The following is a 72,089-nucleotide window of genomic DNA, read 5'->3' on the forward strand; positions in this document are numbered from 1 at the left end:
TCCAAGGACACTTGGATGTCCGCCCAGAGCTGCTGTCCTCACGGAAAATTTCTAAACCAGGCGAAGACTGTGGTCAGATGACTCTCGACCAGGTTCAGCAAGGCCTTCTCATCACAAATCGACTACCCAAACGCAGGCTTTAAACGGCAGCCATTTTTCTACTAGGCCAAAACGTATCATCTTAATTAAAAGAGACAAAAACAACGTTACCACAGCATAGTGATTAAACAGTGTTAACCCCACTAATACCCTTATGTGTATGTAATTATCTAGCCTTTGCAACATAAGAAAAGCATTAGTACACGACATTTAAAAACCGTTTTGTGCTTTAAAATAAACAGCACTCAGCAACATTTATTTAATAAACATGCACATTATTAGTAAGCACACGAACGCATCCCCACGTATAGTTTTCTCTTATTATTACGTATTGATTAATCAGAACATTTACACAAAACAAATAATTAGTAAAATAGACAAACCAGAGCTTTAAAAACCCAATAGATTTTCAACAGAAAACTCTGCTCCAGCAGAGGCAGTCTTGGAAGCAGGGCCTCAGGGGAATCTTTCAATGTGGAGGCAGTCTTGCAGCAGGGCCTCAGGGGAATCTATCAATGTGGAGGCAGTCTTGGAAGCAGGGCCTCAGGGGAATCTTTCAATGTGGGGGCAGTCTTGGAAGAAGGGCCTCAGGGGAATCTTTCAATGTGGAGGCAGTCTTGGAAGCAGGGCCTCAGGGGAATCTTTCAATGTGGGGGCAGTCTTGGAAGCAGGGCCTCAGGGGAATCTTTCAATGTGGGGGCAGTCTTGGAAGCAGGGCCTCAGGGGAATCTTTCAATGTGGAGGCAGTCTTGGAAGCAGGGCCTCAGGGGAATCTTTCAATGTGGAGGCAGTCTTGCAAGCAGGGCCTCAGGGGAATCTTTCAATGTGGAGGCAGTCTTGGAAGCAGGGCCTCAGGGGAATCTTTCAATGTGGAGGCAGTCTTGCAAGCAGGGCCTCAGGGGAATCTTTCAATGTGGAGGCAGTCTTGGAAGCAGGACCTCAGGGGAATCTTTCAATGTGGGGGCAGTCTTGGAAGCAGGGCCTCAGGGGAATCTTTCAATGTGGGGGCAGTCTTGGAAGCAGGGCCTCAGGGGAATCTTTCAATGTGGGGGCAGTCTTGGAAGCAGGGCCTCAGGGGAATCTTTCAATGTGGGGGCAGTCTTGGAAGCAGGGCCTCAGGGGAATCTGTCAATGTGGAGGCAGTCTTGGAAGCAGGGCCTCAGGGGAATCTTTCAATGTGGAGGCAGTCTTGGAAGCAGGGCCTCAGGGGAATCTTTCAATGTGGAGGCAGTCTTGGAAGCAGGGCCTCAGGGGAATCTTTCAATGTGGAGGCAGTCTTGGAAGCAGGCCTCAGGGGAATCTTTCAATGTGGAGGCAGTCTTGGAAACAGGGCCTCAGGGGAATCTTTCAATGTGGAGGCAGTCTTGGAAGCAGAGTCTCAGGGGAATCTTTCAATGTGGAGGCCGTCTTGGAAGCAGGGCCTCAGGGAATCTTTCAATGAAGAGGCAGTCTTGGAAGCAGGGCCTCAGGGGAATCTTTCAATGTGGAGGCAATCTTGGAAGCAGAGCCTCAGGGCCAGGGAATCTTTCAAGGTGGAGGCAGTCTTGAAAGCAGGGTCTCAGGGAATCTTTCAATGTGGAGGCAGTCTTAGAAGCAGGGCCTTAGGGGAATCTTTCAATGTGGAGGCAGTCTTGGAAGCAGTACCACAGGGGAATCTTTCAATGTGGAGGCAGTCTTGGAAGCAGTACCTCACGGGAATCTTTGAATGTGGAGGCAGTCTTGGAAGCAGGGCCTCCAGTGGACTGAGGGGCTGCCATCCAAGCTCTCAATGGGCTCACAAGTCACTTGCTCAAACTGCAATCAGTTGTGCTCTTGGTTACACAGTCACTTAGTGAAACTGCTAGCCATCCCCACGTGGATTAGGTCTGGCTACAGTTTGCTTTAATTGGAACCTCTTTTCATCCGTTCTGCAAACATGTACAATAAGAAGTGCAGAGAGAGAGGGCTCTGGGCCAGGGCCCTTGATCCATTCTTTCACTTGGGTGACCTGTCAATCAAGGCTGACATATTTTTAAATAGTTGTTTAGTTCCATTGTATTTTGCTGATGGAACATCAAGTGTGGCTTTCATCAAACTCCAGAATCAGCACAGTTTGTCTTGTATTTAAAAAGCACAGTGTGTTCTGTGATGTATTTACTTTGCTGGCAATTCAATTCACAGCCTCCTGGCTCTCACATATAGTGCTGCCGTTGTGGAAGTCCCTGTTGCATTGTGGGCCTGTTTATATAGCTTGCACCTGGTTACCACCTGCATTCACTAGGTGGTGAAATTGATGTGCAAAATTGCAAATTTTCGAAATTCGAAAATTACTAATTTTTCATACATTGGTTTGCAAATTTGCAAACTGCGATTTCTATATTTGCGAAATTCTCAGCCTGCGTATCCCAGACTGTGAATTCGCAGAGAAATTCACAATTTCAGGCCTCGCAACTTAAGAAATCGCAAAAATAGCGACTTTTTATTTTTCGATGCGAAAATGTCATACAATGCGTTTGTCTATTTCACGATCGCAAATACTGGTTTTTAGCGATTCGCAGCGTTTGAGATCGCGAAATTGTTTCATACATATGCCCCTTAATCTCTCCGGACAAAAAGAAATGTGTTTGTCTTTTATAACTGTGAAAACTGGAATGTATTCGCTTCACAGTTATTTAGTTTTAACCAGCCTATCATCTTCGATCACTCCTCGTTAACATGCCCAAATACATAACATAACAATGCACTGCTACTGGGACATGAGAACATGTGTATCATTTCATAGGCAATGCAGGACTCCCAGCTGGAAGCTGCAAAGGTAACGAGTAAGTTTCAGTAACTCCTGGAAGTGGCTGGATTTACAATTGTTTAAAAAATGTACCAACGACAAAGAAACGAACGAGCGGCGGCTTTTTCCAAATAGATAATTTTAAAAGAACCCAGAGGCAGCCTTGATAGGAAGCAACGTTTTTTAAAGCGTTGCTTACACACTCTCTCTCGCCCACATCAAAGAAACCATCACACAATACAGAAAGACACGCTGCCCGGCAGTTTCCACAAAAACATATAAATAACACAATGTTTTATAGCTTCGGCAACGACTCGCAAGAGCCTACCAAGCACATAATTAAAAGTACTTCCTCTCTACTAACACACAGCAACTCCCTTTTACACCACTACAACATTTATACTACAGCCGATGAGCATTTATTATCTGTACTACCATTTCTATGTCTAAAACTACATCTCATAAGACACTCGAACACAAGCCTAGCTCACTCCACATCACACAATTCCACCCCCTACACTCTACCTTTAACTATCACACTCCACTCTACCCTACTCCAAGCCACCCATTCTACCCCACTGTACTCCACTCTACCGTACTCCAAGCCACCCACTCTACCCCACTGTACTCCACTCCACTCTGGCCAACTCCAAACCACCCACTCTACCCCACTGTAGTCCACTCTACCCTACTCCAAACCACCCAACCTACCCCACTGTACTCCACTCTACCCTACTCCAAGCCATGCAATCTACCCCACTGTACTCCACTCTACCCTACTCCAAACCACCCAATCTACCCCACTGTACTCCACTCTACCCTACTCCAAGCCATGCAATCTACCCCACTGTAGTCCACTCTACCCTACTCCAAACCACCCAATCTACCCCACTGTACTCCACTCTACCCTACTCCAAGCCATGCAATCTACCCCACTGTACTCCACTCTACCCTACTCCAAACCACCCAATCTACCCCACTGTAGTCCACTCTACCCTACTCCAAACCATGCAATCTACCCCACTGTACTCCACTCTACCCTACTCCAAACCACCCACTCTACCCTACTGTAGTCCACTCTCCCCTACTCCAAACCATGCAATCTACCCCACTGTACTCCACTCTACCCTACTCCAAACCACCCACTCTACCCTACTGTAGTCCACTCTACCCTACTCCAAACCACCCACTCTACCCCACTGTAGTCCACTCTACCCTACTCCAAACCACCCACTCTACCCCACTGTAGTCCACTCTACCCTACTCCAAACCGCCCACTCTACCCCACTGTACTCCACTCTACCCTACTCCAAGCCGCCCACTCTACCCCACTGTACTCCACTCTGGCCAACTCCAAACCACCCACCCTACCCCACTGTACTCCACTCTACCCTCCTCCAAACCGCCCACTCTACCCCACTGTACTCCACTCTACCCTACTCCAAGCCACCAACTCTACCACAATGTAGTCCACTCTACCCTACTCCAAGCCACCCACTCTACCCCACTGTAGTCCACTCTACCCTACTCCAAACCACCCAATCTACCCACTGTACTCCACTCTACCCTACTCCAAACCGCCCACTCTACCCCACTGTACTCCACTCTACCCTACTCCAAGCCACCCAATCTACCGCACTGTACTCCACTCTACCCTGCTCCAAACCGCCCACTCTACCCCACTGTACTCCATTCTGGCCAACTCCACTCTACCCCAATCTACCCCACTGTACTCCACTCTACCCTACTCCAAACCACCCAATCTACCCCACTGTACTCCACTCCACTCTGGCCAACTCCACTCTACCCCAATCTACCCCTCTACACTTCACTTCAATCTAACCCAACCTACCTCACTACAGCCCTGCTCAAGCTACTCAAATATACTGCACTCCTCCATCACACTCTACTTCACTCTACCCTACTCCAAACCACCCACTCTACCCCACTGTAGTCCACTCTACCCTACTCCAAACCACCCAATCTACCCCACTGTACTCCACTCTACCCTACTCCAAACCGCCCACTCTACCCCACTGTACTCCACTCTACCCTACTCCAAGCCACCCAATCTACCCCACTGTACTCCACTCTACCCTACTCCAAACCACCCACTCTACCCCACTGTAATCCACTCTACCCTACTCCAAACCACGCAATCTACCCCACTGTACTCCACTCTACCCTACTCCAAACCACCCACTCTACCCCACTGTAGTCCACTCTACCCTACTCCAAGCCACCCAATCTACCCCACTGTAGTCCACTCTACCCTACTCCAAACCACCCACTCTACCCCACTGTACTCCACTCTACCCTACTCCAAGCCACCCAATCTACCCCACTGTAGTCCACTCTACCCTACTCCAAGCCACGCAATCTACCCCACTGTAGTCCACTCTACCCTACTCCAAGCCACCCAATCTACCGCACTGTACTCCACTCTACCCTACTCCAAACCACGCAATCTACCCCACTGTACTCCACTCTGGCCAACTTCACTCTACCCCAATCTACCCCACTGTACTCCACTCTACCCTACTCCAAACCACCCAATCTACCCCACTGTACTCCACTCCACTCTGGCCAACTCCACTCTACCCCAATCTACCCCTCTACACCTCACTCCAATCTAACCCAACCTACCTCACTACACCCTAGCTCAAGCTACTTCTCAAATCTACTCCACTCCTCCCTCACACTCCACTTCACTATACCCTACTCTACTCCAGTCCAATCTGCACCATTTCAAACTACCCCACCCCAATCTGTTCCACTCCAGTCTACTCTACTGTAACCCAAAACACCACACCCCCAGGAATGTTCAATATTTATAATTTGCTCTTTTTCCCATCCGCATGGCGTGCTGTGCTTTGAACCCCTTCATGCCCAGTTGCAGCAGGAGCAGCTGGCATCAAAGACCAGGCCGGTCTGGCATGCCTCTGAGTAGAGACCAGGCCGGTCTGGCACGCCTCTGAGTAGAGACCAGGTCAGTCTGGCACGCCTCTGAGTAGAGACCAGGCCGGTCTGGCATGCCTCTGAGTAGAGACCAGGCCGGTCTGGCACGCCTCTGAGTAGAGACCAGGCCGGTCTGGCATGCCTCTGAGTAGAGACCAGGCCGGTCTGGCATGCCTCTGAGTAGAGACCAGGCCGGTCTGGCACGCCTCTGAGTAGAGACCAGGCCGGTCTGGCATGCCTCTGAGTAGAGACCAGGCCGGTCTGGCATGCCTCTGAGTAGAGACCAGGCCGGTCTGGCACGCCTCTGAGTAGAGACCAGGCCGGTCTGGCATGCCTCTGAGTAGAGACCAGGCCGGTCTGGCACACCTCTGAGTAGAGACCAGGCCAGTCTGGCATGCCTCTGAGTAGGTCTTCCCAGTCACACAGTTGCAGAAGTCATTCTTGCTGCTTGGGATGGGGTAGAGGCCACTGGCTTTACCAATAAAAAGATTTTCCATTATCTGTTTTAATATTTCTTGACATCTCTATCACATGTCACTGGGTACATTCTTTGAATATATAGCAAAGGCCACGTGTACATGGTCTCACTGCCATAGAAGTTCGTTTTTCTTATTTAAATGTATAAATTGTATGGTGCATACGTTTTAGCTGCGACAGAATTTACTTTCAGAGTATTGGTTTTAATTGTGGTTTTGTATTTTGGCTTTTATTTGTGCTCTCCTTTTGCAGTCTTCCATTTTCTTTCAAATGCAGTGTTTTCATGACGAGCTCAATGCTGGGAGTGCACAGGCTGTGTTTGCTGTGCTTGACTGCAGTTGTGTTCAGGGTGTTAAAGAACCCTTTGCTGGGCGGCCAGGATGTGGGGTGCGTGGAGGTGTTTCTGAAGTGTTCTCTAGTGGTGGCAGCATTAGAAGGAGCAGTTTGGACATTATGAGATTGTAATGAACTTTAGACAATTAATTCGACATGTTGTATTCTACAGTAACGACCTTTGGAAGGAACAGTAAAGCTTGAAACTGCATTGTGGAGTTTTGAGTGTTTGGTGTTAGGAGTGAAAGGCCCCACCCACAGCTGCTGGGCACAGAGGAGTGATACAAGGGGGGCACAGGGTGAGGGCTCACCCAAGCGAATGATCCACTCTGCCAGACTGCCAACGTGCTCAAAGGGTTAATTGATTATTCAGTGGCTGCTTCATAATGTCAAGCTCTGGAAGGCCAGCAGTGTGTTTGTGTGTGTGTTTGTGTGTGTGCTGTAGGGCACCAGCTTGCAACAACAGCCCTTCTCTAGCGCTGACAGAGCCCTGGCTTCAAGTTCTCGCGTGTATTCATGTTGCATCAGTGAGGGCTCCTCTGTGGGTGCAAAGATTCAGGATTCAGGAGTTGGATGGAAACAAGCTTCGCTGAGTGGGGTGCTGTCCCTTTTTGGAAAAGGGCTTTCCTGGTGTTTGCCCAGACTCCCCTTGTTCACAGAGTGCCCCTGTATATTTCCTTTCAGTCCACATCCATCTGAGATTGCCAACAGTTGCACGGGTGACCCTAGAGCTGCGTGAGGTAGATTCACTTTAGAGTTCTCCATTATTAAACCCCTTGTTTCACTAAATGGTAAATAGTTCTCCTTTTCAAACGCTCTCATTACACATTGGGTGTTTCATGCCCCAGACCCCCCTGTGGGAGATGGGATAGGGGGCACCTATGTTTGTAGAAGTAAATGTCGATGTATTTTTAAGGTGGGATTAAAGATGATTGCGGCGGCATCGTACAATGGACACACAGATATTATTAGACACCATTCTCAAAACTGCAGCTTGTTTGCCTTGTCCTGACTCGTGCCAGTTCTCCCTGTCTCTGCCCAGCAGGGTGTTCTACCTGCATCTTTCTTTCTTTAAGTGCCGATTCAAAGTGTCCAGTTATTTCCAGAAGATGATACAGGCGCTAGATTTAGCAAAACCAGCCATATCTTCCCATGAGACAACAGGGCTTTAAAAGTGTTCACCCTGAAATGAGGAATAACATGCTGCCACAGTAACATCTGCTCCAGTTCTGCATGTGTTTCTCCTGTCCATTGGAAATAACTGGCCCAAATTCACAAACGTTTCCCACCTGCTCGAAGTTGGTGGTAAATGTTGTGGGTTCTTTTCTTGGCCATGGGGGTGTCCTGTGGGGCTGGCGAGGAAAGATTCTTTCCGTTCGGCTGTGTGGGAAACTTTTCTATGCCTCTCAGCTATAGTAAGAGGGCAGGCAGATGCCAAGCACAGCACCTGCTTGTAACTCCTGTGAAGTCTCCTGGTCTGGAGTTTGAGGTATTTAATGTCAGCCATGGAGGTGCCGGGCACTTCTTAATGTGGCCCTTAGGATATGTGAAGTTTAAGATTAAACAACTGATTTCGAGTTTTGAGGACTGGTTATTCATTCACAAATGGTAATAATAAGGTGGATATCCCATCCACCTTATTATTACAAGGGGCCAGAGGGGCGTGGCTAGGGCTGAGACCAAGATGGCCGCACGGCACTCAAGGTCCGTGCTGAGGCCGGGCTGCTGGGGCTGTGTACAGAACACTTCTATGAATTGGTGCTGTCTCCGAGCCCCCCTGCGATCAATCTATGGGTGGGCGGCGAATGCCTGATTCGGACTAGCTGAAAAGGCCCGAGGGCGATGTGGAGCGAGGAGAGCGGAGCAGACCACATGGTTTGCGGCGGCCCACGCCACCTGTACGGTTCCCATGCCACCAGCACAGCAGCCCACGCCACCTGCACAGCAGCTCACGCCACCTGCACAGCAGCTCACGCAACCTGCACAGCAGCCCACGCCACCTGCACAGCAGCCCACGCCACCTGCACAGCAGCCCACGCCACCTGTACGGTTCCCATGCCACCAGCACAGCAGCCCACACCACCTGCACAGCAGCCCACGCCACCTGTACGGTTCCCATGCCACCAGCACAGCAGCCCATGCCACCTGCACAGCAGCCCACGCCACCTGCACAGCAGCCCACGCCACCTGCACAACGCCCACGCCACCTGCACAGCAGCCCACTCCACCTCCACAGCAGCCCACGCCACCTGCACAGCAGCCCACGCCACCTGAAAGCGGCGATCAGCATTGCTGAGGAGGCCGCTCTCACCAGGAGAGCTGCTGTTGCTGTGACTGAGAGTGCCAGGCAGCGGTGCTACTGGTTATTGGGCTGTGGTGTGAGTGGAGCAGGGTCCACGGCCCCGGTGGGCTGCCCTGGCCCCCCACCGCCTTCCATTAGAAGATGGCAGCGGACTTATAGTAAGTAGAGGCCCCACTCTCTCCCTGGATGCCACAAGTCGATTAACTGTGATGGCCTTGACAGACTGATGTTTCGATTGGCTCCATAAGTGCAGTTTGCGCTGTTATCTATGATTTTGCTGGGCTGCGGGCAGATCGCTTTTGGACAGTTCTGCTAGGTGTGGAGGCGTGCTTGGTGGCTGTGGGACTGGCGGGCGTCGCCATGGGCCGATCTGGCTCTAAGCAGCGTAAGCTGCAGTTTCAGCACCCCGAGGAGCGAGAGCGGACGCACGCGTCTAGGGAGCTGTTAGAGGCAGCGGGGGACTCCCAGGATCCATCGCAGTTGGCCATGGTGAAGGCCCTAATGTCAGAGAACGGGGTAGGATTCTGGGCCATGGACTCCAGGTTTGACGTGCTGTAGAGCAGATTGGACAGCATGGCAGAGCACCTTGACCGTCACCAAGGCAGGATTGAAGGCGCCAGGGAACAGGTCTAGACATTGGAGGATGGGGCAGCAACCACTGCAAAGCGCCTTAAGAAGGTGGAACATCAACTAAAAACAGTGGCCTTAAAGAGGCCAGGTTGCGCCTCAATACCCTTTGTATCACAGGTGTGTCGGAGTCCACCGCCACCGAAAAAGTTGATCTGTTCATTGTGAACCTCTGGGCGGAGTTGTTTGGTCATGAGGCCTTTTCCTCAGCCTTCCTTGTTGAATGTGCGCACCGCTCGTTGGGACCCACAGCTCTCCCAAGGGCGGCCCTTGAACCATCATCACGCAAATACTTAACTAATAAGGACACCGCCCTCCAGCGTGTGACCGTGGCTAGATCCACTTTCAGGGGATGATGCGCTCACTGTACACAGACTTCACCCTGATGGTGCAGGAGGCACGCCGCAAGTTCGTTGCGGTGAAGGCAACACTCGGGGTCACATGCCTGAGATATGGCATACTCTACCTGGCATGTGTGTGAACGTCCCGGAGGGGAAAACGCAAGTGTTTGACACTCCAGCTGAGGTCCAGGAATTCTGCAAGAAACATGCCAGAGATCGTCGAAATGTCCCAGAGGGATCCCCGTCTGGGTCCCGATGACCTGCAGGCCACGAACAGCTCCAACCTATGGCCAAAGGACTGATGACCGCCGCCCAGCAGGCCTTGGTTGCTACTGATAATGCCATTGCCAGATGGGTGCATGAACTATTCGACTGCTCTCCTTAGCGTCCCGCCGTGGGCGGCGGTGATGTGACAGAAACAGCCCTCTTAGACCAGGCTCTTCATTATGGGGCTGGTGGCATTGGGGTTGCAATTGTTTAATGTATCCCGGATAACACCCCCCTCTGCGTGGGTCATTATCCCGCCTCCATTAGACATTGTAATTCTACAAAGGGAGTTGGATGTTAGTGTCTCGCCCCCCCCCCATGGTGTACACCAGTTCGTTCACAATATTCCTGTTTCTTTTTCTTTGTACTGTTTCTCAGTGGGTTGTTCCCAGTGTTGTTTTGCCCAGGATGCTTGGGGGGTGGGAGATGTGTGGGGATTGTTTTCCCCGTTGATTTAGTGGACAATCTCACAGTAATGTATGTACTCGGGGCGGAGCTTGCCGCGGAGCGAGATGGCCGCAGACTGAGCGAGCTCCTCGTGGACGCCTGATCAATCCTTTCAAAATCCTGTCAAAAACCGTCGCGACGCGGCTGAAATTGGAGGGTGCCGAAGCGTGGAGTGGGTGCAGGCGCCGAGCTGTTGAGAAAATGAGGCAACAACTATACGCCATTAACAGACGACAATCGGCGCCCTGAGGCCTGAGCGGCGAACGTGACACGGCAGCCGCGGCCGATCGTAGACCTCCCAGCCGCGACGTAAAGCACGCACGCGGCCACGACGTAAAGCACGCACGCGGCCACGACGTAAAGCACGCACGCGGCCACGACGTAAAGCACGTACGCGGCCACGACGTGCGGCCGTGCTCGCTGAGGGTCGGGTATCGGCCCTGAAAGTCTGCGGAGACAACAAAATGTATGGCAGCATGTACCGGGGCTGCCGGGGGGTGAGTGAGCGAGGCGGTGGGGGTCGCAGGTGGTAATGAAAGGAATCCTGGCTGCCCGGGAGGAGAGCTACAGGCACCACTACAGCAAGCGTGGACTAGATATTGGAGCAGAGGTTGCAGGCTTTCTGGGGTGTCTGCCAGGGGCTGTCACACCTCCCCACTAGTAGGAAGCACGTGGTAACATATAAGTGGGGGCCGTGATAAAGGGGAAAGAGAGCCGAAAACAGTGCCTGGATTAGGGGCCAATATACCTTGGATGCAAATGGGAAATGCCACAGGCACATGGCCTGCTGCTTTGTGTGCAACCATTTCAGGGGTGCTCAATGCGAAATAAGTGCGAAATCAAGATGCAGGGCGGAGGACCTGAGGCCTGAGCAGGAGGGAGTCACTACATAAAGTGTGGAAAACAGGAAGGTGATAGAAGGGAGTAGAGACGCACTGTTGTCAGCGCTATAGCCCATCCTGTACTCGTGCACAGAAGTGTGAGGCTTCGGTGCCCTTTGTACATCATGTAGCCTCCCCGCTGCTGTGGAGCACTGGCGGAGGCCCAGAGTGAACCCATATTGCCTTGAGCGGAAAGGTGGGGATGGGACAGTAACTAGGCTGCCTCAGGTTTTGAACAGCGGGCGATGCAGAAGGCTTGGCGCGGATGCACCTAGTGTAACCAGCATAAACACGCACATGCGTACAGGAGTTGTAACTGGGGCACAAAGGACACACGCCTACGTCGCCCTATGATCGACGAGCCCAGTGCTGTAACGGTGAGTCACAAGCAGCCCCTGAGAAAAAGAGACAGTGCACACACCGCGAATCACACGTGACAGCAGGTAAGCAATATATCTGTGAACTTGCGGGGGCGATCTATCGAATACTGCACATTTAGACGCTACTGCGCACTGGGAACTACACATAAGGTCGCAAATGCCATTGACCTCATGGGTAAAACAGATTGCACTCAGCCCAAAATAAACTTTGAACAGGCGAAGAAACAGCAAGAGCGCGGACCGGGTGAGCAGATACCGGCGCAAACTGCGGAGGGGGCGACAGGTGGAGTGTCGAATGATGCTATCCAAACTATGTTTACCACGATACAAGCTGCACTCATGAACATTGATGGGAAAATAGATTCTTTGACATACAGAGTCGAATGTCTGAACGCATGGATAAACACACAGAATGACTAGACATGGCATAGCGCAGGATATCTGAAGATGGACAAGTACAGATGGAGGCGAAACAAACAAAGATGGAGAAACAACTTGTGGCAATGACGGCGAAGGCTGAGGACTTGGAAGCAAGGTCTTGAAGAAACAACATTTGGCTAATGGGAGTTGCAGAAACAACAAACACCGGGCCGATGGAACGCTACATGGAGCAACTACTTATCTCTATGTCTATGTTGGGAAGAGACACTTTCTCAGCGATTTTCATAGTGGAGAGGGCTCATAGATCCCTGGCGCCTAGGCCTCTTGCTGGGTCCCGTCCTAGAACGATCATTGCCAGAATCCTAAATTATAGGGACAGGGATGCAGCGCTTCACAAGGCTAGAGAGCTGGGCAAATTGACTCAAGAAGGGATGGACATCTCTCTGTACCCAGACTTAACGGCATCTGTACAGGAGGCAAGGAAGAAGTTCGGCATAGCGAAACAAAAACTGAGAGACCTAAACATACCGTACGCTATGCTATACCCAGCGAGACTCAGGGTCACAGACGACGGAAAGTCGAATATACACTGAACCTCAGGAAGTGTTGAAGTTCATACATCAGAAAGGACAGACGAGTGCGAGGAGAAGATCGCAGAGAGGGGAGCAAACAGACCGACCTGCATTGTCGGATGTCGCATAAGCGGACCTTTTTACGGTCATGTGCTGGATCTGGTACCGGCTGTTGGGCGCAATGTAGCGCCGGCATTAACTTTTGGATAATGAAAGCGACCAAAGACATTGGAACACCACTTGGAAGAGGGGGGGGAGTACCCTCAGAAGGTCCAGATAAGTCTACTAGGCAATGTCTTTGGTTTCTAATATGTTTGAGATGATGATTATAACTGTTGCTGACATGTACAGGAATGTTGAACGCTGCTGTGACAGTGCACTTTATGGCACTACTCGATAGACACTGTAACGGTTTTTGAATTGTGATATATGTAAGATAGGGTATCTACCCATGTGGCCTATGCCACATGAAAAGGGGGCGGCAGCCCCGAACCCTTCGTGTAAACCACAAAGTTATTAATAGTTGGTTTCTCTTTCGTTTCTTGCATTTTTTGTTTTTCCCTTTTTTTTATTTTTTCCTACGGGTCATAAGGGAACATGACTGTTGGTTTTGATGGGAATGTCTCCACTAGAACGGGAAAGGTGGAGTGGGAGGGGGAGGGCAAGGGAGTAAAATAGTAAAAAATGTATGTCCTCTCGCTCCCTGTGGACTCCCTCATGGCACCTGCTCCTGTGCCTGTCATTGACTCTACCACTGTGCGGATAATCGATATACCCCTCCTGGAACTTTAGAGGTATTAACAATCACTGCATGGGTAAAGGGGTACTGCATTACTTGACCAGACACGGGGTAAAAAACACATTTTTGCAGGAAACCCATTTGAGTCCCAGCGCCCCTCCTTCAAACGCCTCTGCATGGGGCCCACATCGGTACTATTCAAATTACAGTTCATATTCCTGTGGAGTCTGTATATTAATACACAGAACGATTCCTTCCAACCCCCTCGACAGCTACTCAGACACAGACGGGAGATATGTGGCTGTAGTGGGCTTATTGCAGTCCAGCCTCTTGTTGAACATCTACGCACCAAGTGTCGACATCTGAGTTTTTCCACACTTTGGCAAATCTACTTGACAGGACAGATGCAGACCCCATTATTATTGGAGGCCATTTAAATGTATGCTTTGACCTGGACTCCTCGGTGGAGGCCCCTAGTGGCAAACAGTGAGCCACGCGTATTCTGCACGTTATTTGCGCTTCATATTCCCTCAGGGATGTATGGTGGCATAGACATGCACAGACCCCTGGCTCCACCTTTGACTTTGCCCCTCATGGTACCTGGTCTCACCTGGACTATTGGTTCTTCTCCCCCTTGCTCCTTCCCGGGCTGGGTGAGGTAGCATGCTTACCCCGTACAGTATCGTACCACACTCCAGTTTGTATGGTTCTTGTGGTGCCACTACCGGGCGGTGTGCCGAGGGTGTGGCGCTTCCCCAGTCAGTCTCTCATGGATCCGGTATTTCGGGACAAACACCGGGCAGCCACATTTGACTATTTCAACCTCATCGGGGTGCAGTATCTATGCAGGCCACCTTGTGGGAGGCATCCAGGGCATTTACCTGTGGTGTAGTGATAGCCAAACGTGGCGGCATACTATGGGACATTCAACGCTGTTTGGAGTGGGTAGAGAAGACACTCCTGGACCTGGATGTCGGGATACTGGGCGGGAGGGTCTGCACTGCTGGGCGGTGACTATGAAGGAGTTCTGCCAGCTCGTGGATCGTGCGGTGTAGTACACAGGAAAGCATGCGAGTGTGCGCAGATACATCGAGGGAGAGTGGCCCGGCGCACCCTGGCGAGACTCCTCCAACCACAGTGGGAAAGCAATTTCATATCGGAGCTCGTCCTCGAGGATGGCACGCACACCTCAGACGGAGCACAGACACTCACAGACATACTGCGGTACTACATGCAACTATACACGTCACAATGTGCCCGGGAAGATGGTGGTCTGGCGCAATATCACAAAGAGGTTGCTATGGTCTGGCTATCTACCCCATAGCAGCTGTTCTTGAGTGAACCCATAGCTGTGGAGGAGATTGTCTCGGCAATCGACTCCATGTATGGCTCAAAGGCTCCGGGATCAGACAGGTTCACAGGTGCGTTTTATGAAGCGTATAAACATCTGCTTGCCCCTCGCCTGCTTGCAGGAGTCCTCCCCCCATACTCAGCGAATCCATTGTAGTCTTGCTGCTGAAGCCAGGCAAGGACCCACAACACAGCCAGTCATACAGACCCTTATCCCTCCTGAACTTTGACAATAAAATTCTAGTAAAGATCCTGGCCACTAGGCTGTCTCTTCTCCTTGAGACCATCATATCCCCACTCCAGGTGGGCTTTGTCCCTTACCGTTTCACCCCTATAAATTTGTGCACACTGTTCTCTGCACTTCACAGGGTCTGTGATCCCAGTGGCAGTGGCCCTGCTAGATTCAGAGAAAGCTTTTGACTCGCTGGAGTGGCCCTTTCTGTGGGCAACTCTGCAGAAGCTCGGACTGGTGAGTGGATTTACGTCTCTAATTCGGCATTTCTATGCCAGCCCGATGGGGCGCATCCATGCCAACGGTTCCCTGACTGCTCCGTTTGCACTGGCCAAGGGCACGAGGCAGGACTGTCCCCTCTCCCCTTTGCTGTTTAGCTATGGACCCCCTCGTTCGGCACCTGCAGGATTGACATCTATGGCTCGGACTGAAGTTTGAAAAGAGCCCCCTGTTTCTCTCCCTATAAGCGCGTGACATTTTACTTTTTCTCTGACATCCTGAGGACAATCTGGGTCCAGTGTTAGGTGAGGCACAATGATTCGGATAGTTTTTGGGATTCCAAATAAACTGGAGCAAGTCTGAGTTATTTCCACTGACGGAATCTACCCAAGAATTTCCCAGCAGCTTCCCAATGCGCTGATGTACGGACACGGTCAAATACCTGGGTATCCAGGTCCACCATGATAAGGAGCTTGCTCTTCGCCTACACTATGGCCCGGTGATGGATAAACTGACCTCTCAGATCAAAAGATGGATTAAGTTGCTGTTGTCAATGGCGGGGCGTATAGTGATAATTAAAATGATTGTCCTACCCCAGTTCTTCTACCACTTTATTAACATTCCCATTTTTGCCACTCTGAGGGGGCTCTTTGAGACGATTCTGAGCGGGTCGTAGGCCACGGATTGGATGGCGGGTGCTTACTCTGCCCTATGGGTGGGGGGTCTGGGGTACCCCACTTCTACCTCTACTTAAACATAATAGCTCAATACCTGTACGCATATCACTGGTACCAAAGCAATGCCAGACTTCCATATATAGAATAGACAGGGAACTCGTTGGCTCTACTCTTCTCAATGCTGTGCTCCCCCTGGGGGTTTTTGTGGACCCCAGAGACATCCAGTCACTCTACACCACCTGTTGGGCGTGGCGGAACTTGTTGTGCTAATTGGGTGCGGAGAGTTTGTACTCTCCCTCTTTGCCACTTGTGGGCAATTGGTGGCCCCCGCCAATGACAGACCCTTCCGTCAAAATGCACACTCCAGAGATTTGCACTGTGCACCGCAAGTGGCCTGGTCCCCGGAGGACATGTGGCATCTTGGTCAGCGGACGTCTGCTTTGCAGACGCCACCGTGGATAGATTTGTTATGCACTGGGCACAGAGCACCCTGAGGGCACGGGTCCCCACTTACTCCATGGCTCCTAATGATTACACCCCCCTCACCGAGGATAACACTGGTGGGTACTTGGTCTCCAGGCTGTACCACAGATGCCTGGAGCTGTTGCCCGCTGTGGATGGTCGACTGCGAGAGGCAAGGGAGGAGGACCTGTAGCATCCTGTGCCAGATGACATCTGGTACTACTGCTGCATGCAGACCAAATTAGTGTCCCCCCAACCACTGGCATATATTCCATTACAAATTCTTGCGCCGCATATACATGACACCCTCCAGGCCCGGATTGACCCTGCTCGTTCATCGCATTGCCCCAGGTGCCATGTTGAAGACGCGGACTTCCTGCACCTAGCGTGGCTGTGCCCCCTAGTGGGTACTTTTTGGACTAAGGTCTTTGTACGCATTTCGCAGATGGTGGGTGTGACACTAACCCCTAGCCCCCTTCTAACTCTGCCCGGGTATGTGCGAGACACCTCATAAGATACCCGCAGATTTTTCACCATGCCCTCCTCCTCGTAAAACGGAAGGATGCCTCACACTGGAGCTTGTTTCCGGTCCAGGGAGGACCTGGCTTGGCATTTCGGGCTGGACTGTTCCCATGAGGCACAGGGTCAAGACTGATTTGCATATGGCCAGGTCTAAACTGGGATGGCATGGTGACCAAAAGAATGATGGATTTAACCCAGATTTCTTGACTGGGGTGAATGTTTTGATTTGTTCGCCATTCTGTCCATCAATTGTGTGTCTTTTACACTGGAGGGGCACATGTTGCCATTGGCAAACAATGAGAGATTAATCCATATTTCCTTCATTTTAAGCATTTTTTAAAATAAAAACTTTGTTGCGCTTGGATATTTTTGTTCCTATCTTTGGGCCATCACAACCCCTCAGCCCCCCTGATTCTGTATTTCCAATCTCCATGATGTGGTGTGCTCTTAAAGTGGGGCTCAATGACTGGCAGAGTCTGAGCGAGGCTTCATTAACAAGGGTGCAATTTGAAGAATAAATCTTTCATCATTAGATTTGCTCATGTGGTTAGCTGGGACAGTGCTGCATGTCTGTTTCAGTGAATGCCTGGTGGGGTCATTGTTGGCGAGAATCTGCACGATTGTTGTTAGATCGCTTCTAATCCTCTAATTCTGAGGATGATGAGGTGCCCAGAGCGACATTGACGCAGTCACTCGGAGACCAAGACACCTGAGGAATACCATCTGTGCCCATGCCAGCCCACTGTGAGAGATGCTTCCTTGGTGCACATATACACCTCACTCTGCTATGCTTCCTCTCGGATTCTTATTTTCACCAACACAGCACTGTTCAGACAAGAAGGCAAAAGTATCTGTAAGTCAAATGGGCAGTCGGGACACCCTGTCCCAGATCTGGACGATCATTGCAGTTCGTCGGGACAGTAAAACTAGCCTGTGTGGGTGGGCGCATGAGCAGGAGGGGCTCCAACCATCAGCACACCACCCACAAATAGGTTGCATTTCATGGTGAATGCCCGCAACATGTTAAAGTACGTGTAATGAGTGACACCCAGTCTTCTAGTGTTGACTGTGAGCAAATATTATATCTTTAGGATTTTATTACGGAACTATCAGCCGCAAGTTTGGGTCCACGGTTGCAGATTTAGATTTTGATGATTTTTAGACACCGCTTCTGAGAAGCCATTGGTTTTTCTGTGAAGGGTTGTTAAGCAGGATACCTCCTGGGGTGTTCACTGGTAGCCACTATCGAGGGAGTGTGGGAAGTAGTGTCGAGGAGGGTCGCCGGTGCTCATCAGTAGATCCCATTCCTCTGTGATGACCTCTCACCCTCCAGTGGCTGTGTCTTGAAGAGAGCCTCCTTAAAACAAGAGGCTGCATCTGGATCCACTAACATGTTGTCTCACTTACACCACAACATGGATGTGCAAGGACTCTCGGGCTGCTTGCAGTTCTACAACGCAGAAGCAAACCTTTGAGAAGAAGACTGGTGTCCAACACTATTGAATGGATTCATGTTTGCACTTACCCTATCCTCCTACTTCTGCGAATCCCCCTACTGTAGCCAGGGAACGCAGAATGGCCAAGACCTAACCGGCTGTATCTCTAGGTCATAGCCTGATTGTGCTCAGCGGTGATAGTCACCTTAAAACTTCATATCACAGCTGAGCACAGTCCTTTGGTCCCTGACCTGGCCCGCCTTGTGCCTGAAACTGTAGAAACAATTTAATGCCCAAGTGCATCATTCACGGATATGTGTGGGCACTAATCTGCCTCTCTCTCAAGAGGTCAGACAGAGAACACCTGTCAGCTCAAACTAATAGGATACATGGAGGTAGAGTTTAGGGTGAGTGAATGGAGCCAGATACCACGTGGCTGCCCTTTGCCTCTTTTTATTAGCTGCTATTTCTGCAGTTCCTGGTATCTAGATGTCACTGATGATGGATGCCAATAATTTGCTATCTCTTAGGTAAAAGTATTTATCTCTGTGTTGTTTCCTCTTTGCTGTTTTCCTCCACAAATGTTTTTACAATTCCCCATCTCTCTTAGCATACTATGTTTTGCATATATAGCAACGGACACCAAGGAAAATCTCTTGTTTGCTGCAAGATGTTTAATATTTATAATTTTCTCTTTTTCTCATCCGCATTGCATGCTGTGCTTTGAACCCCTTCATGGCCAGTTGCAGCAGGAGCAGCTGGCATCAAAGACCAGGCCGGTCTGGCATGCCTCTGAGTAGGTCTTCCCATTCACACAGTTGTAGAAGCCATTCTTGCTGTTGGGGTTGGGGTAGAGGCCACTGGCTTTTCCGACACAGAAACCACTGCTGCTGCCACCTCCTCCGCCAGGAGCTGCAGTAGGTGCTGCGGTGTCTGGAGCCACAGTGATAACTGGTGATTTACAATCTGAAAATAAATGAGAATTTTGTTAGAAACAGGAATTTATATTTTCACAATTGTAGTTCATACATTTAATGCTGCACTTTACAGGGATAAGAACTCAAATATATCCTGCCTTAGCTGCTTTAAGCAACTTTCCCTTGTTGAGTATGGCCTCTGAAAGGTAACTTACTTGGAGAGGTGATTCCCAAGGCAGACTTCAGGGTGTTCATCATGGGATACGGCCCTTGCCCACAGAACTTGCCGCTGAAGTCATCTAGAGGGATGGCCCAGACCATGGCACCACCAAAGTTATTCTTCATCAGCCACTCAGCCTGTTGAAAGAGAATAAAATACAATGTGGACCACTTTGAGATAACCCAAAATTACTTATACCCTGAAAGATTAGGGTGAACAATGTCTTAGGAGAAAAAGAAGATGCTTGAATATAAGGAAAGAATGATTTAAGACACTTGGGTGGGCGACATAGTGGAAATAATTGGACAACATAGAGGAAGGACAGGGAGAGTTGAAAGACTGAAATGGCAAAGAGGAAATGGAAGATTTAGATGGAAAGTGTTCAGAGAAGACTTAAGTGGCAGAGAGCAAAATATTTACTTTCAGTTGGAAACTTTTTGGGTTGTCGTAGCCGATCCATTGACTTCCTTTGTAGGCATAAGGGACAGCCTGAGGGCTGTTCCACACCACAGTGGCCCCTTCCTTCAGGAAATCACAAATCTGAGAGACCAAAAACAGGTTTGCTGATATCAGATGGCCATGAAACATAAACAAAGCTCTTTCATACAAGCTGCAGCTGCGTTATCAAATGTTTTTGCTATCTGCATGGTCGCTTTGCATTACACTCATGCACTGTATCGTGGGAGTGTAGTTCCCAAAGGATGCAATATGAAGACCTCATATCTCAACAGATATCACCAGAATATATGAGGGCTTATTTGCTCAAAATCCCAGAGACCTAGTAAATTGTCACAGTTCATACTTCCAGACGTGTAACAATAATACAGCAGGGCCTTTTAGAAATATCCAGTGCTGTCAGATTCTGACTTAGCAGAGTTTGGAAATATTCCTACTAAAACCATAACCTGCAGTCAAATGACCTCCTGGTCATATGATGAATACAAGTCAGAAAATCTCCTAGCAAAGTGCTCACTGTTAAAAGATTTTGAAATCGGTTTCATAAAGCTGATGAGCTTCTACAATATCATCCCTGGAGCCGGGTCATGCTTCTGTAATTGATGACCTTCTATAATATCATCCCTGGAGCCTGGTCATGCTTCTGTAATTGATGATCTTCTATAATATCATCCCTGGAGCCTGGTCATGCTTCTGTAATTGATGACCTTCTACAATATCATCCCTGGAGCCGGGTCATGCTTCTGTAATCGATGACCTTCTACAATATCATCCCTGGAACCTGGTCATGCTTCTGTAATTGATGACCTTCTACAATATCATCCCTGGAGCCTGGTCATGCTTCTGTAATTGATGACCTTCTACAATATCATCCCTGGAGCCGGGTCATGCTTCTGTAATTGATGACCTTCTACAATATCATCCCTGGAGCCGGGTCATGCTTCTGTAATCGATGACCTTCTACAATATCATCCCTGGAACCTGGTCATGCTTCTGTAATTGATGACCTTCTACAATATCATCCCTGGAGCCTGGTCATGCTTCTGTAATTGATGACCTTCTACAATATCATCCCTGGAGCCTGGTCATGCTTCTGTAATTGATGACCTTCTATAATATCATCCCTGGAGCCTGGTCATGCTTCTGTAATTGACGACCTTCTACAATATCATCCCTGGAGCCTGGTCATGCTTCTGTAATTGATGACCTTCTACAATATCATCCCTGGAGCCTGGTCATGCTTCTGTAATTGATGACCTTCTATAATATCATCCCTGGAGCCTGGTCATGCTTCTGTAATTTGATATCTGTGTGCATTGCATCAAGACTTTGCTCTGGAGATCACTTCCAATGTTTTGTAAAGCTCTAGGGGCCTACTGTGGATAGTCCATGGAGTTGCCTAGAAATCTGCTGATCATCTCAAACATGTTCATGTCAACTTCATGACTGCCCCCGAGAGTCTCTTAGGAAGGTATGTTTAGAAATAATCTTAACAGGCTAAACACCAGTAGTGAAAAACTATTATTGGACTGAAAATTGAGTATGTCAAATACAGTGTTCATGTTAAAAATGATTTTTATAAAAAGATATTTGTCGAAGTTTAAACCTCTCTGATTACCTCAAAGTATGCCATGAATCCTGCTTCCTGGGTGTAATGACCTGCTGTGCCTCCTCCAGACGTTGGTGCTCCAAGGCCATTGTTGGAGGGGTTGGTCAGTGTAAAGGTACGGCCATAAATAGGGAACCCAACCATCAGCTTCTCGGGTGCAGCGCCATTGTTCTTCCAGTAATTCATGGCAAATTCCTGGAATAGGAAGTCCAAACGATACTCAGAGTTAGCACAGACCTACATATCCTCGGTTTCAAGCCTTGAGCCGCTGTTTCTATAGTGTGTGGGCGTACGCCAGGGGGAATCACCTGGGACATCTGTGAACATTGAGGGTATTGGAAAGCAGAATTTAAGGGGGCTGGCGGCATCGTGAGCTGTAGCTCAATTGTGCTGAAGTCACCACAATATCCTAAAGTCTCATCTAAACTTTGCGTGTCTCCTTACCACGTTGAAGTAGGCGTAATCCCCCTGATCGGCAGGGCCCTGGTAGAGGGGACTGTCCTCTCCTGTGAAGCCTTCCCAGGAGCCTCTGAGATCATAAGTCATCACATTGATCAGATCCAGGTATCTGTGAAAAAACAGAACATTATGAATGGACTTCATTTGCTGAGCTTTGTTGATGGTCTACTGACACAAAGAATGTATATGTACATTGATGGGGAGATGAGAGCAAATGCTTCTGAGTAAACCATGACCAATTCTGATGAATCAAAACTCTAAATCACTGCCACAATATTTGGGAATTATGGAGCGAATTCAAGTGTAATTAGCTGGAGAAAAGTGAGTTAAGGTCAGATTAAGAGGCTGTAAACCCCAGATAGTGGAATGAGTGGGCGCTTGATTTTTGATGGAAAGCACAAATTACAAATCAAAATTCATTATATATGGCCCCATATATGTCTGTGTTATTATGTAAATACTGGAACTCTAAACATTACCTCTATTTTACAGTTGTATTTAGGGATTGTTTAAACTAAAAGATAGTTAATATGATAGTGTGTATTCAAAGCAGGTTTTACTGACAATTTTGTGTACATGGTAAAAAGAAATGCATTAGGGCCATCAAGGAAATATGATTTAGTTCTTAAAATGTCTGTTGGTGGTTGTAATCAGTAATTTTGAAAAGATTCATATTGTGCCTTTGGCGCTGGATGGAAAGAGACCCGTGGATACTCACTGAGACAGCTGTGGGATCTGGTACCCAGAATCAATGGTGGATTTGCCTGCAGATACAGCAGCGGATATAAGAAGTCGTGGCTTGTTGCTCTGGGTGGCTTCCTGCACAAAGGCGTCATACATTTCCTGCAAGACAAGAAAGGTAGCGGTAAGCCTCTGTTTTTTTGGGACAGCGCACGTGCGGTTCTAAGGTCATACTCTTTTGTCAGGACTACTACTGTGCAATGTAGTCTATGGAGGGAAATTGGCCTATGTTTGGAGCAGGCCTTAAAGATTATTCTGTATGACTTAGCTCACTTTCCTGTATGTTTATCCCTGGTTTTAGAGCAGCCACCAGTGGCTCCAAGCTCAAGCTTGTGTATGTTCACAAACGTTCTGAGGAGAGGCTTGGATCCAAGGTACTTTTCCAGATGACCTCTGTTGCACTGATGCTTTGACCATCATCAAAACATATCGGGGCATATCAGCAAGGCCTGGCGTTAGAATTATCACCGCTTTTTGAGTCCATTTTCGGGCGAAAAGTGGCGTTAATTCTATCGCCCTATCAGCATGCACACGCTAACGCGTGGATCCATGCCTTAGCGCCCATCTCCGTAGCGCCTCGCCTCGCTAATGAGATGCGAGCTAGGCGTTCCCGACAGAAATCCAGCAAAATTAATCGCTAACCCGGCTTCTCCCTATCAACAAGGGAATCGCTATCCCTCCAACCGGGTATATCGCCGGTTTCTTACGCCTGCTATTTTTATTACTAAGCCATACGTGTCATGGGAGGTGGATTGTCGTGCTAAGTCCACATCTCCCAATTTACAATATTTACCTGTAGGAAGGTGGATATCTGACTATGGTTACCCCCAATTTTTTGCCTAGTGTCTAGCTGGTTTTTCGACTTAGTGGGCCTGAGATCCTGCCATTCAGGATCTCAGCCCATCTGCTCTCTATTTAAAATGGACTCCATGTACCCTAGGTGCATAACCCATTGGAAGTGGATCACCCTGTGAGCCCCTGTACCAGTGTACACTAGGTACCCAGGGCACTGATGTATCTAAGGCCTACCAGGGGCTGAAGCATGTATTGTGCCACCCCTGGCCTGGCCTAACAAATTTGACACAACTGGCTGATCACTCAGCTGGGGTAAGTTGGTGTAACCACCTCTTACTTAGGTGTAGTATACCTATACCTAATCTTAAAAGGGACACATGTCAACCTATAAGTCACTCCTATGGCAGGCCTTGACAATCCTGAAGGCAGAGTGCTTGGTTCCATGTGAGATGGTGCTCTGGCATGAGCTGAGCCTGTCTGCAGTGGTCGGAACAACTTCCTTCTACTGTTTCCAGATATCGTCATACCATATACTCTTAAGTGCATTATGAACCTCGCGGTTAAATGCTACCTTGGGTTTGGCTTTATCAAAACATGTCGAGTAAGGTGTCATACGAATTGGAATACTAACCCCTCGCCAATTCTGGCGACGGGGTTAGCATTCCACCCTTCTAGAGGGACACGACATGTACAGTACCTGAAACCCGGGTAAAATCAGACATAGCCTCAGCTCCACAAAATGGATGCTGCCACCACAGACACAAGTCTGCCCTCCTGCTGCTGCGAGTCCTTCCAGCTTGGGAGGTGTGGACAAAGGGTTTCCTGCCAGGGGAGGTGCGTGCACCACCCCAGACAGGATTTTGTGTATTGGTCAGGTAGGGCTTGAAAGAAACCAGACATGCCTGAGGCTCACAAGGAACCTCGGTGCATATGCCAGTTCAAACCGGTCCTGGGGCACACCAGCCCCGGACCTGGGGTGAGCTGGACAAAGGATTGGGGGTGTAACCACCCCCCTTCCTGGTCCCACCCTTAGGGAGGGACCTAGCAGGTAGTCCGGCCCCTAGAATCCGCTTAAAGGTAGGAGCTGTGTCCCAAGACTGGAGACATCCTGGAATCAACTTAACCACAAGAAGAAGACGGGAACTTCGACGCTCTGCTGCACAGAGGACTGAAGGAAATCTCCCCTATGGTCAGGGAGTGACCATCTTGCTAACGCAAGCACCAACCAGCTATTGAACGTCTGCTTTGCCGCCGCCTCCTGCCGGAGCCCGAGCCCAGAGCCCGACAAGACCTGGACCTCCAGACCTCTCACCGCCCGATCCACAGTCCCTGAGAAGAAGGAACCCGTGGAGGCACCGAGACACGTGGAGCCAGCCATCTTGAAAGACCGACGACAAGCTGCAAGCGCAGCAACAGAGGCTCCCTCCGAGTTGTGCTTTGGGTCCTGAGAAGCCCAACCATCGAGCAGCATCTGCACCAAAGGTGAGCCCTCCAGCATCTCCACGATCTGCGTGGGGCCCCTCTGCACTTTGCATCTCGACGCACCTGCCCGGTCCCTGGCCCGTTGGCTAGTGGGCATTTTGGCGACGATATCTAAAATCAACGATGCTGGTCTGGTTGCTCCAGACTGGCCCTAGCTGCTCCCCAAAAGAGCAGCCCCTCTGACCTTGCTGGTCAGAACAATCAGCTTTCCTCTCTTTCCACGACTCCTGCCTTTGCCAAGGCTTGTTTGCTTCTTTTGAGTCGCCGACACCGCCGACAGCGAGAGCCTGCGTGGGACAGCTCGTGAACCGACTCCTGGACGTCGTCGACCTTCAGGGACCACGTGGCTGCGGAGACAAGCTACCCTTCACCACCTGTTTGCACCCGACATCGTCTGGTACCTACCTGGTGCCACGCCGGTCACTGGCTAGTGACTGTGAACACTGTCTCCTCTGCTTTCAGGTCTCCTACAACTCCGATCCACTCTTGGATCCACCGCATCTCTTCTGGACCGACCGCCTGCAGCATCTTTGTCATCAGGCTCCATTGAATCGATAGGAGAAACCCGACGCACTTCGAGACCTATGCACCCGCTTCCTGTGGGTGAGGTAAAGCTGGCACTCTGGTGCCCAAGTGTAGAGAATCATCTCTAGTGTCTGTGTTTCAAATCTTAAGATCGTAGTCCACCCAGAAGACCCTTTCTGCAGTAACTTTGTAACTTTTACGCACCCATTGAAAACCCATGGGAGCCCGCGTGTAACTTTCCTCACTGCACACGCGACCCGTGGACCTCCTGGTCACTAACTGAAGTTAGCTCCTTGTAGGCCCAGCGATTCTAGAGGCCCTAGGCCTTCTACCTTTCCTGTTCGTGGTACTTATACCACTATTTTAGTATATGGTTTGAGTGGCCACCAGGGCCCATCCATATAAAGTGCAACTTCTGTATATTATAACGTTGTCTTGTTTAACGATTTGTGCTCCCGTGCTCATAAAGAGTCTAGGGGATACTTTGAGAAATAAATACATATATATTTTCAATATATATCTGTGTGGTGTCCTTTCATTGGTATAAAAGGAGGTTTCATTTGGTAAAACAGCTTGCTTAACACGTTTCACGAGTTTAGCCTCAAAGACTGCTTAGCCTACGCTACCACTAGGGCAGCTAGTCCGAAAAGGTTGACTTACAACCACACCATAAGGGTTGCTTGGCATGGTACAAGGTGGTCACTTTAACTAGTGAACAGCATATACCAGGCCAACTTCTCACATTACCCTAACGGTGTGTTTGATCACTGGAAATGCTGCGATATTTCCAAATTACACCGCTATTGCCGGGATTTCTATCGCCTTGCTAATAGTGCGCTAACCGGGCGATAGAATCCTGCGATAGGCGGCATTAGAATTGTGCACGCTAAACACGGCCAGCGATAATTATCGCTGGCCGTCGATGATATGCCCCATTGTTCCTCTCGCTGGTATTTATTTCCCTGTCAGGCGCTAAAATGTCCTAATATCAGGCCACATGAGTGGGAGTTTGCGTTGTAAAATGTTTTGTGCCACTGCACCATATGTTCATAGGTGTTTTTTAAACTGATTAATGGTGGAGCAACTGAAAAGGCCACACAAGCTTGAATGCCATTCAAGATATGAGTAGTACAACCCGGCCAAATGAAATCTGGTGAAACTGCATACACCACAATCCCCCACTTGCACATTTGTATTAACTTTCCCCTTTGTTTCCCCTCTTGAATAATGTATAGATATCCCACGTCAGTTTTTAAACGTCCCAAATATCTCTTAAAAATCCACATTAAGAGTCTAAAATATGATATGCAGGGATGCGCCAGTTATTGTAAATCTGCCCCTAAGAGTCTAAAATATGATATGCAGGATGACAGAACAACTTTGAAATATGTCCACTGCAGCAGTACCATGATGGTGGTCTGTTTCATTAAACACCAAGCTAACTCATTAGAAATGTATTTTTATATTTACATCCAGGTTACAGAACCTTGTCCTGTTCAGAATTATATATCGTTCTTGTTAGACCTGGCACTTTGGCGTGAGTCTCCCTTCCACTTTTTGTCGCTGTGCCTTATGTGTTTTGCTGGTGTTAGCTGCTCAGAGCACTGTGCCACTGCCAACCAGTGCCACAGTGCAAGTGCTCCCTATTTAAAATGTATATGTTGGTTGGATTCCATGATTGGCTTATTTGGTTTACTGTCAGACCCCAGTAAAGTGCACCAGGAGTGCCCAGGGCTTGTAAATACAAATGCTGCTGGTGGGCTTGCAGCACTGGTTGTGCCACCCACAGAAGCGGCCTGGTAAAATGTGTCTAAGGTCTGCCATTGCAGAACCTGCGTGCAGTCTGGTACTGTCATGCTGACTGGGCAAGTGCACCCACTTGCCAGTCCCTAAACCTTCCCTTTACTTCATATGAGTCACCCCTATGGTAGACCCAAGGGCAGAGTGCATTGTAACCATAAGGTAGGACAAGCTCTGATGTGTGTGGCATGTCCTAATAGTGAATTACAGCCATTTTCGTTTTTCACTATTGCAAGGCTACCTGTTCTCATAGGCCAGAATGGGCTGTTAGAATTGTTACATTCTATGATCCTAACAGACCCAGGGAACATGGTAGAAATTCGAGTTTAGTATGCCTGAACTCAGAATAATAAAATACATCTTTTAGTAAAGTTTATTTTAATATTCTGTGTTTGCAAATACCACTTTTAGAAAGCTGGTATTTGCTTGACTAACCTTTTCAGCCCGCCTCTGCTATGATGTGTATCTGCATGTCTGGTTTCTGTGAGTAACAAGAACTGGTCCCCAGAGATAACAGGGAAAGGTATGTGTACGTGGGGGTTTTTCCTATTTTCCTTTCTCCTCTCCACTGCAGTTTGCTAGCGGATCCTCTCGCCATTTGTTTTCTGTCTAGATGGTATTTTGGCAGACCACCGCACTCCAGACCCATGGAGCCGGTCCCAATAATTTATGGAGTAAGCATTTCTAGGTTTACTTAATTTTGTACTCACCTGTCCATTTACTGTGTCCGTAGCACCTGACACTTTTATCGCATACATTAGTGCACACTACCACTGTAGCACCTTTGTCGCCGCCTCACATACCGTACTGTTTGGCACTTTCACAGCGGTACTCTTTGTCACTATGTTGTACGTCTGTGTGTCTTTCTTTTAACATGATTGGATTTAAGAGGGACACCTCCTCTGCCAGTTAGGGCACCTTAGCGCGTGCCACACATAGACGGTTCTAAACACTCTGCTAGACTCTGTCTTTTTCACTTCTTGCACTTTGGTCCTGATGAAAGCCAGCACCAGTATCTAGGCACTGGCTGAAACATGTTGACCCCACAGGATGGTGGTGGCCATTGATACCTCCTGAACCATCCTTCACCTTCCTTTTAATACTGCCCATGGCCCATCATTAAACTAATTTACTTGACATCTGGGACCATTGGGACAGCTGTTTTTAAGTTACACATGCACTTCACTTGCACTGCACAATCACTTTACAAAAAAACCCGCTCCGCTGTAGTTCAGGCGTCGCAGCACACCTGGGGTACACTTGGTGCCTCAGGTGGGGGCCGATGATGAAGCATGCCACCAACTAGGTTGGTGGGTGAGGCCTTTCCTAAAAAAACTAATGGTTTTTCACTGAACTAATCAGTATTTACGTACACATACCTTTCCCTGTTATCTCTGGGGACCAGTTCTTGTTGATTAATTATACTGATACCTAGGGGAATTGAACTGTTTCTCTTTTTTCTTCCTCGCTCTCTTATTGAGTCTTAGAAAAGTGGTTTCTGTGAGTGACAGGGCTGGGGAATTCCACGAGACAGGCTGGGGAAGCCTGGTGGTGAATAGAGAGATTTACATCCAGATGGGTGGGAGGAGTACACCTGGACTCTGAATAGGGCTGTGCTCTGCCACCACAATGCTGGCTCCACCTCCTGTGGAGCGTCTAATGTCTCTGCCCTGCACCCTGAATGGAAAGTCAGAGACATGTCAACAAAGTGCTCAGGAACTGGTTCTGGCTGGGCAAAGGCCCCTCTACCCCAGAGGAACAAAGGATTTAGGGGTATAAGTATTGGGACCCTGCTCCCAAGAAATTAGATCCTGCTTGACAAGAAGAACCTCTGCCTGAGGAGAAGGAACTGGGAAAGCTGTAAGGAGGAGTACTGTCCCTGACCTGGGGGACTGGCCTGCAGTGGTTGCCTTGCTGCTGAAGGAGAGTAGAAAGACTACAAAAGACTTTACTTCAACTTGTGCTTAAAAGATCTCCAAGGGCCTGAGTAGAGCTGGCCTCCTGTTAAGAAGTCCCAGGAACAAAAGGACTTCACCCCCAGCTTCCCCCTGAACTCTGCTGTGTGAGTTCTGCCCTTCCTAGAGTGCTGGAACCAGTCGTGGGGCCTCTGGAAGGTGTGCCTGCTGTTGGGAAGCTGGCCAAGAAGAAAGAAACCAAAGATCTCCACTTTTTCACGCACAGCCGGCTTAGCGAGAAAATTTCAGTCGCACCGCTCGTTAGCGTGCAGAATTTTATCGCTGAGGAAATCGTCGCACAGCCTGCTGCCGCCGAGCCGGATCATAACTGGGAAAATCGTCGCCCCGCTCGTTAGCGGGCCGAATTTGATCGCTACCAGCCCCGAACCCCGCTCCGCCTGTTAGCGGGCAGAATTCTATTGCTGCGAACATCGTCGCAAAGCCTGCTGCCGCTGAGCCAGATCAGCGCTGGAAAAATCATCGCCCCGCTCGTTACCGGGCCGAATTTGATCACTGCGGACATCGCCGCACAGCCAGCCAAGATCCCCACTCCGCCTGTTAGCGGGAAGAATTCTATCGCTGCGAACTTCGTCGCAGAGCCTGCCGCTGCTGTGTGGAATCGTCACGGAACAGCCAAGATCATCACACCGCTCGTTAGCGTAAGGAATTTTATCCCTGCGAAAATCATCGCAGGCCCAACCAAGATAATCGCTGGTGAAATTGTCGCCCCGCTCATTAGCGGGCCGAATTTTGTCGCATCGTGCCTTAGCGAGTAAATTTCTACCAGATAAGCTACGCCTTGATTTTCAACGCCGGAGCGCCGCTAAGAACTTTTATCGCATCACCAGGTACTGTGGGTTAAAACTGACGCTAAGGTGAATGATTTTGTCGCTAACCTAAGAACTCTTTCTGAAATCATATTCTTGAACTGTGTATGTCCTTTTTGTCGTTATTTGGTCTTGTGCTAAGTCCTTATATAAAAGTTCACTATTTTTTATATAAATCTAGTGTGGTGTCCATTTGTGGTGTTGTCACTGAGTTACTGTATGTGTTCACAAATGCTTAACCTATAACGCTCTGAGATAAGCCTTGTCTGCTCGCGCCAAGCTACCTAGAGGGTGAGCAGGGGTTATTTTAGGAGTGTACCCCCTTACCCTGACTAGAGGAGAGGGTCCCTGCTTGTCACAAGTACCTACCTGTGTCCAACCAGAGATCCCCAATTCTAACAGTTCTGAGAAAGGTGCGTCGTCCTCCTTGCCCCTTTTTCTCTTGTGCCTGATGTGTACCGTTTCCCTTTAGTGACCGTACCATGTTGGAGTGTACTGGGGGGGTTGTTTACTTCTGCTACCCCCGCTCAGTAAAATGCAGTTGTGAACAATGAGTTCCCCTAAGCATTCTCCACCCGTAGGATGTCCTGCCCTTACATTGGATTATAGGAGATTGATGGCTGGTGGCCCTGCTACTTGCAGCCATAGGAGATGTCCACCGCCCTCCTTGTGGACATCCTTTCACCTTCGTGTTACTCGGCTCCTTTGCTTTTAATGATGCCTGCACACATGTTGTGGGCTGTAGCGTGTGCGCTCTTTAGACCATACTCTTGGGAGCGGTTCCTCGTGCAGCTTGAGACCGAGGTTCCATTTCAGGTTGTGTTTGTCCAGGTGGACATGACAACTTGCATATTGGCTCACCCTGTGAAACTCCATCAAGGTGGGAGGGGGACATTTGCATTTCCCTCTGCAAGGACAGCAGATTTACTGAAAGGAAGACATGACCAAGACTTCTGAGCTCCTTGGACAGAGGTGTCCCTAGATCCACCCTATAATAGTGTCGTTCCTCCTAGTTCGGTGACCAGTGCCCACTCCAGTAAACATCCCCGAGGCCATCTGTGGCTGTCCCTTATATGTTGTGCAGGAAACTGTTTACTACAAGGGTGACCCTTTTCAGGATATCTAATGTGTGTCTCAAATACACACCACTTTGACCTTGTGCGCTTCGCCGCTCTCCTGCAGTGAGGAAACACCAGTTAAGATACACCCTGCATGGGTTGCTCTGAAATATGTATTTTGAAGATCCCTCTCGTTCCTATTGGTCCTGGTCTTGGTCCAGTAATCATCCTTCTGTAAGATAAAGTTACACTTCGCATCTGGTAGCTGAGGTCCCTCATGGCCTCAGGTTACTTTCTCCCTAAAGGTTAGGACCAAACCTCACGCGCTGCAGTAATGCTGCTGCGGGGGCTTCTTGCCTGAGACTAGGGTTGAGCTGCTGGACTTGCCTGTGAGCGGCGCCTTCCTAGCCTGGAGGACAAACACGAGCCCCGGTGTACACCTGGGGGGAGATAACTCGAGGAGGAGAGCATGCCCAGGTGTCACCAGCATCTGGAACAGGACTGGTGCTTTTCAAACTAATTGATGATTTGCAAGAAGTGAGGGTGATGGGCGAGCTGGACTCATTGAGGGGCAGCACCAGCAGCCTGGACTGAGTGTTGCCCTCTCTACCTATGGGGTCATTTAATGCCCCCCTGCCCTGCAGCCCAAAAGGGAGCATTACAGGGTCATCGATCCGCACATTAAGATGAGGGGAATGTTCACTTGGCTTACACAGGCTGCCCTCCTACAGAACCATCCAAGCCCCCACTCTGTGATGTAAGGTTTCATGAGAGAAGCAGTTTTGAGGTCCCAGTGATGTTAAACCGAGAGCCAGTCTTAGCTCTCAGTGGGCGCCTTTGGTCCCATGGAGGTGTTTCAAACTAAACATATTGATGGCCGCCACCCACTGTGCAAATAGGAGCTCTCCTAAAGTTTGGTACACCAAGGAGATGGCAGTTCCTGCTCAGATATCTCCTAGCATAGCAAAAGGGATGCTTGGAATGTTCACACAAGCTGTTGGGACAGAAATGTGTCCACCAGTCCTGTGTGTGGTCTGACCTGGCTTCCACCACTAGACCACACGCACCAGACACCCATGAGGTAGAGATGTTGTCCTGTTTCCTTTGTGCTCACCAGGTCTGTCCCTAAACATTTAGGGCCGAATCAAGCTTGCTTTCGGGTTGTGGACTACTGGATTTTGGAAGGATGTTTGCGGCACTGACGCATATCCCATCAGGAAGCGCTCTTGAACCTGTGGGTGAATCTTAAACTAAAGCAAAGGGGCCGATATATCGATATCTCTTTAGTTATATTGTAGTGAGACATAGTCTGATCTGCAACCGATGAGTTCAATTCCGGTCTCCAGGGTTACCTGAGGACAGATTATTGATGAAGGGTCCTGCTGATCTCAATTATAAATGTGATATCGATTGTTGTTTAATTTCCGGAGTCTATAGTTAGATTTGTAGAGAAGTTGAACCTTCTGCGGCCACAGGCCGGCTCCAGAGGGTGCTTGGACTTTGGCGTGTCCTAGCAGGCCTCCATGCTGGCAGCCTCACTTTAGATACTTGTGGATCCACGGCCACCGCTGGTAGGAAGCTGCGGCTGCTCTTAGAAGTCAAGAGTGCAAGGAAAGGAACGAGTCATCTGGTGGAAATGCTGTCGGGCCAGACGTCCTTGGATGTCAGTGGTAAACCCACGGGTACTGTTCAGAGACCGCTGACTGCCTCAAGACACGCGGAAGGAGCCTAACACTCTCTAATTAAAGAAAAGAAATGAAAAAAAGAAATAATAGCTCATTCGTTAAGGTCAGTGGGACAGGACTCTGCACCAGAACAGATGGATGCTGGTGGAGACCGAGAACTAGCGTAAAGAAGTAACGAAGCGTAAAGAAGTAACGAAGCGTAAAGAAGTTATTTGTTGAAAATGTGATAACGCCTGTAAGCAACATCTGGCGGGACCAGTGGGGTAAAATGAGTAACATGTTTTGAAAAGCTGCTAATCGTAGTATGAGAACCAAGACAGCTGTACAGAAGGTTCTATGGTATAGCAGGACTCTGGGATATGGGAAACATATATGCAACTTGGGGTTTCTAACTGCCCTCAACATCTGTTCATTTGGTTCCTATAGATGGATAATGTGGGGTGGGAGGACTGGGTGACTTCTACCCTTGGGCTTTACATGCCAACAAATGAGCTCCCGCATTGTTTCATGGGTTTTGTGCCCATTGTGTTTCATGTTTTAGATGGAAATGTGCTGATTTCTGAGATGATTGGTTCGCTGATGTCAGAGGGTTTGTCCGCGGTGTGTCCTAAGGTTTGTGAGCTGAGTGAGGGTGGCATCATCCAGGAGCCAGGCCTTGTACGCGGTGTGTCCTAAGGTTTGTGAGCTGAGTGAGGGTGGCATCATCTGGGAGCCAGGGCTTGTACGCGGTGTGTCCTAAGGTTTTTGAGCTGAGTGAGGGTGGCATCATCCGCGAGCCAGGCCTTGTACGCGGTGTGTCCTAAGGTTTGTGAGCTGAGTGAGGGTGGCATCATCCGGGAGCCAGGGCATGTACGCGGTGTGTCCTAAGGTTTGTGAGCTGAGTGAGGGTGGCATCACCCAGGAGCCTGGGCTTGTACGCGGTGTGTCCTAAGGTTTGTGAGCTGAGTGAGGGTGGCATCATCCAGGAGCCAGGCCTTGTATGCGGTATGTCTTAAGGTTTGTGAGCTGAGTGAGGGTGGCATCATCCGGGAGCCAGGCCTTGTACGCGGTGTGTCCTAAGGTTTGTGAGCTGAGTGAGGGTGGCATCATCCGGGAGCCAGGGCTTGTACGCGGTGTGTCCTAAGGTTTGTGAGCTGAGTGAGGGTGGCATCATCCAGGAGCCAGGGCATGTACGCGGTGTGTCCTAAGGTTTGTGTGCTGAGTGAGGGTGGCATCACCCAGGAGCCAGGGCTTGTACGCGGTGTGTCCTAAGGTGTGTGAGCCGAGTGAGGGTGGCATCATCCAGGAGCCAGGCCTTGTACGCGGTGTGTCCTAAGGTTTGTGTGCTGAGTGAGGGTGGCATCATCCAAGATCCAGGGCTTGTACGCGGTGTGTCCTAAGGTTTGTGAGCTGAGTGAGGGTGGCATCATCCAGGAGCCAGGCCTTGTACACAGTGTGTCCTGAGGTTTGTGAGCTGAGTGAGGGTGGCATCACCCAGGAGCCAGGGATTGTACGCGGTGTGTCCTAAGGTTTGTGAGCCGAGTGAGGGTGGCATCATCCAGGAGCCTGTACCTGCAGCAACACAGAGAACTGTTGCTGAGTCTGTGGGGGGCTGCCTCGGTCGGAGTCTCCAGGGTATTCCCAATCTATGTCCAAGCCATCGAAGCCGTACTGACGCAGGAACTTGATGACGGAGCTGATGAAGGTCTGACGGTTCTGAGAGCTGGACACCATGGCGTTGAATCTGGAGGGGATGAAACAGAAGCAGATGGACACGCGTGTTACAGCACTGGTGACTTGAAGTGTCCATCCAGGCCATTCAAGCATACATTGAAAGGGACGCCTCTGCTCATGTCTGACTATGCCCATCAGTCCCGCGATGAATGCATCTTCTAACATTAATATACAATGGACCCGACCCAATGAATGAATGAAGAGTCACAATGGGAGACAGGAATGCATGCCATGCCTCTGTGATTGGGAGGGAGCCTGCAATCTGAGCCTCCATGTTCACACTGGAGACAGTGTCCCAGTGAGACCTCAGGCCACCACTGCAGCGACAACGCTGTCGCCACCCAGTGAGGTCCCTCTTGAATGTGGTCAGAGTGATCTGCATACAGACACCACTGCTTACCTGGAAACCCGACTGTGAGACAGAGGAACCTGGGCGAGGCCGAGCAAAGTCTGTTCTCGCTTCTTGATTCCAATTCAAGATGTATTATGGCACTGACCTTGATTTGCCCCAGAGATCTGCTCCGCATCTGGTCATTGTAGACTTTAATTTACTTTGCAAACTCCGGTCCTATCACAGGATTCCCGTGTCTTTAGAATGTGTTCTGTTCTATGCTAAATTAGGTTATTATAGCTTACTGTGTGCGTGTGTGTGTGCGTGCGTGTCTGCGTGCGTGTGTGTCTGCGCGTGGATGTGCTTACGCGTGCGTGTCTGCGTGCGTGCGTGTTTGTGTGCGTGCGTGTCTGCGTGCGTCTCTGCGCGTGGATGTGCTTGCGCGTGCGTGTGTGTGTATGCGTGTCTGCGTGCGTGTGCGTGCGTGTGTGTGTGCGTGCGTGTCTTCGTGTGTGTGTGTGTCTGTGCGTGGATGTGCTTGCGCGTGCGTGTCTGCGTGTGCGTGCGTGTGTGTGTGTGTTTATATGTGTGTAGTATGATCCAATGTTGCCATCGAGGAATTCTGCTGACATTATTTTGGGATAGTTACCCCAAAAACTGTTTTCTTCCAACAGCCTCTATCCGAGGGCACTGACTGGAATTAGCCTGTGTAGGCTTTGTTTATCTTTCTTGAATACATTTTTGATAATCAATAGTCAATGGTGAAGTAGGTGATTTATGCGGTTCTCTGGCTGCAGTGGTTACCGTATAATTATAGATTTTGTTTACTTGCCAAATAATTTGGCACAAACTTTCCCAAATTTTCAGAGTTGTTAAAAAATGTTGTTTCTAGCTGAAATCGATTAAAATATTATCGGATACTGTACATCATTTTAATTTTTTTATGTATGATTTGGATGCCTTGCTGCATAATTTGGTCCACCATACCGCATAATCCTAATATTTCTGCCAACGCTAAGCCTCTACTGGTTTAGGGGCTGTCATTATGATGATGAAGTGTGGCAGCTGTGGCAAATGTCTACCATATGTCACTCTTGCTTGTGATTTAAGGGTTTTTGTACAATTGCATTTTATATATCGGTCGCTATTTTACGACCAGCCGCACGTGGAGCAGATCACCGTAGCGCTCAATCTGAGGTGGGGGGGATGCCAGCACTATGAGGGGGCCGGCTCAAACACCTTCCACATCTGCCACCCTCCCAGACGCTTCCACCCAGGCCCTCTCTTTCGTTTCCGAAGTTACCTCTTGTAAATACTGACCCCGGTGACCCCGGCGCCGCGGAGGGTACACGTTAAAATCCATGAGTGAAGCAAGCGCACCGAGGTCTTACCCTGATGTCCCATAATTCCATCCACCGACCGACAGCAGCGTCTTCAGCTCTGGGTTGCTGCGAATAAAAGTGGACATGACGAGGAAAGGTTTAGCCATCTTTGGTAATTGACTTACTGTGACTTTTCAAGCTGTTTCTGTTTTTACTTGGCTTTCTTTCCATGTCGTGTCTCTGCAGAGATTGGCAAAAGGGGAATCTTTCAAATCATCTAATTTAAAGTACGTAAAATGCATTCTAGTGAAATTCATGTTTAACAAGCCACAGAAAAGGCAAACTTCACATTGAGAGGAGGGTGAGGTCTGCTGTAGAATAGATGAAACATTAGGATGGGCTCGTATGTCTGGTTGAGAGTGGGGCGGGAGTAGGGTGGCGCTGGACTCGATGTTAGGCTTTGGACTAGCTTTAGGAGTTGAGCTGGAAAGGTTTTGTGCGTTTTTTCTGTGGTTTAAATGAAGTATAAAAGTATGTGGTATGAAGGTGAATGTAGGAGTGGAGTGAGTGTTTTAAGTCGATCATATGGATTGCGATTTCATTGCTGGTGACTCATAACTTCAGTCCAGTTGAGTCGCGTCACATATAACATGATTGTGGCCGGTGATAGTGACGTTGCACGGTCTTTTTAATCAGCCTGTGCCAACGACGTGATGTTTAGCATCAAATAAACACGATGTCTAAAGAAAGTACAGTGGGCCCGATTCACAGAACTAATCTGCAACAAAATCCTAAACTTACTACTTTTGGTATTCACAGAAGGCATTTAGTAGTAGGAAAGTCAGGATTTTGTCTTAAGTTTGACTTAAGATAAACTTAAGACAGACTTAAGACAGACTTAAGACAGATTTAAGACAGACTTAAGACAAACTTAAGACAAACTTAAGACAGACTTAAGACAGACTTAAGACAGACTTAAGACAGACTTAAGACAGACTTAAGACAGACTTAAGACAGACTTAATACAGAGTTAGGACAGACTTAAGACAGAGTAAAGACAAACTTAAGACAAACTTAAGACAGACTTAAGACAAACTTAAGACAAACTTAAGACAGACTTAAGACAGATTTAAGAAACACTTAAGACAAAATCCTAAATTTACTACTGCTAAATTCCCCCTGTGAATACCAAAAGTAGTACATTTAGGATTTGTCTCCGATTAGTTCTGTGAATCGGGCCCAATATTAAGTAAGCCATTCATATTAATGAGTTTAAAATATAATAATTTTCACTGTGACTGTTGTATTCCTTGTGACGAGGATTTTTCTGAAGCAGTGTGGTGGTTTTGGGATGTCTCTGAAGCTAGCCTTAGTGACTGCAGTTCAGAGTTGCAGACACTGCATTTACTATGGAACACGTATGTTGAACACACACTTTGAACACACATTCATTTCTACGTTGAGGTGCTCTGAATAGCAGAGTCCTTCCACCTTGCTCCACAATGTTATTAATCATTGTTCAGGCAGAGAAGTAGAAAAGTGATAGAAGTCGATTGTTAACATTTGCAGGAAAGGTTCCTCATAAACAGCAGGCTTAGGAATAATGGCGAGGCCCGCAGAAGGCCTTAGGCCATGGAGAGGAGAAGGAGGAAGGGGTGAAGTCAGTAGTTGAAGCAGGGAACAGGCTTAAGGGTGGAGATGCGATGGAGATGGAGGAGGAGGCCTAAAGACAGAGTTACGCAGGTGAGGGGGAATCCAAAAGCAAGGAGAAAGCTTACGGGGGGTAAAGTAGGGGGAAGAATACTCGTATATAAACTCACTAGTTCTTCAAGCCATTGAAGGTTCCATAGAGGGTAACATCGTTCCATTCAAAGGTGGCGATTTCATTGTTGGTCATGGTGGCAAAGGCGTAGATCAGGTGAGTACAGAGACAAGGGTCGACATTGTCAGGCATGTAGAGGGCGGGGGCAGGGTAGTACTGAGCCCAGTTGGTGAAGTAGCACACCAGCTTGAAGGAGGAGCCTAGGGTGAAAACAAGAATATCAAAGAAATGAATACTGTAATTAGCAGTGTGAGCTGCTGCGGCTAGAGACGGACAGTTCACGCTACACTCTGGTTCCTAGATGCAAGCTGCCACTACCTATCAGCCTAAACAAAACACAGGCTGCCACTCACTAACTGCCCTAAATAGACCCAGGCTGCCACTCACTAATTGCCCTAAACAGACCCAGGCTGGCACTCGCTAACTGCCCTAAATAGACCCAGGGTGGCACTCGCTAACTGCCCTAAACAGACCCAGGCTGGCACTCGCTAATTGCCCTAAATAAACCCAGGCTGCACTCACTAACTGCCCTAAATAGACCCAGGCTGCACTCGCTAACTGCCCTGAGGAGACCAAAGCTGGTACTCACTGACCTCTCTAATAGAGACCCACATTGCCACTCATTAACTTTCTTGCAATCTGCTGCTTACTAACTGTCCAACAGACACAAGCTTTCACTCATTAACTACCCTAGCATGACACATGCTACCATCCTTCCTGCCCTGAGGAGGGGCGTGGTACAAAAGGGGGTGGTGATGGACTGTGGAGGGGCAGGCCGCATGTCAGTAACGACTGATCTAAGCCACCAACTGAATACACATGTTGCCCGGACAAGAACACACGCAGAATCTAACTGGCTGCCCACAGTAAACACTGGCTGGAATTTACTCTCTACCCTAAGGAGATAAGAGAAGGTATTCACCAACTAGCAAAGAAGGAGCTGATGCTTCCTTAAGAACATGTTAGCAGCCTCCAACTGCTTCTCTGAGACACCCGCTGAATTAACGCGCGGCCTCACAAACGTAGAGTGAATTTACACACTGCCCCACAATGAGAGTGTAAATGTAATAACTGTTCTTCAGAGACGAGCTAGCAGTGAGACAAAGACACACTTAAATGGAACCACTTACCCATCTGCACTGACAGCAGAACGGCCAGACCTGGGGGTGAGAGAAGGGCCATTAATGGGGTAGAAATAGTGCACGGCATACATAAGAGCTACTGTTCCTTTCACAAATCATGGCGTCATTGGAGGTCTGTCTACAGTCATTTCTTCTTGGATGGTGAGTACAGAAACGGGTGCTTCTTTCAGAGACCTTCTGTCGAACTAGGAGGTGATGTAATGTTTTTAAAAGTCCACTGTCACTCTCCGGGGTGAGCAGTCACAGAAGAAAGAGGTGTTTTCAATGCATGTTGTGGTGGGGAGTCTCGGGCTTTGGGAGGCGGTGTAGTCACAATGGAGGTGAAGAATCCTTTTAGGGGTGGAAAGGCAGTGAGGATTGCTTATAGGGATTCAGAAGCACATGCTAGTAGGGATGCATCTTTTCCGTGGTGTGCAGGAACACACTGGAAGTGATGTCCATGTCCTGGCCATGCATGTTAACACATGTGGATGTTGTCTTTGATGTGTTTAAGAGTTCACAACATGTGAGGTATCTGTTCTGGGCTCTTCAGTATCCTGCATTGAAGTGTGTGTGTTTGTTGCTGGTGTACACTGCAAGTGGAGGGCACCTGTGGCATTGTGTCATTTCTTAGATGTGTACTCATACTATTAAAGTCATCTTTCATTTCTTTGAGTCACAGACTCGCACACCGCCGGATCAGAGAGGCAACAGGCCGGGTGGGCTCAGTCCTACAACTGTAGCCTCGGGAGAGTCTGCGGAAAGGTGCACAGTGTGTGCCATCGCCTTCCGTGCTGATCACGGGTGCTAGCAGTGTGATCAACCGGAAAAACCTTAAACTAAGGAAGAGATGAGGAATCAAGCTTGAATATGAGAGATTGCATGGTTTCCGGGATAGCAGAGTGTACTCTAATGATGCAAACAGAGTGGTGTGTACCCCTTGATACATCAGAGGACAGTATTGAGATGACGACACCTCTTGTGAGTCACCACAGAAAACCCTAAACTGAAGGTTAGGAAGAGTGACTCACAATTGTACAACTGAAATATGAGACGTCCCCCTGCTGAATTCTCCTGAGGTTTTGGGCACTGGTCGTCCATGTTGGTTCTGCAGCCTTGCCCTGAATAGCTACAGAATTCCCTTCATTCACAACGGTCTACAGGTTACAAGTTTATAGGTCATAAAGCTGCGTAAATAGGATATATGGAGTACCTGTCAAATTGGTTACATATTTTTCCAGTTACCTAAAGCCATAGACATCCTGAACCCGGAGTGAAGAGTCCGTTAATAATGTGTGTGAACCCACGCTGTCCATACTTGAGGGTGTAAACCCAACCCCCGCGATGGCGTGCTGCATCTGTTTTCAGTAGACTCTATGTTAGTCTGTAGAGTGAGGTATCATTTCCAGGGACCAGTTGCAAACACAGATACCTGAGACGATCCTCCGTCCTTCAGTAGAAATCTATAATATATCCCGTTATGTGCGGCTCTTATAAAGAGCTTCTCTCATTCGTTTCAGTTTCGGAATCTCATAACTGTGAAGGGCTGCTCCTGCACATTTGATGTTGCTTATGTTATGTATTTTAGTTCTAGTATTTTGTTTATTTCCATTACCTTGTTCCACATTCTGTGTTGTAAGCCTCTGGCGTGCGCACCTTGGAGTGTGCAACGCTCGAGGGTCTGTTCTCTCTTGAGGTCTGTGTAGGAAGGTGGATATCTGACTATGGTTACCCCCAACTTTTTGCCTAGTGTCTAGCTGGTTTTTCGACTTAGTTGGCCTGAGATCCTGCCATTCAGGGTCTCAGCCTGTCTGATCTCTCTTTAAAATGGACTCCATGTACCCTAGGTACATACACAATTGGTAAGGATCACCTTATTGGACCCTGTACAGTGTACCCTAGGTACCCAGGGCATAGGTGTACCCTAGGCCTCCCAGGGGCTGCAGCATGTATTATGCCACCCCTGGTCTGGCCTTCCAATTTGACACAACTGGCTGATCACTCAGCTGGGGTAAGTTGGTGTAACCACCTCTTACTTAGGTGTAGTATGCCTATACCTAACCTTAAATGGGACACATGTTAACCTATAAGTCACTCCTATGGCAGGCCTTAACAATCCTGAAGGCAGAGTGCTTGGTTTCATGTGAGATGGTGCTCTGGCATGAGCTGAGCCTGTCTGCAGTAGTCGGAACAACTTCCTTCTACCGTTTCCAGATATCGCCATACCATATACTCTTAAGTGCATTATGAACCTCGCGGTTAATTGCTATCTTTAGTTTAGCTTTATCAAAACATGTCGAGTAAGGTGTCATATGAATTGGAATACTAACCCCTCACCAATTCTGGCGACGAGGTTAGCATTCTACCCTTCTAGAGGGACACGACATGTACAGAACCTGAAACCCAGGTAAAATCAGACATAGCCTCAGCTCCACAAAATGGACGCTGCCACCACAGACACAAGTCTGCCCTCCTGCTGCTGGGAGTTCTTCCAGCTTGAGAGACGTGGACAAAGGGTTTCCTGCCAGGGGAGGTGCGAGCACCACCCCAGACAGGATTTTGTGTATTGGTCAGGTAGGGCTTGAATGGAATCAGACATGCCTGAGGCTCACAAGGAGCCTCGGTGCATATGCCAGTTCAAAGCGGTCCTGGGGCACACCAGCCCCGGACCTGGGGCAAGCTGGACAAAGGATTGGGGGTGTAACCACCCCCCTTCCTGGTCCCACCCTTAGGGAGGGACCTAGCAGGTAGTCCGGCCCCTAGAATCCGCTTAAAGGTAGGAGCTGTGTCCTAAGACTTCAGACATCCTGGAATCAACTTGAAACTAAGAAGAAGACGGGAACTTCGACGTTCTGCTGCACAGAAGACTGAAGGAAATCTCCCCTGTGGTCAGGGAGTGACCATCTTGCACACGCAAGCACCATCCAGCGAATCGATGTCTGCTTTGCCGCTGCCTCCTGCCGGAGCCCGAGCCCAGAGACCAACAAGACCTGGACCGTCAGACCTCTCACAGCCCGATCCACAGTCCCTGCAAAGAAGGAACCCGTGGAGGCACCGAGACACGTGGAGCCAGCCATCTTGGAAGACACTCGACAAGCTGCAAGCGCGACAACAGAGGCTCCCTCCAAGTTGTGCTTTGGGTCCTGAGAAGCCCAACATCCGAGCAGCATCTGCACCAAAAGTGAGCCCTCCAGCATATCCACGATCTGCGTGGGGCCCCTCTGCACTTTGCGACTCGACGCGCCTGCCCGGTCCCTGGCCCGTTGGCTAGTGGCCATTTTGGCAAACCTAATTGAAAACTACAATGCTGGTCTGGTTGCTCCAGACTGGCCCCTGCTTCCCTCCAAAGGAGCAGCCCCTCTGACCTTGCTGGTCAGAGCTAACAGCTTTCTTCAATTCCTGCGACTCCTGCTTTTGCCAAGGCTTGTTTGCTTCATTTGAGTCGCCGACACCGCCGACAGCGAGAGCCTGCGTGGGACAGCTCGTGAACCGACTCCTGGACATCGTCGACCTTCAGGGACCACGTGGCTGCAGAGACAAGCTACACCTCTTCACCTGTTTGCACCCGACATCGCCTGGTACCTACCTGGTGCCACGCCGGTCACTGGCTAGTGACTGTGAACACTGTGCCCTCTGCTTTCAGGTCTTCTACAACTCCAATCCACTCTTGGATCCACCGCATCTCTTCTGGACCGACCGCCTGCAGCATCTTTGTCATCAGGCTCCATTGAACAGATAGACGAAACCCGACGCACTTCGAGACCTATGCACCCGCTTCCTGTGGGTGAGGTATAGCTGGCACTCCGGTGCCCAAGTGTAGAGAAACATCTCTAGTGTCTGTGTTTTAAGTCTTAAGTTCGTAGTCCATCTAGAAGACCCTTCTAGCAGTAACTTTTGAACTTTTACGCACCCATTGAAAACCTATGGGAGCCCGCGTGTAACTTTCCTCACTGCACACGCGACCCGTGGACCTCCTGGTCACTACCTGAAGTTAGCTCCTTGTAGGCCCAGCGATTCTAGTGGCCCTAGGCCTTTTCCCTTTCCTGTTCGTGGTACTTATACCACTATTTTAGTATATGGTTTGAGTGGCCACCAGGGCCCATCCATATAAAGTGCAACTTCTGTATATTGTAATACTTTCTTGTTTAACGATTTGTGCTCCTGTGCTCATAAAGAGTCTAGGGGATACTTTGAGTAATAAATACATATATATTTTGAATATATATCTGTGTGGTGTCCTTTCATTGGTATAAAGGGGGGTTACATATGGTAAAACAGCCTGCTTAACACGCTTTAACGAGTTTAGCCTCAAAGACTGCTTAGCCTATGCTACCACTAGGGCAGCTAGTCCGAAAAGGTTGACTTACAACCACACCATAAGGGTTGCTTGGCATGGTACAAGGTGGTCACTTTAACTAGTGAACATCATATACCAGGCCAACTTCTCACAGTCTGCAAGTGTGGAATCTCCATTCGCCAGCTGTGCTTCAGAGAGAACAGCTGGACTCCCGCGATCTGCTGTGCGGGAGAAACACATCTACACTTTGAACTCACCTCCTTCGTCGACTCCTTCTCTGAACGAACCCACATTTCAGCGCTCTTCACACACACCCACTGCTATGACGTAGTAACAGTTGATAACAAAACTGGTTACCCACTGTTGTGATGTCATGAAGGCCTTCCAGGCAGGTTGAGACGGTGTCTGACAGCCTGTCCAAGTAAGTCTCTGACAGCCTGTCCGAGTGGCTATGCTAGTCTCTGACAGCCTGTTCGAGCGGCTATGCTAGTCTCTGACAGCCTGTCTGAGCGGCTATGCTAGTCTCTGACAGTCTGTCCGAGCGGCTATGCTAGTCTCTGACAGCCTGTCCGAGTGGCTATGCTAGTCTGCTTTCACTGAAAGCAGGAAGCACAGCAGCAGGAAGGGGAAGGTAGGCAGGGACGGTAGCAGGCTTCCATAAAGGATGACGGGTAAGCGCTATTATTTTTTTGTCACCTATGGGACAGGGATCTATAACAGAGACCATGGTATGTGTGGCTCCCCCATTACTCCTGCCACTGCGTAGTAGGTGAAAGCAGGGGCAGATGATTCTAAAGGCCGTACATAACATAGAATTATAGATGGGTATAAAGTGCACTATACGGATGTTCTTTACCTCGGTGTTCTGAGTGACGTTATAAACACCTTGAGCTTTGCTCTTGTGATCCGTTTGATGTCATTCAGAACCCCTCAGTGAAAAACATCCCCGTAATTCACTTTTACCCATCTATAATTCTATAGGAAAGTAGATATACTTATTAGTGCCAAAAACACCTTATACGGCAAAATCCTCCTTTAACATGTTAATCTTAACCCCTTTTGTGCCCATGACGAGCTGGACTCGTCATGGAGCACAGTCGCGCTGTGCCCATGACGAGTCCAACTCGGGGAATCCCTCTGGTGCGGGCAACAGAGGGATTCCCTTTTAATCAAAATAGCCTCGGGAGCTGGGGAAGAGTTTCCCCAGCTCCTGAGGACCCCCCCCCTGCTTTCAGTGTAATGACGATCTGCGCGTACGTCGCGCCGACGTCATTACACTGAAAATGAAACTGAAATGAGCCAAGAGGCTCATTTCAGTTTCACTTTGTACGTGCTCGGGGGGCTATCTCAGCCCCCTGAGCACGTAGAAAGACGGGAGAGGTATCGTTGGAAAGGGGAGAATCTCCCCTTTCCAATGGTACCCTTCCCCAGTGGATCCCTGCTTGGGGATCGCCACAGGAGGGCGATCCCCAAGCAGAGGTCCACCCACTAGACACCAGGGAGGGGGGAGCGGCCCCATCGGCAAGGGCCTTTGCTCCCCCCAAATAATTTTGGCATCATTTAGTCTTTTTGCCCCCCCTGGGGGGCAGATGGGGGCAGTAGCCCCCAATATGCCCCCCCCGGGGGGGCAAAAAGCCCACTAGACACCAGGGAATTTTATAAAAAATACCAATGGGGTGGGGACTGCCCAAAACGGGCAGGCCCATGCCCCCACCCCTCAATTATCACAGTCTTTCTGCCCCCCCGGGGGGCAGATGGGGCATTGGCAGAAAGCCCACTATACACCAGGGATTTCTTTTCATTTTTTTTTTAGGTTGGGGGCTGCCCAAAACGGGCATGCCAATGCCCCCACCCACCTGCCACCATTACAGCCTTACTGCCCCCCCTGGGGGCAGATGGGGCATTGGCCCCCAATCTGCCCCCCCCCAGGGGGACAAAAAGACCACTAGACACCAGGGAATTTAAAAAAAACAAATAGTGAGGCACCGTTTTTTTCGGGAGACCCGGGGGAACGCTGGGTGGTAGGAAATTTGTGTCAGCCCAGTGATGCCACAACTTTCCCACACAAAAATGTGTGAAAAAGGTGATTTTTTCAGCTAAATTTGAGGTTTGCAGGGCATTCTGGGTAAGGAAACGTTGGGGGATCCACGCAAGCCATACCTCCCTGGAATCCCCCGGGTGTCTAGTTTTCAGAAATGTGTGGGTTTGGTAGGTTCCCCTAGGTGGCCGCCGAGCACCGGGCCAAAAACCCAGGTGACCCTCCTTGCAAAACCAGGTCGTTTTGAGGTAGTCAATTTTCATGTCGCCTCAATACGTTTTGGGCCCTTGCCTGTCGCGGGTACTTGGGCCTCCCACACAAGTGAGGCACCGTTTTTATCGGGAGACCCGGGGGAACGCTGGGTGGTAGGAAATTTGTGTCAGCCCGGTGATGCCACAACTTTCCCACACAAAAATGTGTGAAAAAGGTGATTTTTTCAGCTAAATTTGAGGTTTGCAGGGCATTCTGGGTAAGGAAACGTTGGGGGATCCACGCAAGCCATACCTCCCTGGAATCCCCTGGGTGCCTAGTTTTCAGAAATGTGTGGGTTTGGTAGGTTCCCCTAGGTGGCCGCCAAGCACCGGGCCAAAAACCCATGTGACCCCGCTTGCAAAACCAGGTCGTTTTGAGGTAGGCAATTTTCATGTTTCCTCAATACGTTTTGGGCCCTTGCCTGTCGCGGGTACTTGGGCCTCCCACAAGAGTGAGGCACCGTTTTTATCGGGAGACCCGGGGGAACGCTGGGTGGTAGGAAATTTGTGTCAGCCCGGTGATGCCACAACTTTCCCACACAAAAATGTGTGAAAAAGGGGACTTTTTCAGCTAAATTTGAGGTTTGCAGGGCATTCTGGGTAAGGAAACGTTGGGGTATCCATGCAAGCCATACCTCCCTGGAATCCCCCGGGTGTCTAGTTTTCAGAAATGTGTGGGTTTGGTAGGTTTCCGTAGGTGCCAGCAGAGCTAGGGTTAAAAAACTACAGCTTGGCACTTTGCCAAAAAAGGTTCATTTTTCACTGCGAAATTGAGATGTGTCCACGATGCATTTTGCGCCGTTTCCTGTCGCGGGCACTAGGCCGACCCACACAAGCGAGGTACCATTTTTATCGGATGACTTTGGGGAACATGGGGTGGGTGTAAATTTGTGGATCCACGCAGATTCCAGAACTTTCCACCACAGAAATGTGGGGAAAATGTGTTTTTTTGGGCAATTTTTTCGGTTTGCAAGGGATTCTGGGTAGCAGAACCTGGTGGGAGGCAGTCAAGTCACCCCATCCTGGAGTCCCCTGGGTGTCTAGTTTTCAAAAATGTATAGGTTTGCTAGGTTTCCCTAGGTGCCGGCAGAGCTATGGTTCAAAAACTACAGCTAGGCACTTTGCCAAAAAAGGGTCATTTTTCGCTGTGAAATTGAGGTGTGTCCACGTTGCGTTTTGCGCCATATCCTGTCGCGGGCACTAGGCCGACCCACACAAGTGAGGTACCATTTTTCTCGGAAGACTTTGGGGAACGCGGGGTGGGTGGAAATTTGTGGATCCACGCAGATTCCAGAACTTTCCACCAGAGAAATGTGAGGAAAGGTGTTTTTTTTGGCAATTTTTTAAGTTTGCAAGGGATTCTGGGTAACAGAACGTGATGGGAGGCAGTCAAGTCACCCCATCTTAGATTCCCCTGGGTGTCTAGTTTTCAAAAATGTATAGGTTTGCTAGGTTTCCCTAGGTGCCGGCAGAGCTAGGGTTAAAAAACTACAGCTAGGCACTTTGCTAAAAAAGGGTAATTTTGCATTGTGAAAATGTGGTGTGTTCACGTTGGGTTTTGAGCCATTTCCTGTCGTGGGCACTATGCCTACCCCTACAAGTGAGGTAGCATTTTTATCGAGAGACTTAGGGTAATTCAGATTTGTAAAGCAACTGTTATTACCTATTGACTTTCGATGCATTTCTGCCTTCCAAATGAAAGACATTGTGTAAAAAAGAAGTCATTCTAAAAAATGACTGATAATTCTCATGCTAGTATGAGTATCCCAATTTCGGAAATGTGCAAATATCTACTGTTTCTAAACTCTATATTTTGTTCCCATTTCAGAAATACATAGGTGTCTTTCATACCGATTTTTCCATGTACACATTTTTACAGAATAATTACTATATACCTGGTACATAATAAAAAACCATTGCAAGTTGCTGCTCAGTTTTTGGCTCTGGGTTCTTCGGGTTCTTGGTGAACCTACAAGTCCTATATATCCCCACAACCAGTAATGTCCAGCGGATGTAACGGTATATTGCTTTCAAAGAGCTGTCAAAATTAGAAGAAGTTACAGGTGAAAACCATGACACAAAATGCGCTTTTTAAAAAAAAAAATTCAATTTATCCTATATTTAACTGTTAGTTTCTATAAAGAAACCTTGATGGATCTACACAAATGACCCCTTGCTGAATTCAGAATTTTGTCTACTTCTCTAAAATGTATAGCTTTCCAGGATCCATTATTGCTTTTGTGCCCATTTCTACCATTAACTGGAAGGAGGTTGAAAGCACAAAAAATAGCAAAAATAGGCTATGTCCCAGAAAAATGCCAAAACTGTGTAAAAAATTTGGGTTTCTGACTTCCCGTTTTTCCCATTTTCCCCCCAAAAAACTAAGGGGCATATCAACAAGGGCTTTATCTCTGCTTTTTTGGCTTTAAAAGCCAAAAAAGGAGAGATAAAACTAGCGCCCTATCAACAACAGGGTGCTAACATGCAAATTTGCATGTTAGCACCCTTTTACTCTACGCTTCCCCTTGCATCTCTAATGAGATGCAAAGGGGGCGTTTCAGAGTAAAATAATAGGAGAAATGTCGCTAAGCGACATTTCTCCTTTTATCAAGAATGTCGCTAACCCTGTTAGAGACAAAAAAGCAGCGCTAACCGCAGTTAACGCTGCTTTTTTACGTCTGGTATTTTTCAGACTTAGCCATGATATCCTATGGAAGGAGGATATCATGGCTAAGTTTGCCTGTCCCTATCAACAAGGTAACGTGAGATTATCGCTGGGTTTCCAGCGATAATCTCACGTTAGCCTGTTAGCGTGAGGATTTTTATCGCTATTGAGATAAGCGTTGCTAATAGCACGCTATCTCAGCGATAAAAATTCACGCTAGCCGGCGATAATTATCCTAGCGCTAAGTGCGCTTAGAGATAATTATCGCCGGTTGTTGTTGATATGCCCCCAAATTTTGCTGTATTTTGGCTCTATTCTGTGACCCCTCCTGGGGAATCCACAAATCCTGAGTACCTTCAGAATCCCCATGATGTTGGAAGAAAAGGACGCAAATTTGGCGTGGATACCTTATGTGGTCAAAAAGTTACAGGGGCCTCAGCGCGCCCTACCCCAAATAGCCAAAAAAGGCCATGGCACAGGAGCGGAAAAGGCCTGGCAGCGAAGGGGTTAAGAACAAGATTAAAGTCTGACCATGGAGTGATCTCTCTGCAACGCTCAGTTCAGCCAAATGCGAAGACAAAGCTACGACAATAACTACAATTAACATGACATATCCTGGGTCCAGCAAACTCAGGACAGGACAGAACATACCCATCTCAGATGCCCCCTAAACACCGATCCAAGCGCCCTCAATTACTGCTCCGATGGAACGACAAACAGGAGGTAAAAGGACGACAAATAGGAAGTAACATATGGATAGAAGGCCTGGCGCAATAGCTCCATGGCATAACTTCCAGCGGGCTGTGGATTTGTTAAGGCAGGGTTTAACCTCATCCCTTGACACCCTCATCCTCCAATACCTGCTGACTCCTTCCCTTTCATGGTGTGTTGAGCTGCGCATACAAAAGAGTTGGTTGCCTCATCCCCTACTAGGGAGATAGCAGCTGCCCAACCACAGGGCACCAGAGGGTCCTTCCAGCCTGCCCCAGCACTTGGAGGAGTTGCGCCCTATAGTCTGGACGCCTCTGCAAGGGTTCAATGCGAGATTCCACCACAACACATTTTATTAGAGCTTTGATGAGATAATCTTCCACCCGGTTTAGCCCCTCCCACCCCTCTACACCCAGAGTGCATAACAGTTCTTACATGGTGCACACTTCACTTCATCACTCAAGACATGGGTGTCCGTGCTCATGTAAGTGTAGCCACGCAATCTGGGACAGAGAACAAATCCTGCAAAGGTTTTCTACCTGCAAAGAGGAGTGCAATGAGGCCTGATCAGTACAGATGTTAGGACACATCACTGTATTAGAGAAAGGCAAGGGGAAATTGATTGTTCTTTTGCTCACCACGCCACCCCAGTTCAGACATGGCATATGCAAATCAGTCTTTTCCCTGTGCCTCATGGGAACAGTCCAGACCGAACTGCCAAGCCAGGTCCTCCCTGGCCTGGAAACAAGCATCCTGGGACCGGTTTGTTGTTTATTACCCTTCATCAGCCTGGCTAGTTTAAATCCAGTGGCACAGTGAGCAAGGGACCCACGTCCGGGCATACCCATCCTACTTAGGGTGAAAAATGCTACGCAAACAAATGATGGACAGAATGCTGAATAAATCACACATTCACCCCCAGTCAAGAGATCTGGGTTAAATCAATTGTTCTTTTGCTCACCATGCCACCCCAGTTTAGACTCAGCCATATGCAAATCAGTCTTGACCCTGTGCCTCATGTTCATGTAGATGGTACTGAAGATGGACCAGATGAGGTGGTCCCTGGTTGGGTTGTGGTAGGTGGTAATGTTTACTGTGGTGGAGTTCACGAATGACCCCTGGGGGTGCAGGAGGATCCCCACCTCCATCTCTTCCTTCAGGAGCTCATAGGGGCTGGAGGTGTAGGGGTAGGTGCTAGCTGTCATCTGAAAGTTGCTGTTATCCATTACTCAGAAGACGGGGTCTGGGGCCTGCGGTTCGGAAGTTTGTAAACCTCACACTCAAAGCTTCCCGTGCGTCTTAGTGCACAGCACGGAGGCTCAGTGTTTAGGCTATCGTGTTTTAGGTTAAATCTATAATTACTGATAGAACCCCACCGAAAGTGAAATAGCCCTCATCAGTGGAAACATATAAACACTGAAAAAACATCTGCACAACCACAAACTAAATGCCATTCAAAGAAAGGAAAAGGAGAGTGAAAGAGTAATTTCTTATTCTTCCTGAAGGGGCCAATGCAATGTAACTTTGCTATACAAGGTACCGGCATGAAAGACTGGGCTAACGGTATTCTGCTTGAGATTTGTTGTTGAGGGATGTCACTAAAATATTGTTTCTTCTTTTTGCTTTTTTCAGTTTTGTGGTCTTTGGTCTAAAGATATAGATTTTAGAAGCATGTTTTAGGTCTTGTTTAAGTATTTTATAAACTGTAGAGAATCAAGAAATTACAAAATCATATTTGATGTTTTGGCTGCATTTGATTCTATTATTGATCGGTAAAATGGCTGGTTTCATAAGAATCTTTTGCAATATGTACCATCTTTTACCCACAGAGAATGGGCAAAACCCCTTGGTACAGCAGCCCCCTTTTCTAGTGAGTGAGTATTGATAATAGATTAATTACCAAAATCCCCAGGCTTTAAACATGCAATGCAAGGTGTAGTGACAGGTAAAGGTGTGGCGCAGCGGCTAGGGCGGCTGATTCTGGAACACGGGGCTCACGGTTTGATCCCCGGTGCCAGCGACAGGTTAGCCCAGCACCATGTGACTCTGGGCAATAGCTCGCTTCATCTTCCCGACCGCCCTCAGCATCCTGAGTCCCTTGGGGGTAATTAGTTTGTGCTTTATAAATACTGGGTTATTATTATTATTTATGTGAAAAGAGTGATGTCACCAAGCACCTGGATAGTGGTTAAAGCATGTCACCAGACGTTTGGAAAACATGGACCGCAGTGTCACTTGCGATGCTGCTGCAAAAGGTTCTTACCAAGTTCAACACAGATTGGAGCGATTGTGTTTGTATTTGCAGTAATTCAGCTACGTATATGAAAATGTTGTATGGTGACCTGTCAAAATCGAGCTACCTGAGCTGAAGTGCTTCCCTGTCAGAGATCCTTGCCTTTTGTTAGATGGTTTGCTGAAAGCATCTCTACAATTTTCAGAGCTAATGAGGAATGATATTGACTTTTTAGTCCATTCTGGTGCAGAATGGTCACTGTTTTGTTACGCGCGGGAACTAAAAGGCAAATATGTATCATTTCATGCTTTGTGTGGCATCAAAAAAAGAGTCATCCCAACTGTGCAATCTAGCCGGTGGCTCTCAGTCCAAGGGGCCACGAATCCTATGCTATCCACGTGGCAGCCGTTTACAGAATTCTTGCTAAGGGATGATGCCAAATGCAAGCAATGTGAGGCTCTTCGGTCACATGTCGTCAGTGATGTGAAAAAAGTACACTCTACTGCATTCTTAGATTTCTACAGGAAAACATGACGGCAGTACTGGACATAATAAAAAAAACTAGAGTCTGATAACACCCTTGTCGGCCAAGTGTTCAGCATAATTGGTGTAGATCTGAAACATCTCCTTGAGCGTCGGCTGGGCGACACTTTTAGTGACTTTGGCGCTGCAACATGTTCCGTGTTAGAGTGCTTGCCACTGGGTAAAGAAAGAACGGCTGAGGAGCAACTCAGAGCATTTTGTATGAGAACTGCTTTCAATGATGCATAGAAATGGCTCATCAACTACTGCATTTGAAGCCAATGAAGCCTCACCGTGGTACTCTGCAGGAGTTCTAGATCCCTTCCATAAAGGGGAGTGTTCTCTGGACTATCAAAAGTGCTACTTAATTTTCGACCGCTTCAATAACTCAGAGGGCGTATGAGCCCAGTCAAAAGCATTTGTTGCAGAACCTGTTGCAGAGAATCGCAATCTTCAGCTGCACCAGTGTTGGTCTGGAAAGCTATGTCAGTGGCCAGAGTTAGCAAATTGCGCACCGGCTGTTTTGGCGTTGCCCGTCTCTAGTGCCAATGTTGAGAGGGCCGTTTCACAGATACAAGTTTACATAGGAAGGAAAGAGCGAGCGCCGATAACCAAAGACTCTTTGACGAAGTACTGTATGGTGTCCTACAATAAGTTTTATTTGTAAAAATGTATTTGGACCTCACATACACTGTACATACATTGTCTATACCATGCACTATCAGTGAAGAATGAAAGCAATAATAAAAGCAAAACGTTCCACACACACCGGAAATGCACTGTTTCTGTTGTTTTTAATGGAGCAAAAATGTGTAACCACTGATAACCACTGTTTTTTAAGGTATTGCAATCACTTGAAAACACTGTGAAAAAAACACCAGAATTTACCAAACATAGAAACTGAACACAGGAAAGCCTAGCCATGTAATGTTGTCTTGTTACATTGTTATGTATGACTCTGGTAGACTACCACTAGCGTGAATAACTGGATTCAAATCTAGTAACTCACTGCTGTGACGTAGCAACAGTTGTTAAAAAAAGCTGTTACCCACTGTTGCTACGTCTAAAAAGGAATTCCAGGCTGCTTTGGTTGGGCTCTCTAAGACACTGTCAGGGCAGCACGGGGAAGCATGGAGCACAGCTGCCGGAGGAAAGAGACGGGAAGGCCCAGAGTGGTAGGAGTCGGTGCCATGAGGACATTTGTTTTTATTTTTGGGGGACTGGGAGGAGATGCTATGTTATGTACGGCTCCCCTTAGCTCCACGCAACCCCCCCTCCCCTTTAAAAAATAAAATAAAATAAAAAACACAGCAGGCCGGCCCCAATAAAATATATATATATTTTTTAAATGAGGCAGAGCCCAGGGGAATGGGGTCCCTGGGGCTAACAGAGGCCTCAGGAGGGGGACCACGCAGCCCCCCTCCTTTGAAAATAGTTTTTTAAACATATATATATATATGGCCATGCCCCAGGGGATGAGGTTCCCGGGGCAGGAATCGGCCTCAAGGACAGGGGGCCACGCGGCCCCCTTTCTGTTTATTTTTTTTAGCATTTCACAATAGGCGTCCCGCCCTGGGGGATGGGGTCTCCAGGTGCCCAAAAGTGTCAGACAGCCCCCCTTCTGGAAAAAAAAAAGCTGGCATTGCGACGGAGGCCCTGCCCCCTTCCTGCAGCACTCTGTAAAAGCGCCCCCTGGCATGTTGTAAGTTGGGGGATTAATTACCCTTGAATACTGAGGGTACCTGGGGGCCAACTAGCCCACCAGGTACCTCCAGTAAGCACCAAGGAGCTGCGTTGCAGAGAGGTGGTCCAAGGCCTCACCCCCTTTTTACACCACTCTGCAACGCAGCTCTGTGGCGCTTACTGGAGGTAGCTGGTGGGCTAGTTGACCCCCAGTGACCCTCAACAATCAAGGGGACTTATTGATGTGACAAGTGTGCAAACGCGCCCTTTGGTGCATTTTAAGTTGGGGATTGAGTCCCCTTGAATCCTGAGGGTCCCTGGGGGACAACTAGTCCACCAGGTACCTCCAGTAAGCGCCACAGAGCTGCGTTGCAGAGTGGTGTAAAAAGGGAGCATGGCCTTGGACCACCTCTCTGCAACGCAGCCCTGTGGCAGCACATGCAACACAGTCACCTGTGTCAGCTGCAATCCGACTTAGGGTCACTACATGACCAAGTCCTGGTGTATTTTTGGTTTGGTTCAATTCAACCCATCATACTATCGCTGCTAAAAAATGATGATTGGTTAAAGGCATGTTCAAGTTCTCTTGACTTGGAGCCCTATGCTAAGGAGCACTGATGAGAAAAGCCCTCCCCCACTTCAAGCAACGCACTCAATCGAGCACCACATTAATACTCACCTGTGAGGAGCAGCATCTTGCCCATGTTGATACCTTGTCGTACCTCTGGCTGGCTGCTGAGAGCTTGTTCTACCATATATAGTTCTGGGAACTTGTTTTCTGACTGTGGATGGTCTAAGAGCCAGGTACGTCCTTCTCTGTATCTGCAGGTGGCCCAGACGCGAGTCGCGCTCTTATCTCCCTCCCCACACACTTGCTCTCTGATGTCGAGTTCTAATCACAGCTCTCCACTGTGCCATGAATGTGCTGCTGCGACGGCGTATTGATAAAAAAGTTTGACACAAACACTATTTTCATTTTCCTCTCATTATAAGTAAGATAAGGAGAAGATTAGAGACCTGGGCAAACCTGCGCCCTATGTAGCTGTGTCAGCTATCACAGCAGGTCGGCCACAGCACTTTCCCTCCATTTTGCACAGGTGTCACCGGAGCTGGGCAGTGCTGTTCACTGGTGCTTCTGACATCATGTGCTCAAGCTCATTGAGTAAGGATAGTGGTGGATCCTGGGGAACAGACAATACCTGTTACTAGGATTTCTCAGATGCCCGGAGGACTGACAGCCTTCAGTTCAGAGATCCCACCGGCAGAGGATGCCCCAAGTCCCTCCAAGCTAGCATCACCATCAACCCTTCACCTGCCTTCTTATCGTTTGCCGGGTCCGGGTGTCAGGTGGTGAGAAGAGGGCTTCCACTACAAACTATGACCAGAGCCCAAGTCCCTCCAAGCTAGCATCACCATCAACCCTTCACCTGCCTTCTTATCGTTTGTCGGCTCTGGGTGTCAGGTGGTGAGAAGAGGGCTTCCACTACAAACTATGACCAGAGCCCTAGTCCCTCCAAGCTAGCATCACCATCAACCCTTCACCAGCCTTCTTATCGTTTGTCGGCTCTGGGTGTCAGGTGGTGAGAAGAGGGCTTCCACTACAAACTATGACCAGAGCCCAAGTCCCTCCAAGCTAGCATCACCATCAACCCTTCACCTGCCTTCTTATCGTTTGCCGGGTCTGGGTGTCAGGTGGTGAGAAGAGGGCTTCCACCACAAACTATGACCAGAGCCCAAGTCTCTCCACACTGCTCTTCCCATTCACGCTACTTTCTTTTTTCACAATAGTTTTGTGCTGAAGAGAACTTGCGAAGATGCAGTAAAGGTGAAGCACATTATACAATGTTCTTTCCATTTATGTTTTAACCCCTTGCATGCCCTTGACGGAACCACTCCGTCATGAGCCACGGGCGCCGTGTGCTCATGACGGAGTGGTTCCGTCATGCTGCGGCCGTTGGCGGCCGCTCCGCCCACGCGGCGCTAATTCCCCGCCTGTGCGGGCGATTAGCGCAAGTGGGTGGAGTTATGACGGAACCACGCCGTCATGAGCACAGCTCGCCCGTGACTCATGACGGCGTGGTTCCGTCATGAGCATAGCGGCGCTGCAAACCCCCCAAACCCCCCCAGCGCTGCGGGGGAATTCACGCCGCAGCGAAGGGGTTAAAACAATGTGTGACTGCTGGAAGCAGCACTTTTATAACCTGCAGCCCTCATCCTGGTGTGACAGTTAAATATTTATGAAGTGAGTTCCTGGTGCGGGGTAGTTTCGAATGCACCACAACATGAATAAAAGAATCAGACTTCAAAAATGAGATGTGAAGTATTGGAGGCTTTTTGAATTGCTGACTTTGCTGTTAAGAAATTAGCTCAGATTAGGTCCCTTTATGAGTTTCTATTATTGAAGAGTGAATCATGATCTCCTCTTGGCTGTTGCAGTATTATTTTTGTGATTCGTGCTGGCATTTGTTACTCAAGACACGCCTCCTCCAGCACCATTCCTAGGCATCTCTAGGGGCAGATTTTCAAAGAGTTTGCCCCGGGTTAGCCACACAACCAGTGCCAAATGTTTCTATAGGGTGCTTTCCAGCGTAAAACAAGTTTTGCACTGGAAAATACCCTAAATATAGCACAAACCAACGCGGAGCACTGCTCTGCTATACTTAGCGCCAAGGGGGCATACATGGTCCTATTTGGGTGTTCCCATGCAACCATCCATGGCTTTTGACGCAAAACCATATCTACAGAGAATTGTAAACAAAGTGTTCCATTAAAAGTTAATGCTACTTCAAAGGATGCACTAACAGGAGAAATGTTTTCTATTCTCCGTGCTTTTCTGACTTTGCATGCGTACTGCACTGTGCAGCACACTTATAAAGTGGGAACAGCTTTAAGACTTGTCTAGGCATAGTATTTTGTGCAAGAAGGGTACACTTCCTGTGCTAGATTGAAGCACGGGCCATAGTGCTTTGGCGATAAGGTGCGTGCCTGGCGTAAGGCAGCTGAAATCAGGGCTGGTGCTAGGGAAGATGAGGAGAGAGCAATATCTCTGAAGATATGGGGCTCTCCGTCTCCCACCCTGTCATGCAACGCAGCACAGCCTCTTTGGGGGCTGTGCTGTGTTGAGTGCCTTTTTAAAAAATCTGGCCCTTAATGTCTCAGTAATCCCACTGGACAACAGGATCAGCTTGGAGGATTGATAGTTAAGCACCATAATCTGTCATTGGGTCTCCCCGACATTAGGGAACCCTTGGCTCGTGTTTGTGTGTGGTGACAATTGTTTCTGATGGAGTACCCATGTGTCATGCTAAGAGACTAATACGTTTTCGTTCACAAGTGACCCATGTTCTGAGTCCACTGGAAGTGCATTACAAAATGTTTGTGTTGATCCCCTGCAGGGTCTAGGATGTGGACTGTAGGGTTCCACTCAAAGTGGAAGTCTTTTGTATGGGTGACTATTCCCTAATGACCAGGCCATGACACTACTGCCAATTGGATTTTCCACAGTCTATCATAGAAAAATCCATACACTGTCATGATTGGACCATGTAATTCTTCCTGAGTTTAGAGGTCTGTGCCAGGAGTGCTTGTGGACCTGATGGGTGGGGTACTTCAGTGCAGTGGTTTCCCTGTAGGTACACAGTTCGAAGACTGTAGAAATTCCCATGGAGATAGTGGAGCTCGTATGCTGTCTACCCTTTCTTGCGTATACCCAGGCAATGCTCTCTCCTCCCTCCCCACTACTGTCACATCTGGCATTGAAACCCAGCCATGGTGTCCAGTTCTAAATTCACATCCTCCTCAATGCAACAAGATTTCTTTAAGTTCAGTTTCCCTAGATCAAGCCAGCTCCAGCATGAGGAACACCCGAACTAAGAGCAATTCCCCACTTCCTGTTCCAAGCACTGGAAAGGAGAGCTGAGCATTGCAGCGGCCACTTATTGGCTAGACAGTGTTGGGCTGGATACTCAAACCCAGTCGCCATAATAAGATGCCTGTCGTACTACTGGGACCCAGGGTGACTATTCAACTCTTGAGATATTTTTCTCCGTAGTGCTGAACTGCATTTACTGTGGCATGCACTTGATAGTGATTAGATTCTGCCAACAGCTTAAGGACCTTCCTTGGAGTTTGGAGGACATGAGGCATCTGGTAAAGTACCAGGGGCAGGAAGATTGTGTGTTCCCTCTGCACTGCTGAGAAAGAAAGGCCTGCTATATCAGTATGGTCTGTCTAGTACCAAAGACAAGTTCAAGACCCTGCAGGATGGTGTTTCTGACCTTAGATCCCAGTGCTTTGGGCCTTCCTTCCCAGATTTTCCATATACCAGCAGCATAACCATGGAGATTGCTGGCACCTCCCCCACCAGGCAGAGTCTTCCCCATTGCTTGTAGCCCAACACCCACCCAGAACCTTCCCTTTGGCAACATGGTGCTAGGCATCACCTTTATCACTTTGCTTCCCCAGCCCATCTGAACTGCAGCATGCTAACTGCGATTGACTGGGACTCCCTTCCAGCTGCAGACCCCTAGTGGTGCAGCTGAGTGCATTCATGAAACGATTAGTAAGAGAAGAGGTTCTAAGTGAACTCATAATACTCACTTAAAGCCACAATACCATCCCTAAGGTCTGTGGGTTAAGTATCCTCCGGATCACAAAAGTGTTCCTTGTTCTCGATTTATTTGCATGTGCATCTGATATGCTAAGACAGTTAGAGACCCTCCAAGGGTGACATGTTCACCTGCAGTTCCACGTTATTAGCGTGAGCTCTCTCGCCAGCTGTGAGATTCTGGGTTATTGGTTGAAGGGGGTGTAACTCGTATTCAAGCTACAACCATAATCCTTGCCACCAAACTCCCTAAATTAGCCTGTACTTAACCCTCTGGGAGCTTGGCACTGTGTAAAATATGTATGAAGCACAAACACAGTAATTGAGTGAAAACACAACCTAAAAACAGTTTGAAAGAGAGAACATTATAATAAATAAATTGACACCAAAACAAATTAAATCCAATCAGTAGTACCGGAGTTATGAATTTTTAATGTATTAGTGAAAAATAAAGGCAAAACGATTGATGCTCCGACCACTGGATCTGGAGACTGGAGCAAAGTCAAAAGTTAAGGCCAACCGCAATGGAGCGCGGGGAGGATAACAAGGTGGGCTTACCTTCGGACTTGAAAGACATTTTGAAGAAAAGTTCTTGAGAAGGTAAAGTTCAGCTGGGCAAGGCAGTCAGCCGCTCCACAGGAGGTGGAGCCAGCATTGTGGTGGCAGAGCACAACCCTATTCAGAGGCCAGGATCACTCCTCCCACCCATCTGGCTGCCAATCTTCCTATTCACCACCAGGCTACCTAGCCCTGCCCTCTGGGATTCCCCAGTCCTGTCACTCACAGAAACCAGACAGCAGATACACATCATAGCAGAGGCGGGCTAAAATGGTCAGGCAAGCAAATACCAACTTTCTAAAAGTGATATTTGCAAACACAGAATATTAAAATAAACTTTACTAAAAGATGTATTTTATTATTCTGAGTTCAGGCATACTAAACTCGAATTTATACCATGTTCCCTGGGTCTGTTAGGATCATAGAATGTAACAATTCTAACAGCCCATTCTGGCCTATGAGAACAGGTAGCCTTACAATAGTGAAAAACGACAATGGCTGTAATTCACTATTAGGAGATGCCACACACATCAGGGCTTGTCCTACCTTATGCATACAATGCACCCTGCCCTTGGGCCTACCACAGGGGTGACTAATATGAAGGTAAGGGAAGGTTTAGGGACTGGCAAGTGGGGACACTTGCCCAGTCAGCATGACAGTATCAGACTGCACGCAGGTTCTGCAGTGGCAGACCTTATACACATTTTACTAGGCCGCTTCTGTGGGTGGCACAACCAGTGCTGCAAGCCCACCAGCAGCATTTGTATTTACAAGCCCTGGGCACTCCTGGTGCACTTTACTGGGGTCTGACAGTAAACCAAGTAAGTCAATCATGGAATCCAACCAACATATACATTTTAAATAGGGAGCACTTGCACTGTGGCACTGGTTGGCAGTGGCACAGTGCTCTGAGCAGCTAACACCAGCAAAACACATGAGGCACAGCGACAAAAAGTAGAAGGGAGACTCACGCCAAGGTGCCAGGTCTAACAGGAGTTCCTTCTCGGTGCGGGCTCGCCCCTTTCATTTCAAATCTCATCCATCTACTAGTGAATTTCAACTCTGAATTCTCTGTCATCTGATTCCCTGGATTTAGAGCTGTCTGGTGCACCCTCTTTGTTCCTGCAAACTATTGTCTTAACAACGAGGTGAATTATCTCGAGCGGAGACATTTTAATTGGGAATGTTGATTGAAGATTGTATTTCCATCTAGCGGAACTCACAATTGAAAAGCAGTGCTTTGATCTTATTTTATTGGCAGCATTGTCGAGGAATACATTCTTCTCAAGCGGAGCTCACGGTTATCAAGCAGCGCTTGGATTCTATCCCATTTACAATAAATTGTGATTAGTAGCGCGACTTGCTTCACCCTGTGAACTTTCCCTTTACGATTGTGAGTTAGCTGTACATTCAATTATAACAGAAAGTCGTCGCTTGGAAAGTAACATAGATCAAGCATCTTTTAAGTTTTATACTTCAACCGGCCAACCTTACTGGTAACATGGGAACCTGAGGATTCCAGTCTGCGTGGCCATCGAAGATTCTGTAGTGCGCTGACGCTTCTAAACATCATCGTGTGCGCTGACGCTTCCAAACATCTTCGTCAGGTTCTCTCCTAAGATCACATTACTCCACGCAATGTTTATGCGTGCGTAACATGACGTGACCGCCATTTTGTTTCATTAGCTTGTAGTGAAACATAATTAAGTGGTTTGCTTTGAAGTGTCCGTTTTATTCAAGCTCAAGTTTCTTAAAATAACATATGTTCTTGTTTCCTTGTTGCCTCCGATAGAACTGACATTATCATCGCAGTGACTTTCAGCAAGTACATTTTTTTAAATATATATTTCTTATTCCACAGTGCCACCTAGTGGTAATTAAGTTTATGACCACTATTTAATAACTTTTCTTTACAGCACTTGTGTTATTGTTTTCCCCTTTACAAACAATTTCAAGGTGAGACATTTTTCTTGGATATTTACACTTTGTGTGTCATTTCAGTGGCACACACACTTAAATTTACGAAATTGAAAAATGTTATTTTACACTCTTCTACAATGTTATTCACAACTTTGATGTCATATGTGTAGATTACAATACCTGCATGATATTACTTATCTCATAATTGTCCACATTTTATAAATTAACTGTACTTAAGTAGGACAATTCGTAGTCATGCAGAATGTAACTGCCCCTCCTTTTTTTCTAATGTCTCCTGGCGAACCACCCATCAAGTGGCAAAAATGGAGAAGAGTTTTTGAACACTATGCCAAAGTGTGTGGTGTGAGTCTTAGTGCTGAGCGTAGGACATCTCTTCTCCTTCATTGTCTTGGATCTGAAGGACAAGACATATTTGATCATTTACCTGAGCTCAGTTATGCAGACAGTACAAATCTAAATGAGTATGAAATCTGTATGATGAAATTAGACAAACACTACTTACCAAAAGTAAGCACAATCTTAGAGAGATACCAGTTTTCTAAAAGATTCCAAAATGATGAAGAATCAATCGAGGGTTACATCACACAACTTAGGAAACTGGCCTCCTCTTGCAAGTTTGGCAATTCATTAGATGAAAGGATTAGAGACCAATTCATGGTAGGCTGCAATATAGAAAAGTTCCGAGAGGAGCTTTGACTTAGAGATCAACCCATGTTAGATGAAGTAATTCAAATCGCCAAAAGAGTTGAACACTCTCTTAAATGTGTTGACACTTTAAAGAAAGACAAACAGGTCTCAATTCAAGTTGTTAAAAAAGTACCCGTAACCTTGCCCAAAGCTTGCGACTCTTCTAAACCCAAAAAGAATTCAACCACTCCTAAATGCTTCAGATGTGACAAAGTCGGACATTATGCCAACGATAAAAAATGTCCTGCTTTGAATGTTATCTGTTCAAAATGCAAGAAGAAAGGGCATCTTTCTTCTGTTTGTAAGAGCAAAATACCTTCCTCCACTATCAAGAATGTGGAAGCAGACATTCTCAAGGAGGACTTTGTCTGTGGACAAATTGTGGTTCAAGTGAATTCCACGTTAGAATGCAAATCTTGTCCCATTGACACCATTCAAGTAGAAGGTGAACCTACTAAAGTCTTATTTGATTCAGGAGCTAAAGTCACGATAATTTCACAAAGTTTCTTTCAAAGTAAGCTTGCTCACAAGACTTCTCTTTTCAAGGCAACAGGTTCATCCTGGTCCTGGTGGACCATGCCACCCGGTACCCGGAAGCCATCCCTCTGAGGACAGTGACGGCCCCCGTGGTGGGACATGCACTGATGGGAATTTTCTCCAGAGTGGGATTCCCTCTAGAGGTGGTGTCTGACCGGGGTACCAATTTCATATCCAAGTATATGAAATCCCTTTGGCAAGAGTGTGGTGTAACCTACAAATTTACCACACCTTACCACCCCCAAGGAAATGGGTTGGTTGAGAGATTCAACCGTACCCTCAAAGGCATGATAATGGGTCTGGAAGAACACATGAGGTGTAAGTGGGACGTCCTCTTACCATGCCTTCTCTTTGCTTACCGCGGGATGCCACAGAAGTCTCTAGGGTTCAGCCCCTTTGAGCTCCTGTATGGCCACCCAGTGAGAGGACCTCTAAGTCTGGTCAAGGAAGGCTGGAAGCAATCTCCCAGGAAACCTACCCAGAATGTATATAGCTACATGCTGGCCTTCAGGAACCAGACTAGGTGTTTCAGGCAACTTGCTGAGGCAAATCTGGAAGCCAGCCAGGAGGAGATGAAGCGGTGGTACGACCAGAATGCCACTCTGGTAGAGCTTCAGCCTGGACAAAAGGTGTAGGTCTTGGCCCCCGTGGAGCCTTGTGTGCTCCAGGATAAGTGGACCGGTCCCTTTTAGGTTGTGGAGCGCAGGAGTCCTGTTACCGATTTGGTGGACTTGCGGTCTCCCAGGAACCCCTTGAGGGTCCTACATGTCAACCGCTTGAAGCCCCACTTGGAGAGATCCCAAGTGGGCATGCTCTTGGCAAGAGATGCTGAGATGGAAGAGGAGACCGAACCTTTTCCTGACCTCCTGTCAGCCCAGGAGCAAGATGGGTCAGTGGATGGTGTCATCCTCTCTTCCAAGCTGACCCCTGAGCAACAGAATGATTGTCGCCAGCTGCTGGGACAATTTTCTGATCTGTTTTCCCTGGTTCCTGGTGTCACTGATTGGTGCATCCATGATGTGGACACTGGGGATAGTACACCTGTGAGGCACAAGGCATACAGGGTGACTGACAGGGTGAGGACATGCATCAAGGAGGAGATCTCCAAGATGTTTGCACTCAGGGTAATTGAGTCCTCCAGCAGTTCTTGGGCCAGCCCAGTGGTCTTGGTCCCAAAGGCTGCAGCGCCGGGAGCCACACCCGAACTCCGGTTCTGTGTGGACTACAGAGGACTCAATTCAGTCACCAGGACTGACGCACACCCCATCCCCAGAGCTGATGAGCTCAGAGATCGGCTAGGGGCTACCAAGTACCTCAGCACGTTTGATTTAACATCTGGGTACTGGCAGATCGCCTTGACCGATGGGGCCAAAGAGAGGTCAGCATTTTCCACCCCAGATGGGCACTGCCAGTTCCGGGTTATGCCCTTCGGGATGAAGAATGCCCCTGCCACCTTACAGAGGTTGGTCAACCAGGCGTTGGCTGGACTGGATTCGTTCAGTGCCGCCTACCTGGATGACATCACAGTGTTCAGCTCCACTTGGGAAGAACACTTGCTCCACATCTGGGAAGTGTTGATGGCACTGCGGAGGGCAGGCCTCACGATCAAGGCAAGCAAGTGCCAGATCGGGCAGGGTTCCGTGGTGTACTTGGGGCACCAGGTTGGGAGCGGCCAGTTGGCGCCCTTTCAACCCAAGATAGAAACCATCCTGAATTGGGAGTCGCCCAAAACCCAGACAGATGTGAGAGCCTTCCTAGGTCTCACCGGGTACTACAGGAGGTTTGTCAAGGGGTATGGCAACATTGTTGCCGCCTTGACAGCGCTGACTTCTAGGAAGCAGCCCAGAAAAGTGATTTGGACTGACACCTGTCAGAAAGCTTTTGAGGCCCTGAAAGCTGCTATGTGCACTGCGCACGTGCTCTTGGCTCCCAACTTCTCCAAAGAGTTTATCTTTCAGACAGATGCTTCAGAGCATGGTGTGGGGGCTGTTCTTTCACAGATTAATGAAGATGGCCTGGATCAACCTGTAGCCTTCCTTAGCAGAAGGTTACTTCCACAGGAACAGAGATGGAGTGCTATTGAGCGTGAGGCGTTTGCTGTGGTCACGGGCACTGAAGAAGTTAAGACCCTACCTGTTTGGGTCTCACTTGCGGGTTCAGACAGACCACAGGCCCCTCAGATGGTTGATGCATATGAGGAGTGAGAATCCTAAGCTGTTGAGGTGGTCCATTTCCCTACAGGGGATGGATTTCACGGTGGAACATCGCCCTGGTACAGATCACGCTAATGCTGACGGTCTGTCCAGAGTTTTCCGCCTTAGTGATGAGGAACTCCCCGGGGTAGGGTAGTTCTCCCCACCTTTCAGCTGGAGGGGACACATGTTAGACCTGGCACCTTGGCGTGAGTCTCCCTTCCACTTTTTGTTGCTGTGCCTCATGTGTTTTGCTGGTGTTGGCTGCTCAGAGCACTGTGCCACTGCCAACTAGTGCCATAGTGCAAGTGCTCCCTGTATAAAATGTATATGTTGGTTGGATTCCATGATTGGCTTATTTGGTTTGCTGTCAGACCCCAGTAAAGTGCACCAGGAGTTCCCCGGGCTTGTAAATCCAAATGCTGCTAGTGGGCTCGCAGCACTGGTTGTGCCACCCACGGAAGCAGCCTTGTAAAATGTGTCTAAGGTCTGCCATTGCAGAACCTGCGTGCAGTCTGGTACTGTCATGCTGACTGGGCAAGTGCACCCACTTGCCAGTCCCTAAACCTTCCCTTTACTTCATGTGAGTCACCCCTATGGTAGGCCCAAGGGCAGGGTGCATTGTAAGCATAAGGTAGGACAAGCCCTGATGTGTGTGGCATGTCCTAATAGTTAATTACAGCCATTTTCGTTTTTCACTATTGTAAGGCTACCTGTTCTCATAGGCCAGAATGGGCTGTTAGAATTGTTACATTCTATTATCCTAACAGACCCAGGGAACACGGTAGAAATTTGAGTTTAGTATGCCTGAACTCAGAATAATAAAATACATCTTTTAGTAAAGTTTATTTTAATATTCTGTGTTTGCAAATACCACTTTTAGAAAGCTGGTATTTGCTTGCCTAACCATTTCAGCCCGCCTCTGCTATGATGTGTATCTGCTGTCTGGCTTCTGTGAGTGACAGGGCTGGGTAATCCCAGAGGGGCAGGGCTAGGTAGCCTGGTGGTGAATAGAGAGATTGACATCCAGATGGGTGGGAGGAGCACACCTGGACTCTGAATAGGGCTGTGCTCTGCCACCAGAATGCTGGCTCCACCTCCTGTGGAGCCTCTGATGTCCCTGCCCTGCACACTGAAAGCAGAAGCCTGCATCATGTCAACAAAGTGCTCAGAAACCGGACTGAACTAGGCAAAGGCCCCCTGGCCGCAAAGAACAAAAGAAATGTAGTATAAATTTAGGAGCCCTGCTCCAAAGAAATCAGATCCTGCTTGACAAGAAGAACCTCTGCCTAAGGGAAAGGAACCGGGAAAGCTGTAGGAGGAGTACTGTCCCTGACCTGGGGGACTGGCCTGCAGTGGTTGTCTTGCTGCTGAAGGAGAGGAGAAAGACTACAAAGAAACTTTGCTTCAACTTGTGCTTAAAGATCTCCAAGGGCTTGTGAGTGAGCTTGCCCCCTGAACGAAGTCCCAGGACCACTGGTCCGCTGCTAGAAACGATTTTTTTAGCATTTTCCTAGGCCGGGAGCTGTGTACGCTTCGTATTGCCAATTCGTGTCCAGCAACGCAGCCTACCCCGCTTGTCTGCCTCAATCAACGTGTACTACGATCCATAGATCGCACCGTGACTGGCTGACTTCGCCACGTACAACGCTGCGCTTCATCGAGCCTTGGTTGGTGTGGCCCGCACCCTGCGCTGAAGTTCAAGGCTGCCGTTCGCACCGAAGGAGGGAGTGCGTACCGTACGTCCGCTCCGCACCGCAGCCAAGGACAGAAAGCCGCTCCCACCGTACGGCTCGTACACCGCAACAAAGAGCAAAGCACCGTACAACGTCCCGTCCCCTCAAGTAACGCAACTCAGGGCCCCAACGAGCCGTAAGCTCGCACTGCGAAAGGAGGACATCGCAGCGTACAAACGCATTGCTTTCACCGCAGCGTCCGTGACGAACTCTCCAAGACTAAGGTACTGTGTACGTTTCACCCCGTAGGGTGTACGCTTCGCACCAGAGCGTCCGCAGCGCGTACAGACTCATTCTGTAGGCCAGTTCATCCCCGTACGGGCCAAACCAAGAAGAACGAAGTGCACAGAACTCTTAAATTATGCTGTAAGAAAGAACTGTTTATTGCAAATAGTATTGTGGGCCTTTTTATCGTTATTTGGTCTTGTGCTAAGCCTGATATAAAATACTTATTTTTGATAATCCCAGTGTGGAGTTCATTTGTGGTGGGTTGCCTGAGTACTGTATGAGTTCACAAATGCTTAACCTGTAACGTCTCTAAAATAAGTCTTGTCTGCTCGCGCCAAGCTGCCTAGAGGGTGAGCGGGGGTTATTTGAAGAGTGTAACCCCTTACCCTGACTAGAGGAGAGGATCCCTGCTTGTCACAATTACCTACCTGTGCCAACCAGAGATCTCCAATTCTAACAACGTACATATATTTGAACATAGAAGGACTTCAAGTCAGCCCTCTTCACCCGTTTTTCTCTCCAGTTGTCATTTACCTATCAACTCTGCCTACTTTAGTTATTGGCCCTTGCTCTATGAGCGACATTCTGGCTGATCACAAGTGTGCATCTGTCTTAAAAGCAGTCACTTTAATGCGAGGGCAGGTGATGCACCACTTGGTTTGCTGAGGATTTTTCCATTCCATTCTTTATACTTTTTTTGTTATACTGTGGTCATAAGCTATGCCTTCAGGTTATATAAAGTCAAAGCAAAAAGTACCCTTTTCTTTACCCCTAAAAGAATCTTACTTTTCAGTGATGTGTATTAAAACTAAAATTAGTTTCTGTTGTTGATACCCCCCCAAACCCCCGAGCACCTGGAAACCTTAACGGGTGTGTAGTCGCACTTAACAAACACTTGATTTGATTAGGTAGACCTGCCTGCCAGGAAGCACTTGCACTGTTCTTTTAAAATTATATGCAAGATTTACTTTTTTTTTTTAAATGCTTGTTGCAAATATATGCCCCTCACACATTTAGGCTACATGTTTTTATTTTTGTGGCATGTGCTTGCATTAAAAAATGAGAAAAATATCATTGCATCAGCTTGCCAAGGTAATTAGTACTGGCATTGCCAATGCTTGTTTTTACAATACTATTCAACTGACGAAAAAAAGTCCTATATCGTTTATGCCTATAGAACCAATTGAACGATACATGTACATGGTTTTATTCTGAGTGTCTACTGTATCTGTGTTTCTAAGTCACCACCCTCCAAGGCAGTTTTCTTGACCTTTCCTTTTATATCTAGTTTTCCCTTAGAAATCAAAGCATAACATAGAGGCCTCTGGGGTGTAGTGAGCTTCCCATTAGTTCCTGATCCCTTTGATTTCAGGGACGTTTCACAAGGATGGCCCAGTGGCCCCCTCTCGAGTCCTCAGGGCTTGTGAAGACCGACCTGACTCTGTGTTCATCTGATCCGCTTCCGTCTTCACTTGTAATTTGGGAGCGGTGTTTCACCTGAAGCTTTCTTTACCAAATGCCATTTCTACATGACTTATACCTGTGGGTATCAGTTGTTTAATATCGACGGCATCCGTCCCCTGCTTACCTTTCAAACACCAGAAATTCCCATCTGGACCGTTCTTCTCATCTGGACGGTGTCTCTGACTCTGCCCTACAACCATCCCAGTATTATCAAAAAGCCATACTATCCGTCATCTCATTAAACTTCCCTCTACTGTCTGCATGTCCTCACCTCTTGCCTCTACCTACCAGCAGATTCAAATCTACCTCGAATCTGGGGACCCGGGTTCGAGTCTCGGCGATGACGCTGGACATCCTGTGATTCTGTGCAAATCACTTCATCTCCCCGCGCCCAACAAAAATGAATGTAACCTCATGTAATGCATCTGGTGCTATGCAAAGCGCTCTGATGCCCAATTCGGGTCAAGTTCGCGCTATATAAAACTCTGTAAAAAAAAAAAAAAGTCATGTAAGCTTTGCAGCTTCTGTAAGCGTATCCCCGATGTAGCCCCTCTACAGCCACTCTCCTAGCCTATGTTCTGCTGCCACATCTTCTTGACTACCCCACATGTTCTCTGTTCGGTTCTCTCTCCCATCTCATTTTTTATTCTTGATCCAAAACTCTGGAATGGCCTTCCTTTCTTTGTTAATGCGATTTCTATTTTGGAACCCAATCCTTTTGAAGGAACACGTGTCTCCCCCTATTTACATTTCTGGTCTTCATCACATTGTAAACATCTGTTTTTCCTGTTTTATACAGTCATTTGTACTGTTCTTTGGTGAAAGGGTTGGTCTCACTGGCCACCTTATGTTCCTACAATACAACAGCATCATAGCAATGACTGTATTTTTCAGGCAGGTGGTCTTTGAGTTCACGGCCTGGTAACCTTTGCTCCTGGAGTGATAAGATGAATGCATTGATGGTGCCCACCACAGAACTGTTTCCAGAGTTTCTCAATACATCGGAACTATTTTCAGCTGCTTGGATAACAAAAGGTGGATCTGGCCATACTAGACTGAAACCTGCGACAAGCCCTTTAAAGTGTGTCCCCAGCACCGCCGAGTCATCACACACGCTATAGAAGCCAGCGCCAGCTCTATATTTAACAAAGTGGGTGGGCGGTGTTTTATTTCCAATAAACAGCCTCCTTATCTCAGCTTATCACTGGCAGTAATTATCGGCCTTTCCCCTGATAACCGGCCATTATATTCATTGACTTTGGCTGATTAGATGGTTCTGAGTGGAAAAAGAAAGATTGCGGAAACATTTACAGAACTTATCAGGGTGACCGATAGAGGCTCGAGTAGCCCTAAAGAGGGCAAACAGATGCCCCAAGTGCGGCGGGTATGCCTACACATGGGCGCCATGCGCGTTGTGCCACAGGTCTGAAGTGAGGCGTGGGTAGGTGAAACCCTGTCTGGGCTTGCTTGTGTTCCCGTGTGGAGGGGACCTGTCCTTAGAGTTCAGTCTGGACTGTTCCTACAGAAGCAGGATCAAAACTGGCAGGTCTCTGTCTACAGTGGCATAGTGGGTGAAAAATGATGGTTTGGAACGCGTACCCAAGCAGTCCCCAGTGGCTAACATTAATCCAAGCATCCCTTCACCTTGTAGTGTGTTGCAGTAGACACCCTAACTCGAAGGTCATCCTTCAGTGGTATCTAAGGAAAGCCCTTGGTTCGTGTGCACCTCGTGGACTACATTGCACGCCCTGCTGTCTGAACATTGATACCACTGAGGCTGAGTAAGTGTGATCCGTGTCTCTAGCTGAAGTGACTGGTGTTTTATGCCCTTTATGAAAGCATTGAAAGTGCTGAAGCGATAGGTTTTCAATAAAGAGTATATTAAAGAGCCAAGAGAGTTATGTGGTCTGTTGTATATATGTGCTTACTTCAGTATGGCTACTTGGGGTCAGTAGTCCCTTCTTTGTGTTTCTATCTTCTCAACCTCCCACAGTACCTATGAGTGTTCTATTTGGTATGTGAATGTTCCAGTCTTGGCAGTTGATGGTCTGGTCAGCTAGCGAAGTTTTTATCTCTGCTGTGCTATCTTAATAAATCTATCTTGTAACCTGAAGACGTGTCCTGATGCCTACCTAAACAACTTACAACATGCTCAAAGGCCATCTTGTGATGGTTTTGGAGGTAACAACCCTTTCTCAAGTCTTGAACTCGGTGGGAAACAGTGCAGAGTATCAATGTTTTGGTATTGACATATTTTACTTGAAACTGTTGCTTGCCAAGGTTTGCCGCGACTTCCTTACACTGCTTCGACTCTTCATTCGCTGCTGTCCTTGAGCAGTCATAGCTCACACCAGGAGACGGAGAAGGGTTTGCTTCAGATGCCATGTGATATAACAGTTGTCACATGAAAAAACACAGCACCAAATGCACCACTCAATTTATATAATACAAGTGAGTCCAAGTCCTTAAAGCAGTACGTTTTCCAAAAGGTTCTTCTTTATTATTCAATTTGACATGTGATTTTTTTAAAAACTTCCGACAACAGCAAAAGCAGCCGACGCGTTTCGTCCAACTCTGGACTTCTTCAGGGCTGCAACAAATTTATATACAAAAAACGAAAATGAATGACATACATAAGGACAAAAACACAAGCAGCAAATACAATACAATTGTAAATATTAAAAAGCAATTTGGATACAAACATATTGTTATCAACCTGTAAAAAACTCATACGAGCACACCATATTGCAGCTAACAGGCTTTAGAGATAAACAACAACATAGCAGTAATATACTATACACATTGAAATATCAAATCAGTGTATTAGTAAGGCGTCAGGGCACTCCTCACCATATGTCACATATTGGTAGGCCCATAGAATTATCACAAGAGAAGAGAAGAGATGGAGAACCAGTAGGGGACAAGAAAGAATAAGAGAATCGTCACCCAGGGTAAAAGGTGCAGAGTAAGCGAAATAAGCGACGCATGAGAAAGGGATTTTTAAGAAACCCGTAGAAAAAGGAAGAAGTGAGGTAAGGTGATGGCGGTCAAATGAAGGGAAACCAGCTAGTGATAACATCTAGACCCAACAAAGTGAAAAAAAGAAGAGAGTGACTACAAACAAATAAAACGCTCGATCTGTACCCACCCAAAATAGTAGGTTGAATAATAAGCACATATGGTTCTGATTAACTCAATTCAAGAGTCTATCACGATCCAATCGGATATAGTATATCCTTGGTATGAGATCACTGTCCCTGAAAGGGAAAGCAGGTCACATCAGAGGCACTATAGAGAAACGAGATCATTCTCTAAAGCTATTGTCATATAGAGGTCAAAATGTAATCCTACTTACTGTTTAAAAATAGAAATAAATGGTACTAATTAGAAGTAGAGTGTACAAAAAAAATGATCCTTTGCCATCAGCAACAAGCCATAGTAGGATAGTGGGTTTGAATGTAAACTCCTCCAATGATAAGGGCGAGTTTGTCTTATCGTGGGATACCTATGAAAAAAGGAAGGTACATATATGAGGCATGTTTCTTCAGAGGGATGGGCGTTTGTCGTTTTAATGAGAACAACAGAGAGAAGGTATCCAAATTCCTTAGGAGTAGAGACCGCGGGCAAGAATGACAAGCGTGTGCTAAAATCATAGATGTCTATATTAGGCATGAGTTAAGCCTTTCCTGCGCAATAATAAAGTTTTAAAGTACCAAAACTCCTATAAGCCTCACGTCAGCAAATGGAAAATATCCAGAAGGTAGAGGCCATTTAAGCAAATAAACAATATCCTCTATGACTATCCACAACGCGCTATTAACACCATGCACGACTACCCTCCGTAAAGGCATGTTGGACAGCTTCTTACCCGATTCAGTATCCAAATCGAAATCAAAGGGAGGCGCCCGCCCCGTCCGGTAACAGCGACATCCACTAGTGGAGACAACTTGTTTAAATAGTGTCAGGTACCAGGCTATGATGGGAAGCACCTGAAAGCAATTCCCGTGTACGGGGAATCCAAACTATAGGTCAGGCGTCTTCCGATGGGAAGGAACATCGATAGGTCGGTCGCCATGTTGGAAAGGTGAAAGAAGCCTGTAAACCTGTTGCCCGTATCGTAACGTCAACGGGATATTCTTAATCACAAGTATGCATAAACACCCTATGCTACACCTGTCGTAATGTCCCAGATTAACACAGGATCACCTGTGAGCAGTACAATAATTAATAATCCTTGATTCAATTTATATTGTCAACGGTATGTTGTTAATCCAAAGTGTCCATGATTTAAGCTATTCCAAACCTGTACTGCTGTTCTAGGCGTAACCACTATGAGCCGTCCAAACTCATGTATGGACAGGGTTAGGATACGAAAATAGTCGCCATCTTAGAGTGGTGAAATGCGTGCGTGGTCGTATAGTGAAACAACGGTCTCC

The 72,089-nt window shown here is 48.1% G+C and overlaps 1 protein-coding gene across 1 annotated transcript; it reads right to left on the bottom strand.

Annotated features, from left to right (window-relative positions):
* Positions 1–19,120: 19,120 nt before the first annotated feature.
* On the bottom strand, positions 19,121–54,504 carry LOC146813617 (acidic mammalian chitinase-like). Its single transcript, XM_085610095.1, has 11 exons — positions 54,384–54,504; positions 39,314–39,343; positions 38,182–38,383; positions 36,431–36,487; positions 34,547–34,718; positions 22,846–22,970; positions 22,113–22,236; positions 21,678–21,863; positions 20,024–20,143; positions 19,599–19,740; positions 19,121–19,432 (listed from the first exon to the last, which is right to left on the bottom strand). The coding sequence occupies exons 1-11, from the start codon at positions 54,457–54,459 to the stop codon at positions 19,200–19,202; spliced, it is 1,467 nt and encodes a 488-aa protein (XP_085466221.1). The 5' UTR covers positions 54,460–54,504; the 3' UTR covers positions 19,121–19,199.
* Positions 54,505–72,089: the final 17,585 nt, after the last annotated feature.

The sequence above is a fragment of the Triturus cristatus genome, chromosome 6 (assembly GCF_964204655.1).
Source record: "Triturus cristatus chromosome 6, aTriCri1.1, whole genome shotgun sequence".
Lineage (NCBI taxonomy): Eukaryota > Metazoa > Chordata > Amphibia > Caudata > Salamandridae > Triturus > Triturus cristatus.

Coding starts and splice junctions, on each gene's coding strand:
- LOC146813617 (XM_085610095.1), bottom strand. CDS start 54,459: ATGGTAGAACAAGCTCTCAGCAGCCAGCCAGAGGTACGACAAGGTATC. Junction 39,344..54,383: donor CAAGATGCTGCTCCTCACAG/GTGAGTATTAAT, acceptor TCTCACCCCCAG/GTCTGGCCGTTCTGCTGTCA. Junction 19,741..20,023: donor CAAAAAGTTTCCAACTGAAA/GTAAATATTTTG, acceptor CTCTTTCAACAG/GCTGAGTGGCTGATGAAGAA.